The sequence below is a fragment of the Zingiber officinale genome, chromosome 7B, assembly GCF_018446385.1.
Source record: "Zingiber officinale cultivar Zhangliang chromosome 7B, Zo_v1.1, whole genome shotgun sequence".
NCBI classification, from domain to species: Eukaryota; Viridiplantae; Streptophyta; class Magnoliopsida; order Zingiberales; family Zingiberaceae; genus Zingiber; species Zingiber officinale.
This window is the reverse complement of record NC_055999.1, coordinates 3873422-3944732: the sequence shown is the minus strand read 5'-3', so window position 1 is coordinate 3944732 and position 71311 is coordinate 3873422. Positions and strand designations below refer to the sequence as shown.

The 71311-nt window shown below is 36.7% G+C and overlaps 7 protein-coding genes, 1 long non-coding RNA gene, 1 other non-coding gene and 1 pseudogene across 12 annotated transcripts; 6 read left to right on the top strand and 4 right to left on the bottom strand.

Moving 5' to 3' along the window:
• Positions 1-3070: 3070 nt before the first annotated feature.
• On the bottom strand, positions 3071-7341 carry LOC122005096 (protein NETWORKED 2A-like). Its single transcript, XM_042560015.1, has 3 exons — positions 6969-7341; positions 3645-6333; positions 3071-3556 (listed from the first exon to the last, which is right to left on the bottom strand). Exons 1-3 carry the CDS (start codon positions 7060-7062, stop codon positions 3526-3528), a joined length of 2814 nt encoding a protein of 937 aa, XP_042415949.1. The 5' UTR covers positions 7063-7341; the 3' UTR covers positions 3071-3525.
• Positions 7342-7759: 418 nt separating this feature from the next.
• LOC122003509 (protein SODIUM POTASSIUM ROOT DEFECTIVE 2-like) lies at positions 7760-8806 on the bottom strand. The gene is made up of 3 exons (XM_042558617.1): positions 8298-8806; positions 8146-8221; positions 7760-8067 (listed from the first exon to the last, which is right to left on the bottom strand). The coding sequence occupies exons 1-3, from the start codon at positions 8736-8738 to the stop codon at positions 7922-7924; spliced, it is 663 nt and encodes a 220-aa protein (XP_042414551.1). The 5' UTR covers positions 8739-8806; the 3' UTR covers positions 7760-7921.
• Positions 8807-32659: 23853 nt separating this feature from the next.
• LOC122003508 (histone H2B.11-like) lies at positions 32660-33331 on the top strand. Its single transcript, XM_042558616.1, has one exon. It carries the CDS (start codon positions 32727-32729, stop codon positions 33180-33182), a length of 456 nt encoding a protein of 151 aa, XP_042414550.1. The 5' UTR covers positions 32660-32726; the 3' UTR covers positions 33183-33331.
• A 531-nt stretch (positions 33332-33862) lies between these two features.
• LOC122007416 lies at positions 33863-37737 on the top strand (annotated as a pseudogene).
• An 81-nt stretch (positions 37738-37818) lies between these two features.
• Positions 37819-42568, bottom strand: LOC122005095 (UDP-glucuronic acid decarboxylase 6-like). 3 transcript variants are annotated; one of them, XM_042560013.1, is made up of 13 exons: positions 42491-42568; positions 42284-42421; positions 41889-41975; positions 41373-41460; positions 40280-40371; positions 40002-40066; positions 39825-39913; positions 38969-39046; positions 38758-38851; positions 38547-38613; positions 38403-38466; positions 38262-38302; positions 37819-38172 (listed from the first exon to the last, which is right to left on the bottom strand). In XM_042560013.1, the coding sequence occupies exons 2-13, from the start codon at positions 42374-42376 to the stop codon at positions 37981-37983; spliced, it is 1050 nt and encodes a 349-aa protein (XP_042415947.1). In that variant the 5' UTR covers positions 42377-42421; positions 42491-42568; the 3' UTR covers positions 37819-37980. The 3 variants fall into 3 exon arrangements, with proteins under 3 accessions (XP_042415947.1, XP_042415946.1, XP_042415948.1); XM_042560012.1 differs by having other exon boundaries at positions 42284-42392; XM_042560014.1 differs by lacking the exon at positions 42491-42568 and having other exon boundaries at positions 42284-42437.
• Positions 42569-43523: 955 nt separating this feature from the next.
• On the top strand, positions 43524-45034 carry LOC122005094. Of its 2 annotated transcripts, none has more exons than XR_006118317.1 (2): positions 43524-43838; positions 44707-45034. It is a non-coding gene; the product is annotated as an uncharacterized LOC122005094 (long non-coding RNA). The 2 variants fall into 2 exon arrangements; XR_006118316.1 differs by having other exon boundaries at positions 44652-45034.
• Positions 44175-44247, top strand: TRNAR-CCG. Its single transcript has one exon. It is a non-coding gene; the product is annotated as a tRNA-Arg (tRNA).
• Positions 45035-45600: 566 nt separating the features above from the next.
• On the bottom strand, positions 45601-50415 carry LOC122005093 (protein spotted leaf 11-like). Its single transcript, XM_042560011.1, has 4 exons — positions 49915-50415; positions 47750-47866; positions 47193-47603; positions 45601-47093 (listed from the first exon to the last, which is right to left on the bottom strand). Exons 1-4 carry the CDS (start codon positions 50212-50214, stop codon positions 45951-45953), a joined length of 1971 nt encoding a protein of 656 aa, XP_042415945.1. The 5' UTR covers positions 50215-50415; the 3' UTR covers positions 45601-45950.
• Positions 50416-62375: 11960 nt separating this feature from the next.
• Positions 62376-65870, top strand: LOC122005091 (E3 ubiquitin-protein ligase XB3-like). Its single transcript, XM_042560010.1, has 8 exons — positions 62376-62702; positions 62781-62840; positions 62944-63015; positions 63094-63215; positions 63317-63457; positions 63549-63656; positions 64042-64300; positions 64932-65870. The coding sequence occupies exons 1-8, from the start codon at positions 62520-62522 to the stop codon at positions 65292-65294; spliced, it is 1308 nt and encodes a 435-aa protein (XP_042415944.1). The 5' UTR covers positions 62376-62519; the 3' UTR covers positions 65295-65870.
• Positions 65871-69933: 4063 nt separating this feature from the next.
• On the top strand, positions 69934-70674 carry LOC122007415 (extensin-like). The gene has a single exon (XM_042563281.1). It carries the CDS (start codon positions 69934-69936, stop codon positions 70672-70674), a length of 741 nt encoding a protein of 246 aa, XP_042419215.1.
• The last annotated feature ends 637 nt before the right edge of the window (positions 70675-71311 follow it).

Here is a 71311-nt window from a genome sequence, read left to right as displayed (position 1 = left end):
TCTGAAGGACCTGACACAGGCTGAAATCCAGATAGGTCCGCGGGGCCCGATAGCTGGTGGGAAATCCAGCTAGGTCTGTGGGGCCCAATAGCTTATGTGAAGTCCAGATAGGTCCACAGGGCCCAATATCTGGCGGGAAGTCCGGTTAGGTCTACGGAACTTGACAACTGGCCAAACTCTAGTTGGGTCTATGAGCTTGACAATTGGCGGGAAGTCCGGTTAGATCTGCGAGACCTGACAACTGGCCGAACTCCAGTTGGGTCTGTGGGCTTGACAACTGACAAGAAGACCTGGTGGGTCAGAGGCAAGTCGAGTGGCTACAAGTGGTAAGTAAACGTAAGCAACTGGAGGAGAGATCTAGTGAGGATGTATTCTCCGTTGAGGGAACTGTAGGTGTCGATCTAGCTTAGGTCCATTTAGGAAACTTAAACTGAGACCTTAACTAGATCTTGATCTCGGAGAGACATGATTTAATTACTATTTATATTTTATTATGTTGTGTTAACTCTGTTTTGTAGGATAAATCTATTTTTTATTGCCCAGGACTAACCTTTTTCTACAAAGGAAAACTGCTGAAGAAAAGGGGTCCGGGAGCTCGAAGCTGGTTCGGGTGCCCGGACCAGGCTCGCCCGGACGAGCCGCAGGCGCCCAGGCGATCCGGGTGCTCGGACTCGGTCCAAGCGCCCGGAACCAAAAATTCATCCACAAGCTTACGTGGAGCGCGTCGATTGGCCGAGCCACATGGTCCAGGCGTCCGGAGGGGTTCCAAGCTCTTGGAATGGACCTATATAAAGGCTTTCGACCCGGAGCTTCAAAATAACAATCACTACAAGTTTTATTTTTGCTCGATGCTCCGAAAAGGCTCCCACAACACTGCTACGCTCCACTGACAACCGGCGACCAAGACTTTTCAATTCTATTATTGTTGTTGGTAACTTTTTCCAGTTCTTGTACTTAACTCCTATAATCTTTTGCGAACTGTCAGTGGATTGTCCAACAAAAGTACTCGATGAGTGCGGACCTTGGAGTAGGAGTCGTCGAAGGCTCCGAACCAAGTAAAAGTCGGTTTGTTAGCATTGATTTTTTTTTTCTTCCGTTGCGTACTTCGATTAATTCGCTTTCGATTTTCATTATCGCTATTCACCCCTCCCCCCTCTAGTGTTCTTTTCTATCATACAAAATCATCTGGAAGTGATTGAATATTCAAACTCTGATTTTGCTGGATGCTTGGATAGCAAGAGGTCTACTTTAGACTATGTTTTCATGTTGGCTAGAGGAGCTATATCTTGGAAGAGCGTCAAATAGACGCTAATAGCTACTTCTACTATGGATGCATAGTTAATAGCATACTATGAAACATCCAATTATGGAATTTGGCTGCAGAACTTCATCACAGCATTGCAGATCAATGATAGCATTGGCAGACCACTAAGGATCTACTGTGATAATAAAGGTACAAAATTTTATGCCAAGAACAATCGCAGTTCGTCGAAGTCCAAGCACATCGACATCAAATTTCTAGCGGTTAAAGAAAAGGTTCAGAGTTGTCAGATTAGGGTAGGGCACATCATCACAGATTCCATATTGGTCGATCCACTCACAAAAGGTTTGATGCCTAAAGTGTTTCATGCGCATATTGTAGATATAAGAGTTTTTTTATAGAAGAAGAACTCATCTAGTGGGAGTATGTATTTATTACTCTATATTTGATAATAAAGACAAATATTTTATTTTGATTATTGTGGGTACTTAAAGTTCAAAACATTCATAGAATTTTATTTGTTTGTTGGACACTCTGAAATAAAATATCATGATTTACTACGGTTTAACATTTGATATTTGTAAATATGATATAGATTCCATTTAGGAATCATAAGATTTGGATCATGATTTACTATTGTAGTTTAGCCTACGGTATTTGCAAATATGATGAGACTCTTTTGGGTCACTTAGGACTAAGTTGAAAATTAACATGTATTGATCGCATTTCATGTAATTTCCACTCTACATATCTACATCTTGATCTATGTCATTAAAGACATTGATATTATGATTACTATTGGGGTTTGTTACGATCATATACAATAACTATGACTTTTTTAGTCCTATACGAATGAACTTAATGAACCAAATTGTTTACAGGGACATCTTATACCCATAAAATATGATATCAACTAAAGTTACATTCGTGTCTATAATCATATATAGCCCAAGTGAGAGATTGTTAAATTTAATATCCCTTAAGGTAGGCTCGCATGTGATTTAAGAGACTTGCGATCCGTTATTATCCATGGGCTAATAACGAATTGGAGTCCTATATAAAGGGGAGGTCCCCAAGGGTTTAAGACATCATGTTAACTTAGTTTCTTGTTCCCATTAATAAGAAATTTTTCGACGTCATCATCTCCTATGCCCCTTAAAAATCCTCCTCATTTACTTTCGCTTCTTCTTCCTTAGGATCTTCTAGATAACGCTAAAGGATAAAGATATAACTCTTCAATTAAATTCTTTATTATTAGGTTTATGTATTTATTTTTTTATATTATATTTAATTGATAAAATTAAATTTTTTTAATATTTTCTATATATATTTTTATTTGTATATTTTTTATATACGAGTGTTTTATGTTCTAGAATTCAGACGGTAAAAAACTAACAAATATACCCATCAGATATAAACGAGAGATTCCCTCGACCGATCCGGAGCGAAGTCAAAGGATGCATGGAAAATCATCAATTTTTGACAATATGAATATTCATATGGGGCACGAATCGACGGCCGTAGTTGGCTATTAAGAGTTTAAGACTTTAGTGCCGTCTGTTGTGTTTCTGTTTATATTAGAATTAGCAACTTATTATATATGTTCTTTAAAATTCGTAATCAGTCAAGGGTGAAGCCATGAAGGGTTAAGAGTTGTCAGCTACAATTCTTCTTTTTAGGCCAAGTTCTTGTGTTTCGTTCAGTGAAAGGAATCAGAAGTATGGAGTCGAGTTGCAAAAGATTTACTTTCACACAAGTGATTTTTTTTGCTGGAGTTAATCAAAGGAAAGAAAAAAAGATCAAGCAACATGAGTTCAAATTGCAGTATTCAATACAATATTAGTTATATTCAGTACAAAGTTCTTGGTAAAGACATGGGGAGAAGGAATAACTTCTTGAGTTGTTTTTTTAATATAATTTACAAGCAGGTAAAAGAATCCAGGCATTAAATAATAGAGCAGATGAGGTAATTTTGGGGGTGCCTAATTGGTGTCTAAAACATGAAACTCAAAACTCAACTTCTTTCACCAAGAAGAATAAATCCAAAGCCAGCCAATCAAACTTGCTAACGGAAGTTGTTCCAATGTAGGAATAAGATGCAACTGAGACAAACCATAGATACCATCCAAGCAGAAGGCTATTTGTCAGGATGCAGAAGATGTTTAGACGTGCCCTCATCGTAATAGTAGTAGTTATTATCATCCAACTACAAATGAACTTCTTGTTAAGCTGCAGAATGTGTTTATCATCCAACTATCAATGAGCTACTTGTCAGCCTGCAGATTGTGTTTAGACCTGCCAAAGATAATTCCACTAGTTTAAGCAAAAGATAGACGAAAATCAATTTTGGTTATCTAAAAACTTACATAAGTTTGCAACTCACCGACGTTCAGCTCTATCGTTACTGTTTTGTTTCTGGAACACTGGCTGTATGCGTTGAAAGAAGGATGGCTTTTTAGGCTTCGCACCACCAAAAAGAAAAACACGCAAGGGTATTGTAGCTCTTGGAGAATTATCCAAGTGAGCATGAAGGGTGCCTGATGGAAATGATTCGAACTTCCCACACAACTTAGTTAATTGACCATCAATTTCAGCTTGAAGCTTCCTAACTTGCTCTCTCCCTAATTGTAGCTCAAATTCAGCCTTAGTAAACTCCCGTTTCATGTTCATAACCTCACCATACAACGTTGCAGCCTCATACGGAGTGAAGAAAACTTCTTCAGATTCAGGTTTTGTGTTGATGGCACTGGATATCTCTTTTTGCAATTCAGAAAGACCTGAGATCCTACTTTGCAGCTCCCCTCTTAAAAGTGCGCTATGTTCCAACCAAACAAGGACTTCAGTTTTTAATTCCCTTAGCTTTGAGATTACCAGTTTTGATTCGGGACTAGCCTCCACTCCTGATGTCTTCTTTTTATTGAGATCATTGATCTCAGCTTGTAGATCATTATATTTGGATTTGAATTCCTGTATGTGATGGAACGATGAACTGAATCTAAGCCAAAATTCTAAATTTCCCTCGACCAAAGTGTCAATATCTCTCCTGAGCTTTTCTGCAATAGGTGAAACCCAATCTGACTCGTTCATGTTATTTGCATAAGTGATTTGTGTAAAGGCATTTTCTTTTTCCATACACTCGGCAAGTGACTCCATTTTAGCACATGATAGGTTTCGATCTTCAGTTATCGTAGAATCTTGTGGTTCATAGTTCTTCGTGACAACTAAAGATTCAATGGATGTGCTTTCAGCCTTTTGTTGACCATGCCAAGAATCTATAGTGACATTAGAACTTGTCTTCATAGAGGATAGAAGTTGTCTCAGCCTTTGGATCTCATAATCTTTCGTTATGATGGTATTCTTCAGTTCCGATATCAAAGCCATTGTTTCTTCATTATCTTCATCACTTCTCTTCTCTATTTCATAATTTTGCAAAACCGATGTGTACTCGGCATGTGTACCCTCTTTTTCACCTTCTAAACCACTAGAAATTGTTTGCTCTAGGCTCCGAGAGTGATCATCCAGAAGGATTTGTAAAGTTTTAGTTAGATGAATGCTAGAATAAATTTGTGACGAACCTTTCTCCTCCAGGTCCTTTGTTCCCTTTGGGTCCTCAATCTTTTCTGAAGCATCCTTGAGATGAGAACTAGCCCTATTATGTGATGCATCTTCCTTACAACGTTCAAGTCCTTGAGTTGCATTAATTTCCTCTTCCAAATCTACCTTGATATCATTGATTTCAGTTATCACTTTGACTTGATGGAGTTTACCTGTTTCAATGTTACATGTGGAAGATTCTTCCTCTACGGATGTATCTGTCGTGCAACCATTTTCCAGAGGTTTAAAATTCTGCAGCTTCTCTGAAATATTGCTGAGACTACAACAGGTTTCAGTAAATTTTTGGCTGAAACTGGTTTCTCCACTATGAACAATTTTCTCAATTGCTCGAACTCTGTTTAACTCCTCTTCAGCTTCCTTCAGCTTTTTAGACAATGCATTTGAGTCATTGATCAGAGATGTTTTCTCCTCTTCCAATTTGTGAAGGGATTTTTCAAGCTCATTGTTTTCAGAAGTCAAACGATTGATTTGCACAGATTGTGATGACACTGTCATATCCAACGTGCTAACCTTATTTACAAGTTCATCAATCTTCTCTGCAATTTCATTCACAGAACTTTCAGGACTCATCTCAAAATATATCTTAATTTTTTCACCTATGGACTGTAAATCAAGCCTTGCCTTGCTTAGAGCATCTTCCTCAATATTTACAGCAGCCAAACTCATATGTGTGTCTTTGCCACAAATGTCTGTATCTTCCACATTTGATTGGCAATTCTCACCTTGGAGAGACTTCAGCTTTCCGTAAGCAACCTTAATTCTTTCAGATTCTACTTTTGCTTGTTCATGGGATTTCTTTCTTAGTTCCTGCAAGTTAACCATGGAATCCTCGCAAGACTTAAGAGCTGTAGCTGTCATCAAAGAAAGTGCCTCATGGTCCTCAATGACTGTGGTGGTACTAAACTCATCTTGCAAGCCACAAACTTTTTCTTGCATCTCTATTATTTGCTTTTCAATCTCCCAGTGCTTGGCTATCCCACTTTCATAAGAATTCTTGATGAATTCTTTTTCAGTCTGTAGAACTAATATCTCTTTCTGAAGCCTACTTATCTCTCCTTGGGCCGCTTCTAAACTTATCTTTGGCACACTCTTTTTATGTTGTTTATTCATGGATGATTCACTCTCTCTTTTTTTGTTTATTAATCCCTCCACTAGTGCCTTGTTAATTTTACTTGGATCAATTGGGATAATTGCTTTAGGAAGACTATCATCATACTCCTCTAGCATGGCATACTGAACTTGATCGGGGCAAGCAGTCACTATGGTGTGGTTGGCCTTGTGTAATTCTCCCGATATATGGTCGTATCGTTCAGCCAATGCCCTGAATGCCCGGTGCGCATCTTCCACAAAATTTATCAACTCTGGTCTTCTTTTGAAGTACAATTCTGCTCTCTTAGCAAAGGAATCAGCATCTGCGTCAATGAGCTTGAGCATTGCTTTAACTACATTATCCATATCTGCAGCAATGTTATTGGTAAGAAAAATCAAATATGAAGATCGGTAAATCAAGATTTTGTTTACCTACAGAGCACAAAAGAAAACATCAATGGCCTCCGTGATGGATGCTCTCACAGCACTTCAATTAATCAAAGTTTGTTTCCTCCTCAAATAATCAAAGTTTTACCAAACCAATATTCATCGCCAACAAAATCAAAGTCTTTTTTTTTTTTGCCCTAAAGAGTCTTTATTTTTAACTCTTCCATCGTCAAATCCCGAAAAAGACAAAGTGTATTCTCTGGTTCTTCCCGTGGAGAAAGAACAAAAGAAAATTCAGAGCCGTTTGATAAAGGCAAGCATACATGTATATCAACTTTCCTGGCGGGAAGAACATAGAAGAAATGAAATATTCTTCTAAGAGAAAAGAAATAAAATATTCCGTTTTCGCCTATTTCCATGCGACTTAGGCAGAAACAGGAAATGAATTGAATTCTCGTCCTCTTAATTATTTCCTCGCAAGAAATCAAGAGAAATGGATGGTTTCATTTCGTTTGTTTTTTTTCCCCCTTCTCTTATTTCCATCCAAGCAAACAGAACACAATCATTGGAACGAAAATGAAGAACGAATCGGTCAGGGAAAGGATAAAAAGTCGACCTTGAAGGCTGTTGTCGAGCCATTTGGACTGCTTCGTTCGGATGTGGCTCGCCCACCACCACGAGTAGGAATTGCTCGCCGCCCTCTGCAGCATCTCTCCGCCCTCGCTCCTGCCTCCGCCTCGTTCTCTTCTCTCTACCGCTCCCTATCTCTCTCCCTTTCTCAGGCGATGATGGAGAGAGAAAAGAGGAGGAAGGAAGGAGAGAGGGAGGGGGGGAGGAGGAGACGAGGGAGAAAACGTAACGGAGAGGGAGAAGTAGTGTTTTTCTAGCTGCATGCTAATTAAAGAGGGAAATAGCGGAAGAGAAGGGAGAAGAGGCATCGCAACCTTCGGAGTCGTCCTCGTTGTCGCAGGTTAAACAAGGAACGGTCCCAAGACTGATCGGAGCGACCTTGCGAACCAAGTAAAAAATTAAATATGTAATTAAAAATAATTTTAATGCAATGTTATTATTATCATAAAAAAATATAAAAAAAATTTAAAAATAATTATTCCATATCGTGAAGCCCAAAGAATTTTTGTCCGAAGACTGCACGTATTCCCAGCCGGAGATAAACAGCGGTTTGACTAGTAAATCTCTAGTCGAATTGGTCGATCGAATCCAGTTGTCGAAAAACCCGGGACCATTGGAATTAATATTTTAGCCAATTCGTCCTTTTAAGGTCGTCTTCTTGTTCTGGCCAACCCTCGGGCAATGAGCTCTGGTCGTTTTCGAGCTCTGCCCCTTCCTGTATCGCGTTGGTTTCTTCATTAATTGCTTTCTCGTACGGTCGCTTTGCGATGTTTCAGATTAAATTAAAACTCCATGACTAATGGAGGCACGAGTACACTGATAATGATCACAGCTTAAGACCGGAATTCATGAAATAACTTTCAGCATAGATCGAAAGCAAACTTTGCCACACTTTTTCTTAATCACGTCGAGACTAAGCGGATTATCGATTGAATGGAGTTAGAAGGATGCTGAAGCCCGAGGAGGTGATTGCCAGAACTGCGCATGCTTCACCTTGGAGATGCTGTTCAGCACGCCCAGCGGCGTCACGTCTCCCACCACCGTCACCTTCTTCGTCGCCAGATCCACGCTGAAAGATCTCACCCCTGCTTCAGCATCCAATCCACGGTTAAGTGACGGAGGATTTGATAAACAAAAAGGAAAACTGAATCTCATGGTCTCACCTTGCATCTTGGCTATGTGCCTCCTCACCTTCCCTTCACAGCCCTTGCAATGCAGGGACACTCTCAGAACGACCGCCTAATTAGAGACAAATCCGACATATTAAAAGAAGGAAGAAGCATCCTAATAAAATATAGACGCGACTGGTTAAAACCTGATCTTGCGTTCTAGTAGAAGAAGACGGCCTCAAAATAGCCACTTCATCGCCTCCTATGCGTTCCGATCTTGGCTTTTCGATGGCGAGAAAACTCGGAATTTGTACAGGGTTTTCAGGGAATATATCGTAGTAAGAGTCAACGAGTCTAAATCTTGAAGATTTCAGGAGATGTTGAGAAGAGTCAGCATCTGCTGAGCTCTTCCTCCTTGCTGCCTTAGAGTCACCACTGTGTCTTGTTCTTGGTTTGGAGGATGAGTTGGAACGATCGAAGTGAGTCCTCTGTGGGTCTCTGAGACAGGGAGTGCGTCGATCGATTTCCCTTCGGGTTAAGGGCTGGATTGTGGATTTGTGGTGGATGGTGGAACAAGTGGCTAACGAAGCAGGGGAAGAGCAGGAGAAGGTTATTCCTTTCATTTCTCTCAGGAGCAGGGGAGCCATGATTGGAGGAGAGAGAGCATGCAGGCGTGGAAGAAGAGTGAGGGGAGAAGCTTCACAACAAGGTAGATTGATGTGGTTTTAAAGTGGGAGCTAAGTAAAGAAAAAAAAAGTGGCAAGAAACAGGGGATGAGATTGAGGAGGGCCAGGGTGGTGTGGACTGTGGATCTTAGTTGAAGATTTTAATCAATAAAAACAGATAAATGACCGAAATGAGTTGATTATCATTAGCTTGAGTTAAACCAAATCATAATGATAAATGTCTATCACTCATTAAGCTGGCAGATTTTAGAAAAATTAAAGTGCTGGTGGACATATATCAATCACAGCCGAAACCTTTCGGCCTCATTGACTATTGACTTGCATCATTTTGGCCAGGTTTTCTCGTTCTCAAACAGCACCAACTGTTCTTGTATCAAAGATAGTTATATTACTAAGTGGGAGACAGTTTTTAACACTTCTAATTAACTTTGTCTGTCCTTATTTTAAGCCTAATTTGCAGCAAAACATGTCCACTTGCTGTTTAATTGATTCTCTCGTTCTCAGGATAAAGCTCGGGTGTGTTAGGATATGAGCATTGGTTTAGATTTTCAGTATCATTCACGAGAATTTATGTCCTGAATTGACTGGCATTGAAAAATTAAATAGAGATTTTAGAAATTTGATAGTTTAAAATCGTAGTAGTAAATTTGTCGTATTAAAGAGGAACTTCATAGCCACACTCAAATTCCTTCTTCGAGGGAAATGTACGTATATCAACTCGCGATTTGCTATCATCATATCGATTGCTAAATAATCATTACTAAGATATGTAGTTTGGTGGAATTGTACGTAGGACGACGTCCTCGGATCGGCTGAAGACATTTCACCTAATTCTAATTCGAGAGAGCGAGAGAGAAAATGTACAAATTGGAAATAAATTAATAAACATTTTATATATGTAATAATATTAATAGAAGCCAAAGAGATACTTTTTGCCTGCCATAATCCAAATTAGTCTCCCACTAAATATTGGAATCTGATGCTCTTTGGCACTACTAATTTAAATATGAATTCATTGACTATGAGGTTTCCTCTCATACAAAAGACACTATATATCCGAGTTCCAACAACAAGATTATTCAAAAAAAAAAAAAGATTATTCTTCTCTTTCTGTAGTATCTCATGGCATCAAAATAATTATCATTATATGCAAATTTGATATAGCAAGTAGATACTAAACTTTTAGGAATTGGAAACCTATTGTAATAGTCATCTTTAACCTCTCTTTTTTTCATCAATTCAACTTTATCAATCCTTCTATTTTCCCACTAGCTCGATCTCTGGTTATTCCTCCTCCAAGCTAGCTACTTCAAATCAATACCATGCTTTATTGTGTTTCAGTCTTATATTCCTAATATTACTGTCTAAAGATCCTTCATGTGCACTATCAAATGGGGTTGCTTTAAGGAGTCTAAAGAAGGCAAATAATATGTTATTAAATAGGAACAGATTCCCCACATTTCCATGGAAGTAACCATGACTCATGATGATAACTTCAAAAAAAAAAAAATAATCCAAACACACTGAACTTCGCAAAAGAAGGCTAGAAAGTGAAGGCAATAAGTTTATAAACAAGACGAGTTGTCATTGTGTAATTTGCTGGATGAAAGGGCATGTGGATATCGTCGCTAGCTGAGGAAGATAGGTGGTGTATAGTACTAAATTTTGGATAATTAATTTAATCATTACCCTGTTATTAATTTGCTAGTTGAAGCCTCATGATTAAGCCTCAGCATGCTTAGAGTATTTGCAGAGTAATGATGCGTGCTGATAGGGGATAATCTTCCTTTAATGATCATCCATTTAATTGGTTGGACAGACAACAGGTCAAACAGATTTTTATATTAAGATTCCCTTTTATATCTAAGTTAAACTACCACTTTGCACAAAAACTAAAGATGTTAAGAAGTACACTGATTGTTATCTTTACTTGAATGTTTACAAGTGGAGAGGGTGTTTTCGAGTGGAGTATGATAAATACATGTATTACAAGTGTAGCACAAGAGGTACATATAGTATAAGTACAATACCTTATGATACACCAACTCTCAAGTACTGTATCTATACGAAATGACTTGAGTGTTACGTTGGTCAACAATATCTATTAGGACAACCAAGACTTAGTGGCCTTTTGCCCTTTCAAATTGTTCTTTCACGCATGTTGATGCTCGTCCGTTCCTATGGAAGAGATATTGATATGACATGGTGTGAGTGACTATAAAAATAATATAGGGTCGATAGTTAAGATGATACGATGATTAAAGATAAAGTGAGATGACAGGCAAAGTCCAGGTATACTTATTCGAACGAACCGCATCTCTCAAAAGCAGGGTTTCCAGCATAAATCCGGACGACCACAGAATTGGTTATGTATACAGGGTTTAGCTCCCCACTTCTCCTGTGCAAGTCCCAGCATATAGTCGGTCGAGCTCTAGAGTCGGCCGAGCATACGGGGCTTAGCTTTTCACTTCTCCTATACAAGTCTCTCAGCATACAATTAGTCGGGCCACTGAGCCGGTCAGGCATACGGCGCTTAGCTCCCTATCCTAGAGCCGGTCTAGCATACGGGACTTAGTTCTCCACTTCTCCTGTGCAAGTCTCTCAGCATACAGTCAGTCAAGTCGTAGAGCCAGCCAGACATACGGTTTCTCAGCATACAGTCGGTCAGGTCCTAGAGCTAGTCGGGCATATGGGGCTTAGCTCCTCACTTCTCCTATGCAAGATTCTCAATATACAGCTGATCGGGCCCTAAAGCCGGCCGGACATACCGGGCTTAGCTCCCCACTTCTACTGGGTGCGGCTCCCAACCTATATCTACCCAGCCCTAGAGTCGGTCGGACCTCCAGACTCAGTTCCTCATGTCCCCTGAGTGCGGCTCCCAGTTACATCCACCCAGTCTTAGAGTCGTTTGGATCTCCTTTAGAAGACAACATTATTAGGGAATTGTAATAACTTATCAAAGATTAACAACTACTCACCAGAAAATATTCTCTTATTCTGGTATGAGGAAGGTTGTCATATATTCTCCATCATCCGACATATTCTGACACTAGATATTCTCCGCTGACTCATTATTGCAGAGGTTATAAGAGGTGGTATAAAAAGGGGCTCCTCTCTGTTGGCCAAAGAGACTCAAATACGCTCGCTTACGCGAATGCATCCAAAGACACTCAAATACCATTATTTTACTATTCTACTGTTCATCTTCTTCTCCATTTTGCTTGGCTACTATTATGGAGTGTTGGAGTGTCTATGTCAAGGACCCCCTCCCTGGTTCTCACTCTAACATTCCCATTAGCTCTGTCTGTGGTATGCATAGGTCCACAGCTCCCAACTCCTGGTCCGCAGCTCCCAGCTCGAAGTCTCCCCTCTGCCAACATTCCAGCCACCTCACTAGCCCCCTCCGTCTACCCAGCTTTTGGACAAGATCAAATTTGACGTCATTTGTGGGAATCATTATCTGTTTTGGAATGTAAAGATGGGCATAACTGATACAATCAACATCGCCATGACTCTGGAGGAGTTTGACATATGCATCTCCACTACAATGCAGGAATGGTGAACTGGAATTTCCTGGTCTCTCCCTAATTTCGTGAATATTTAGGAATCAAGAAATCGAGACAAATATTTCAAAACACAATACAATTTGAGTTGATCAATAGTCCTCATCAAAGACGGAATTAAATTAAAACTCGAGTAGATTCATCCCAACTCAAAATGCCAGTTCAATCGTCTCGAGCTGCTTAGTTGTCCTACTTGGCCGGTTAAGATTATCAGCTCAAGTAATCTCGATGGATAAGTTTAAAACTTGAATTTGAGAGTTTAAATTTAGACTATATCCCTATACTTATCAGGTAGAAGACTCTTCTCTCAATAGCCACTCCTTGACTATTATTTCTAAATGGCCACTCGACCAGTATCTCTAAATGGCCACACAGTTGGTATTTCTAAATGGCCACAAGGTTGGTATTTCTAAATGGTCGTTTGGCCCTTAAAAAGGCAAATTTCAAATCAATGATCAACTGGAATCTCATTATAGTCAAAATAAGTAAGGTCAAATTATCCATGGAAATGAAAGGGACAGCGGTCGACCGACCCTAAGAAATTCCTATCAAAATTAGCTCAGATTCAATCAACTGTTCAACAATTCAATCAGTAGTGTTTAGAAGCTTTATCAACATCAATTAGCAATTCTTAGGCAATGAATTTTGACTTATGAAAATACAGACTCTCATCTCAGCTGCGAGTTATAAGCGAGCAAGGTTCACGCGCCCAACGACCATCTGGTCGGCTATCCCAAACTCTCTCCTCAATTGCAAGTTATAAGCAAGCAAGGCTCTAACGCCAATAACTATTTGGTTGGCTATTCTAGACTCTCATCTCAACTGTGAGTTATAAGCAAGCAAGACTTTCGCGCCCAACGACCATTCGATCGGTTATCCCAAACTCTCGCCCTAGCTGCGAGTTATAAGCGAGCAAGACTTTCGTACCCAACGACCATTCAGTCGGCTATCCCAGACTCTCGCCTCAGCTGTGAATTATAAGCGAGCATGTCTCTCACGTACAACAACTATTCGATCAGCTATCCCAGACACTTGCCCCAGCTATGAATTATAAGTGAGTAAGACTCTTGAGCCCAACGTCCATCTGGTCGGCTATCCCAGACTCTTGCTTCAGCTACGAGTTATAAGCGAGCATGACTCTCGTGCCCAATAACCATCCAATCAACTATCACATACTCTCACCTCAACTGTGATTTATGCGCGAGCAAAGCTCTCGCACCCAACGAGCATCAGATAGGTTATCCCAAACTCTCATCTCGGCCGTGAGTTATAAGCGAGCATGACTCTTGCGCCCAACGACCATTCAATTGGTTGTTCCAGATTCACTTGGGCATGACTCCCTAAGGCATTCGGGTCATACATCATGTCTCCATCTCTCCAAAGTATATGGGACATATTCCATGCCTCTAATCTCTAAGACATTCATGTCATACACCATGTCTCTAATCTCCAAGGTATTCAGGTCATACACTGTGCCTCTAGCTCTTCAAGACATTCGGGTCATACATTATATCTCCAATCTCTAAGGCATTCAGGTCATATATTGTGCCTCCAATATCCAAGTTATTCAGATCATATACTGTGCCTTCACTTTCTAAGGTATCCAGGTCATACATCGTGCATTCACTCTCTAAGACATTCAGTGTTAGCTTTTGAGGAATGTCCTAAGGCAATCAATCACCTTACAATTCTTACTAAATATAGATTCACTATTTGAGTGCATATTATATGTTTGATTATCTCAAACTCATTTACTAAATATTCGTAATATAATTCATAGAATGAGAGAAATTGTGATTGGATTATAACTAGTGATTATCTCTACATGTACAATTATGAATGTATTAAAATTTTCCTAGTCGTCGAATTGATGCATTCAAACATGATCAATTCTGTAAGACTAACATGAGTTATACTCTTTGGTCTGCCAGACAACTATTTTCTCACTGGTTGGAGACATTGGAATGTCGAGAGTTAAACGTGGATGCTAGTTATGATAACTAGTTCATTGGAGTGACCCATTGTAAGACTTCATATGTTTATCTATATATATGGACATATCTGTGAAACTCTTACTGCAGCTCGAGTGTAAGTTTCCTTCGACTTGAGGTATACAAGTCATCTTAGTCATGGAGACTTATACTTTAACATCTTAAACAAGCACCTCATTGAGGTGTGCACTCGGGATGATTATGTATAAGTTGAAATGCCTAAAGATATTTGGATACTCACAAAGGATTCACCGCTCCTTGAGAGAAGACGTATACCCTATAGACACTCGTTAGGATTATTACTCAAAGTATCACATGTTAAGAGTGTGAGACTCTTTAGACACATGTACAAGTAATTTGAATCTATAGAATGAGGAAGTATTACTTGGGCTAGGTGTAACATAGTCAGTCTAGTGGGGACAGACACATAAACCATGTCCTGAGTCAAGTAGGTATAAGACGAGTAAAAAGAATAATGCACGATTCACTGTAGCTGCTGAAGGGTTTAGAATTAGTTATAAGATCAACTATAATTTTTCGACTAATTGGGGATCATAATGTACTACTAGGTGTCACTCATGATAATTCTATAATTAAGTAGTTAATTATAGATGACCAAGATAAATCGGGAACCTATTGAGTCACGCGCACTAACGAGTCTCTAAAAGATATAAAACAAGTTAAAGAATAGGATTCTTAGATCAAGAGAAATATTTAGTTGGACCATACATAAGACAAATATGGAAATATTTGCCATGATGGAAGCATGGATGAGCTACATATCTTCTAGTAGAGTTGAAACATATTTAGTTTAATCATGAATTAGTCATGAACCAACTTGGTTTAGTTGTGAACCAAACCAAGGGGTCAATGGGTAATTTTTAGTTAAGGGATAATGAATTAAATTTGGACTTTCTAATCCAACTTATTAAAGAGGATTATATATAGATGTAATTGGGAGAGAATTAGATACAAGTTTTATTATTTGGTTGATTAGATTTTGAAAACTCCAATCTTCCTCTCCCTCCCCTCTCTCTCCCAACGCCAACAAGAGGGCTCTCCCTCTTGTTGTCGTGACCACCATAAGGGAGAAAAACTCTCCCTTGTGTGATTCTCTTCTTCTTCCCCTTGATCCCTCTTCTTTGCTCGTGGCTGGTAACTTCCGAAGGAGAGACTTGTACTCAAGGAGTTGTCTTGAGGAGCTCGACGTGGATACGAATAGAGGTGAAGTTCAACAACGTCGCTACGGTTGATGTCCTCGTTACAAGTCATCCGTAATGTATACCTAGCGTAAATTTACTTCTCATAAGATTTTAATTATGCGATAATGTTTAACATATTGTATCCTTATATGCGTGTGGTGTGTGTGATGTAATAATTAGGAATTATTGTTATTTTATTTTCCGCTGCGCATGTTTACGAAAAGTGTTCAAGCATGCACCCGCATCGGGCATATTATAATAGTGGTATTAGAGCTTGATCGTGCTTTGACATGATCATAAAATTATTTTATGGTTCGTAATTAGTGTTGTAATTAATTTTAAAATTTTCTAAAATTATTACGTCTTTTTCTATTTTTGGAAGTTTCCTAAATTGTTGGGAAATTATATTTTTGGAAAGTTTCTGATATGATTTAAAAAAATAAATTTAGAAATATTTTGTTAATTTATAAATTATCATTTCTGAAATTTTTTGAAATTTTAAGAAATATTCTATTTTTAAAAAATTTCCTAATTTGTTAGATAATATCAAATATGGAAAGATTCTGAAATTATAAAAAATCCAGATATGAGATATTTTAAAATAAATTATACAATTAATCTTTTCTGGAATTTTTTGATTTATTAAAATATTTTTTTTTTGGAATATTTCCTAAATTGTTAGGAAATATCAAATTTGGAAAGATTTAAAAAATCATAAAAAATCCAGATTTGAATTATTCTATAATAAATTAAGAAATATTAATTATTTATTTTCTAAATTGTTAGGAAATTTATTTGAATTTTTTTTCCAAAATAATTAAAGATTCTTGATTGATAAAAAAATTCTAGATGAAATATGTTAATTAAATTTGGAAATTGGTTTCCTAATTTGATTAGATAAATTTTAATTTATTAAAATCAAATTTATAGCATATTTTTATTTCTAAAATAGAATTATAACATATGTAAATTTATATTATATTGTATGCCATGTAGATGCATTAATTATAACATAATTAGATTTTGCATGTGATTAGATCTTACCATATGTGTGATGTGTCATGCTATGCCATGCGCGCGATGTGTCATGTTATCATTTATGGCATGCGTGCGACGTGTCATGTCATCATTTATATCATACGTGTATTGTAATATAGATAGAATATTGGCATGATGTAGATGAGACCAAATCTCTTACACAATATTAAAACCTACACCTTCTATTAATATAGTAAGAACTAAAGTTTAAGTTCTTGTTTGAGTTGTTAGCCAAAGTCAAACTCAACTTGAAATTAAGTATGTTCAAACCATACAGATGCAATCTCATGATTAACGAGTCAGTTTTAAACTTGAAGCGTTGATTTGTTGTGTCAAAGCCATGATCAATGTGGATAGAGGTGAAGTTGGGTGATATGCATTTGATGTATATTTGTTAATGTGTTAACAACCCGATGTTTATGCGAAGATCAATCAGTGCTAGCATAATGTGATAGTCTCATATAAGTGATATATAATTGGGAAACTTGTTACCTACCGCTATAGCTAAGAATGACTTGTTGGTCAAAGTCAAGATTATTCTTATCTATAGTGGATATCAACCCACTTGAAGAAAACCTACCATCTCCTAAATTCAAAAATAAGGGTATTTAAATTTGATAAATAAGTGAGTTTTTATGTAAATTGTTTACATAAATAATATCATGTCTCTCATACATTCTCGTTTTTATATTTCTAGGTTAATCATTTAATTATGACTTCTATTAATCTGAGATCAATTTTAAAATCGAATAAACTGACTGGGTTGAACTTTTTGGATTGATTTCAAAATTTGAGAATTATTCTCAAAGTTGAGAAACTAGCTTAAACTAATCAGATGTTTGTAATGAAGGTTGCCATTCTTTGAACCATAAATGACTTTTCGGCTTATGGTATGCTATCGGGTTGGAGTACCGCTGGGAGATTAGGATGCCCAATATATATGGAGAGATCGAAGTCAATCCGATTGAATCATGGAAAATAGTCAATTTATTTTGATTATCATAGATAATTTTTACCACCAAATCATATTTTCAGAAGAAATAAAGATGAATTCACTAATAATAGAATTGAAAGAACCCCTCCACCATTGAGATTAACTGGTGAACAGATTTAGTGGTGAGTGGTTAACTTTCTATTTGTTATTGAAGAGCCACATGGTACAATATATGAATATGAAAGTACATATAAGTGGACTAAACGGAGTATATTTTGGGATTTACCATATTAGTTTAGTCATTTGATTCATCATAATCTCGATATAATATATATTGAGAAGAATGTTTTTGATAATCTCATAAATACAGTGATGGATATTAACGAAAAAACCAAAGATAACATGAATGCAAGAAAAGATATGCGACTCATTTGTAAAAGGCTCACTTTTGATGTCGATGAAAATAGTAGGGGACCAAAGGCGGTTTATACATTGAATAAGGATCAGAGACGTATTGTGGTTAAAATCAATAAAATTTCTAGATGGGTATGTCTCTAATCTTGGAAGATGTGTCAATATGAAAGAATGCAAATTGATTGATTTGAAAAGTTATGACTGTCATATAATCATGCACACACTCATTCCTATTGCCTTTATGGAACTCTTACCAAATTTTGTATGGGGTGCTATTACAGAGTTAAGCATTTTTCTACATGATATTTGCTCTATAGTTTTGAGATATTCACACGTGGAGAAATTAGAAAGAGACATTCCAATCATTTTTGTAATTTGGAAAGGATATTTCCACCCTCATTTTTTTGATTTCATGGAACATCTTTTGATTCACTTACCATACTAGGCTAAAGTTGGAGGACTTGTCCATTTTCGATGGATGCATCATTTTGAAAGGTAAATTTTGTTAGGATCCTTCGTACGGAGGCTAGAGAGGGGGTGTGAATAGCCGACCCCAAATCGTCGCGTTTCTACAAAACGTGTTAGCGCAGCGGAAAATAAACACAGAAACGAAAGGAAAAGAAGACAAACCTCAAACAAACCGATGTAACGAGGTTCGGAGATAAACTCCTACTCCTCGGCGTGTCCGCAAGGTGGACGAAGCCTATCAATCTGTCGGTGGATGAGTCCCCGGAGAACCGGCTAATAAATGCTCCTTGTGGGTGGAGAAACCTCACCACAATACTTGTAACAACAAGAAAGGAGTACAAGGAAAGCAAGAAGCAAATACAAACAACAATATGAATGCAACACTCGCTTGCCTTCTCTGTCGATCGGAGGCGATGAAGCAGCAACTTCACAACCCAAACGCAGCAGTTGATCGACGACTGGAAGCTCACGCGAAGCTTCGGAAGCAAGCTCAACAAAGCTCAGAACCTCAGAGCACAGAAGCAGAAGCTTCAATCCAAGGAAGAAGAAGAAGAACAAAGGCAGGAGGCTCGCAGCAGCAGCCCTCCTTTTATAACCTGCGAAGAAAGCGAAGAAACACAGAATAAGTCTAGCCGTTGCGTCAAGCGGTTAGTGATCGGATCGTGGACCGATCAGGCTCCATGTGGATCGGTCCACAGACCGATCCATTCCCTAGCCTTCGCTTCTGTTCCGTCTCTGATCGGTCCATGGACCGATCAGGGAACCTCCTGATCGGTCCACAGACCGATCAGGGAACCTCCTGATCGGTCCGTAGACCGATCAGGCTTCTCTTCTCCCGAACTTCTTTGCGCCTCCTGATCGTTGTCTGATCGGTCTCCAGACCGATCAGATAACCTACAGTAGGCTACTGGATGGTTACTGATCGGTCTGGTGACCGATCAGGCTATCCAGTGTATCACTGGATCGGTCCCCAGACCGATCCAAACTCCCCAGCCCTAAACCTCAGGCTTCTACACCAACATCCGGTCAACCTTGACCTGTTGGTTCATCATTCCTAGCATCTGGTCACTCCCTTAACCTGTTAGAATTCTCCACCAAGTGTTCGGTCAATCCCTTTGACCCACTTGGGCTTTCCTCTTCGTGCCAAGTATCCGATCACTCCCTTGATCTACTTGGAATTCCCAACACCAGATGTCCGATCACCCTTGATCCATCTGGATTTTCCCTTGCCCGGCTTAACTCACCAGGACTTTCACCTAGCTTCACTCACTAGGGTTTTCACCTGGCTTCACTCACCAGGGTTTCCCGACTGCCTGGCTTCACTCACCATGACTTCTCCGACTGCCTGACTTCACTCACCAGGACTTTTCCCCGTGCCAAACTCCCTGTTTGGACTTTCCGCGTGCCAAGCTACCTGCTTGGACTTTTCCCCGTGCCAAGTTTCCGTACTTGGACTTTTCCAGTGCCAAGTCTCCATACTTGGACTTTTCGCGTGCCAAGCTCCCTGCTTGGACTTTTCCCGAATCAGGTCAACCAGGTCAACCTTAACCTAAGGTTGCACCTACAATCTCCCAAACACCTATTCTTGTCAAACATCAAGAATACAACTCTCTTCTCGTCAAACATCGTCAAACATCAAAACACAACTCGAGTCAGGTCAACTCGAGTCAGGTCAACCAGGTCAACCTTGACCTAAGGTTGCACCAACAATCTCCCCCTTTTTGATGTTTGACAAAATCCAAAATCAAGTTAGGTTAATCCGATAATCTAACTTAGGTTTTCCAATGTTCTTCCTTGAACATTCTTCCAAAACCTACACTCTCCCCCTTGGGACATCTCTCCCCCTTTTTGACACACATCAAAAAGAGGGAATCAAGGTCAAAAGTCTCTTCCTAATGAAAGTCCCATACCTTTCATTGAAACCCTTAATTTTTCCCTTGATACTAAACTCAACACTCAACTTAGTGACAATCCCATATCACTAATCCTCAAAAGTCTTAAGGAGTAAAAACTCCCCCTAAAAGTCAACTCCCCCTTGACAATTAGTTAAGACTCCCCCTAAAGGTCAACTCCCCCTTGACCATTGCATCAACAATGTCTTGGAGAATTTCAAACATTTAGAAACCCGAAACTCAACTCCCACAGCTGAAATTTCAGACCACAGTCGAAATTCAGCAAATTCAGCACGCCTGATCGGTCACCGGACCGATCAGAACCCCTCTAGATCGGTCCCCAAACCGATCCAGTCTTGGACAGACTCGAGTTCTGATTTCCTTCTCCCGAAATTCAGAAACTCACAACAAATTCCAGAAAATTCCAAAAATCGTAAAATTTTGAGGATACATTCCTCATATCATATACTATCATGGAAAAATAATTTTAGATGAAAATAACTTCCATTTTCAAATCTTGATACAAAGTTCAAAAACTTTTGAAATAGTTCAAAGTTTCAAAAACTTTGTATCAATTTGATCAATGATGAATGTTATTACTAGAAAGGCTTCATCAAGGTTTTTCAAATCAGTTTTGAAGTGATTTTAAACCCTTTAATTTAGGACCACAATCTTAGGGCTATATGTACATGACTTGTACATAAGCTTTCCCTATGATCCCCATTTTCGAATTAAGCTCATCTAGGTACAAGAACTATGCACCTTGATCCTAACTCATGATCCTAATATCTCACACACATCTAAGGTGTATAAAACACATCCAAGTCAATTTTGATATGAGATATGGGTTTAGGTTATGTTAGGCTAAGTTCTCATGCATTTTCTAAACACCAATTTGATCTCAATATCAAATTGTGTTTTTATCCTTAAATCACTTTCATTGATTATTAATGCAAGAGATGATGACATGACATAAAATGATGTCATAAATAGAAGCATGTGCCAATATCATGATGTCATGGCATAAAGTGTGAAACTTAAATAAAGCATGACATTTAAACTAACCTAAGCATTATCATGACATTTTAAATGATAAACTTAAATATGATGTCATGACATGTGAGGGCAAACAATCATGGCAAGATTTAGCATGAATAAGACATACCTAGATTACCTATCTAAGTATCCTTAGCCTTAGCTAATACTTAAGCTTTAACCCTTGATTGCCCTAATATGCCAAAATCCTAATTTTGACACTTCTTGAACTCTAGATTCATTCATGCCACTTACAGATCAAATTTATCCTCAAATCTTGGCATGTTTCATTTTTCCCCAAGAGTTCTCTAGATTTTCCCAAATTGTGCAAATTGAAATTAACATCATCATTTTCCATGATGGCACATTTTACTCTTCCAAGGAGTAAATATTAATGATTGTTCCATTTCATTTTCAAAGGTTCACAAAACCTTGAAAATGCTCCTTGAGTGTCAATTTCCTCAAAGTTGGGTTAACTACCCTTCTAATCAAAGTTGACACTCTCTAACCCATCTATGGGGTAGAGAAGATGCTCCTAGGAACCCAATACCTATTTGAGCTCATTGGGTTCACTAAATATTCACTAAGGATAACTTCCCTAGCAACCCTTCTAATGACCCTCCTAGGCTTTAAAGCCTTGGTCATTTGGGACTCATCAAGATCAACTCTAGGGGTGACTCCCCTTGTGACCTTGGTGGTGGTCTTCCTAGCCCTAGTTTTTGTTCCATAATCGAATGGAACATTATGATAGGTGGGCTTGACCATTTGGGACTTAGGTTTGTGACCCAAACCTTTCTTGTCCTTGGGCTTTGAAATTTGACCCTTAGACCCTAGAGTTGACTTCTCTAAATTCTTTAGGGCCTTTTCTAGAGTGTTAAGTCTTGACCTCAAGACTTGATTTTCTTTCTCTAAAACCTCAAGTTTTAATTTATCATTCTTTCTTGAGGTGTTCCTAGGCATATGTCTAGTTGTCTTGGGGTTTCTACCTAGGTTCTCCTTAGCCTTAGATGAGTTAATCCTAGGGTTGGCCTTCCTAGTATTGTTCTTATCTAGGCTAAGATGTTTAGCACCTAAGCACACATGTTGATTTCTATGATTATCATGTTTATCATTCTTGACAATTGCAATAAGACTACTAGCATGTATCTTATTAGAAGTGCAAGAATGAACCTTAGAGGATACCTTAGGGTTTGTCTTCGCTCCCCCTTTACACGTGCTTGGTCTTTTGTCCTTGTGAGATTGTCTCCCCCTTGGACATTGACTCCTATAGTGTCCCCGTTGCTTGCATTGGAAGCACACCACGTGCTCCTTGCCCTTGCGTTTTGGGACTCCGACTTCCTTGATCTTTGGCGCCGGTGGAGTCTTCTTAGTCTTCTTTGGACATTTACTCTTGTAATGTCCAAATTCCCTACACTCAAAACACATTATATGCAATTTACTTGAACTTAAAGTGTTTGAGTTACCTAGGGTTGAGGATGGATGGATGCTCTCTTCTTCATCCCTCCCGGAGGTAGAAGCTTCTTCTTCGTGCTCCGATCTTGAAGAAGAACTCACCTCCTCTTCTTCTTTAGATGTTGAGTAGCCCTCAACTTCTAATTCCTCACCTCCACGATGTGAGCTACTTGGCTCACTAGGCTCCTCTTCATGGCTTGAAGTGGGGCTCTCCTCATGGAGTTTGGCCAAGTTGTTCCACAACTCCTTGGCATTATTGTATCCTCCTATCTTACACAAAATATCATTAGGTAAAGAAAATTCAATGATTTTCGTTACCTCATCATTGATGGTTGATTGGTGGATTTGCTTCTTGGTCCACTCCTTATTCTCTAGGGTTTCTCCTTTCTTGTCCATCGGAGGCTTGAAACATAATTGAACACAACTCCAATTTTCAAGGTTAGTCATAAGAAAATACCTCATTCTTACCTTCCAATACGCGAAGTCGCAGCACTCGTAGAAGGGTGGAAACGTGATGTCTTCTCCGAGTCGATCCATTCTCTAGCTTGTGCTCCTCCGGGTGTTAATCCGACGAAGAGCAACCTTGCTCTGATACCACTTGTTAGGATCCTTCGTACGGAGGCTAGAGAGGGGGGTGTGAATAGCCGACCCCAAATCGTCGCATTTCTACAAAACGTGTTAGCGCAGCGGAAAATAAACACAGAAACGAAAGGAAAAGAAGACAAACCTCAAACAAACCGATGTAACGAGGTTCGGAGATAAACTCCTACTCCTCGGCGTGTCCGTAAGGTGGACGAAGCCTATCAATCCGTCGGTGGATGAGTCCCCGGAGAACCGGCTAATAAATGCTTCTTGTGGGTGGAGAAACCTCACCACAATACTTGTAACAACAAGAAAGGAGTACAAGGAAAGCAAGAAGCAAATACAAACAACAATATGAATGCAACACTCGCTTGCCTTCTCTGTCGATCGGAGGCGATGAAGCAGCAACTTCACAACCCAAACGCAGCAGCTGATCGACGACGAAGCTCACGCGAAGCTTGAGCCTCAACAAAGCTCAACCTCAGAAGCAGAAGCTTCAATCCAAGGAAGAAGAAGAAGAACAAAGGCGGGAGGCTCGCAGCAGCCTCCTTTTATAACCGCAGAAAGCGAAGAAACACGAATAAGTCTGGCGTTGCGTCAGCAGTACTGATCGGATCGTGGACCGATCGTGGATCGGTCCACGCCGATCCATTCCCAGCCTTCGCGTTTCGTCTCGATCGGTCCATGGACCGATCAGAACCTCCTGATCGGTCCGTAGACCGATCAGCTTCTCTTCTCCGAACTTCTTTGTGCCTCCTCGATCGTTGTCGATCGGTCTCGCACCGATCGATAACCCATGAGGCTACTGGATGGTTACCGATCGGTCGGTGACCGATCAGGCTATCGATGTATCCGATCGGTCCCGACCGATCCAAACTCCCAGCCCTAAACCTCAGGCTTCTACACCAACATCCGGTCAACCTTGACCTGTTGGTTCATCATTCCTAGCATCTGGTCACTCCCTTGACCTGTTAGAATTCTCCACCAAGTGTTCGGTCAATCCCTTTGACCCACCTGGGCTTTCCTCTTCGTGCCAAGTATCCGATCACTCCCTTGATCTACTTGGACTTCCCAACACCAGATGTCCGATCACCCTTGATCCATCTGGATTTTCCCTTGCCCGGCTTAACTCACCAGGACTTTCACCTAGCTTCACTCACTAGGGTTTTCACCTGGCTTCACTCACCAGGGTTTCCCGACTGCCTGGCTTCACTCACCAGGACTTCTCCGACTGCCTGGCTTCACTCACCAGGACTTTTCCCCGTGCCAAACTCCCTGTTTGGACTTTCCGTGTGCCAAGCTACCTGCTTGGACTTTTCCCCGTGCCAAGTTTCCGTACTTGGACTTTTCCAGTGCCAAGTCTCCATACTTGGACTTTTCGCGTGCCAAGCTCCCTGCTTGGACTTTTCCCGAATCAGGTCAACCAGGTCAACCTTGACCTAAGGTTGCACCTACAATCTCCCAAACACCTATTCTTGTCAAACATCAAGAATACAACTCTCTTCTCGTCAAACATCGTCAAACATCAAAACACAACTCGAGTCAGGTCAACCAGGTCAACCTTGACCTAAGGTTGCACCAACAAATTTTTATTCTTCTATACTTTGATAATATGAATGCATAAAAATATACTAATTTTATTATATATTAATATCTAATACAATTTATTTTATCATAATCAGATTCTTATATCATTTGAAGAAAAAAATTAAAAATAAGACACATGTTGAAGCATCTATTGTTAATGCATACATTGTCGAGGAAGTAACAACTTTTGCATCATATTATTTTGAGCCTCATATTCAGAGAAAAAAGCGAAGGCCAAGAAGAAATGATGAGGGCCCTATTAATCCCAATTTAATAAACTCATTTTTAATTTTTAACTATCTTGGTCGACCAAGTGGACCATATAAGTAGAGATACTTAACTGGTCAAGAATGACGAGCAACCCATACACATATTTTACTAAATTATCCAGAAGTATCATCATATATATATATATATATATATATATATATATATATATTGTCGATATAAGAGTTTAATCGCTTATGTGAAGCAGAATTTACACCATGTTCAAATCATATGTAAGTAGTCAATTTAAATTGGTTTTCATATAATAATGTTTGTAATAATTGTCGTATTTGATTTTAGGTTCATGATAATCAAACTCACGTTGAGCAAGAATTGCTAATCCATCTGACATGGGGTCCAAAAGCAATGGTATGCACTTGGCTAGCATATTTCATAAACGGATATAATTTTCATACTCAAAATTATGGAATGGAGAAAAGACTATAATGAATAGTGGAGTTTGTGTTAAGTCATCCAATGATAGAGATGCAAGCAATAATTTTTATAGTTTGCTAGATGAAATTATAGCGGTAGAATATCTTGGCCCAGAAATGTGAGTAATTCTATTCATGTGTTGCTGGTTTGACTCTATCAAGATGAAGGTGTATCCATGATATAATTTGGTTGAAATAAATCATAAGAGATTGTATAATAAATATGAATCATTTGTGTTGGCACAGCAAGCAATTCAAGTTTTCTATCCTTCATATCTTAGTTTGAAATGTGATAAAATTGATTGGTGGGTTGTTTGTAAAATGAAAGCATAGAAAAAAAAATTGAGGAATGCTTGGAGGACATTGCTTATCAACAAGAGAAAATTATGAATACATTTCATACTGAGGAATATATTATTCCAACGTTACGAGATCCTAGCAAAATAGTGATAAACATAGATGCAACTAAAATTGATGATGATGATGAGGAGGAGGAGGACAACGACGACGATGAGGATGATAATGAGGACTTTGATTTTTTGTAATGGGTAACTTTTGTTATCTTAATAAAATAAACTTTATGATATTTTATTTTCATATATGATATTGATTTTTTAGGAGTAAATTTAGTTTTAATCTGCAAATTACAAAACTCATAGCTCAATTAGTTAAAAAATATTTTATTTTTAAATTTATATATTTTATCTATTAATACTCTGCATTTTTTTCTTAGGCAATTAAAAGTTATATCCTATCGTCGTCTCAGGGATTTGTGCACTCTCTTATTTTGGAAATATGGTAAGTTTTTTTTTCATATTATTCATTATGCATCATATTTGTATTTACTTTATCATATTTTTAAATTTTCAGAATATGTTTCGATAGGGTGGTCACAGACGGAGATCTCAAGTTACAGCACTTGTAGATATTGTTCCTATACCCCCATCTGATCAGGCAGCACTGTCGCATACACCTAAGCCAGTACCATCGCATACACATATGCCAATACCGTTGCATACAACTATGTCAGTACCTTCCTCTACAGGATCGCCTTCTCCTTCGGTAGTACCTTCACCGATTGAGTCGCCAGTACCCTCTTTCGTTCCTTCCCAACACTTGGTTGCTGAGAGGTCAGACACTCGAGAGTCTATATCCCCTTGTGGAGATTCGTAAGTATAATCAAATTATTTCATTTTTTTTTTAACTATTTTAATTATTTAACTTTTTTTTATAATGTATAATAGATTTGATAATTATGTTCGTGTTATTCACAAAATTAATTGAATCGTGAATAACCATTGGAGAGGAGACTCGATAAGTTATACAAGTACTCCATAACCGACAAGAGAGTTATGGTGGAGTGAATTTAGGATATATCTTACTCATTTCATATCTTAAATAAAAGTAAATATATAAATAGTTATTTTTCTTCCATTAGAGCGATCATTCACTTGGGACATGATTGATGAGATGAAAATAAGGAGGATTTTCATAAAAAAAATGTGGTGATCACATTCACTATGTACTCAATCATGCAAAGTCGAGGGGGAAAAACCACCATTCATCACCGAGAAAAATTGGATAAAGATTTCAAATTTTTGGGAAAGCGAGGAGTTTAAAAAAAGAAGTCACCAAAATAAAATAAATCAATCTTTTAATTATGGAGAGATGTTTGTGACATATGCGGGAGGTTCTATCAATATATATAAGCATAGATGTATATTGGTAATTTTTTAACTCTCCCAATATTTTCTTAATATATTTTAAATTATTTAATAATTTCTAATTATTTTTTTAGACCAAAGAAATGGGTAAGGAGCCTGATTTTATAGATACTTTCACCCCGCATATTTCAGAAAAAAGATAAGACTTGGAGCAATTAAAGTTTGAATAAATTTTGGATCTTAATTTATAACTTAGATTTTATCATTAATGTACCTGCTCTAACTTTATACTCTTGCGTTCTTAAAATTTTGTTCTTGTAAATTTATTTATTTGTTTAATTACAATGCAGGAAAAATATGTTGAGTTAGAGGCAGCACAGAGATGTTTAGCTTCTACTAGTGCTGATATTAAGGGGTATGAGCTGTTTGTTGGTACTGATTTCAATTTATGGATATAAGCAAGAGGGGGCGCGGGGTGGGGAAGGGGAGGAAAGATATTAGGAATGAGTTCTTTGAGCAGAACCCATAGAGTTGGTCATATATCTTCTTCCTCCTCCTCACATACCCAGCAGATGCATAACTTGACTGAAGAGATTTCCCAGTTGAAGGGCATTATAAAGGAAAAGGATCAAGAAATGAGAGAAATGCATTGACAATAAGACTTTATTATGTATTATCTTCAGTTAAGTTTTGTTACAAGTTAAATTCCTCCCGGTGACGGTGATATGGTAATGATGATAATAGCGGTGGTGGTGATTCTTCGTAAATTTATGGTAAATTTTATGTTTGGATTTTTTTTCATGTCATGTTATAGTTGATTCTATATTTTGATTTTACCTTGATAATTTACATGTTATGTCATGTTTGATATATTTTTATAAGTACATCATATGTCATAACTATATAAAAAATATATTCAAATCAATATTATGAGTTTGACATTAGTAGGTATTACAATTCTGTACAAGAAATATGAAAGAAAACATTAACTAGAAACATGAGTCTTGAACAAAGAATATGAATTGCAAACAACTTTAATTTCACCTTGATACTTTGCATTTTATGTCATGGTGATACTTTGCATGTTATGACAAACAATCTTAGTTACAAATTTCATTCATGTATGTAAATGTTAGATATCACTTATTGTTTGTTTATAATTTGACGCATGAAAAAAACACGAAAGGTGACCAAAGCTCCTGAAACATGACGATTTGTATTTTTTCCGATACCTTGTTACATTTATTGTTTATATTATGATAGAACTTTCATGTTTGGATATTATGATTTGTTGACCTCTTGTTGTTTGGACTTTAGTTATTTGTATATATGAATATGATGTGTTTAATTTTGAGATGATTTGTTTGGATGTTGGATATGGATGTGTTGGATATGATGTGTTTAGTTTTGGGATGATTTGTTTGGATGTTGGATATAGATGTGTTGGATATTTTTTGTTGAAGATATTGTATGTGTAATATGTAAATAGGATAAAAGGAAAAAAATTGGAAAGATTATGGAATTTTTTTTTATTCTTCGGACAAATTTTGTAATAAATCTATTTTTGTCACAAAATTATCGTAAATTTGGACAAATCAGGATTCATTGTAAATTTAAGACAAATATGAATTAGTCCCAAATCAGCGACTAATCAGGATTTGTCCCAAAATTCGGAAAGATATTAGGAATGAGTTCTTTGAGCAGAACCCATAGAGTTGGTCATATATCTTCTTCCTCCTCCTCACATACCCAGCAGATGCATAACTTGACTGAAGAGATTTCCCAGTTGAAGGGCATTATAAAGGAAAGGGATCAAGAAATGAGAGAAATGCATTGACAATAAGACTTTATTATGTATTATCTTCAGTTAAGTTTTGTTACAAGTTAAATTCCTCCCGGTGACGGTGATATGGTAATGATGATAATAGTGGTGGTGGTGATTCTTCGTAAATTTATGGTAAATTTTATGTTTGATTTTTTTTCATGTCATGTTATAGTTGATTCTATATTTTGATTTTACCTTGATAATTTACATGTTATGTCATGTTTGATATATTTTTATAAGTACATCATATGTCATAACTATATAAAAAATATATTCAAATTAATATTATGAGTTTGACATTAGTAGGTATTACAATTCTCTACAAGAAATATGAAAGAAAACATTAACCAGAAACATGAGTCTTGAACAAAGAATATGAATTGCAAACAACTTTAATTTCACCTTGATACTTTGCATTTTATGTCATGGTGATACTTTGCATGTTATGACAAACAATCTTAGTTACAAATTTCATTCATGTATGTAAATGTTAGATATCACTTGTTGTTTGTTTATAATTTGACGCAGGAAAAAAACACGAAAGGTGACCAAAGCTCCTGAAACATGACGATTTATATTTTTTTCGATACCTTGTTACATTTATTGTTTATATTATGATAGAACTTTCATGTTTGGATATTATGATTTGTTGACCTCTTGTTGTTTGGATTTTAGTTATTTATATATATGAATATGATGTGTTTAATTTTGAGATGATTTGTTTGGATGTTGGATATGGATGTGTTGGATATGATGTGTTTAGTTTTGGGATGATTTGTTTGGATGTTGGATATAGATGTGTTGGATATTTTTTGTTGAAGATATTGTATGTGTAATATGTAAATAGGATAAAAGGAAAAAAATCGGAAAGATTATGGAATTTGTTTTATTCTTCGGACAAATTTTGTAATAAATCTATTTTTGTCACAAAATTATCGTAAATTTGGACAAATCAGGATTCGTTGTAAATTTAAGACAAATATGAATTAGTCCCAAATCAGCGACTAATCAGGATTTGCCCAAAATTCGTCACAAATTTGAGACAAAAATTAGTTTTTGTCTCAAATTCTGGCCGAGATTCATATACAGAAGGAACAACTTTTGCGACGAATCCAGATTCGTTCCAAAATTTGTCACAAATTTGTAAAGGGATGGCCGAGCTTCGTAGGGAAAAAAGTAACATTTTCTGGGATGAATCTAAATTCATTGTAGATTTGCGTCGAATCTTGATTCATTGTAGATTTACGACGAAAATATATTTTTGTCACAAATTTGCGATGATAATAGGGTTTTTTTGGCCATAGTTATTTGTAATTATGCAATGTTTTTTGCGACAAAAACTTTCGTTGCAAATTTGGGACGAAATATATGTTTGTCACAGATTTAAGATTATAAATTTATGACGAATTAATGTTCGTTGCATATTTACAACGAATTCTGCGATGAAAATTAAAATTTATCACAAAAATTTTCAACAAAAATTATTTATTTGTTACAAAATTTAGCAACGCCATTTTTGGGATGAATATATTTTCGTCCCAAAATTTGTCGCAAAATTTTTTGCGACGAAGTTTTTTAACAAATTCGTCCGTAAAAAGCAGTTTTTTTGTAGTGTAAAGTACCTCTAAAACTTAAAGAAAAATTCTATAAAATCATAGTTAGACCTGCTATGTTATATGGAGCTCATTGTTGAGCTATGACTCGAGCATATAAGCAAAAGATGAGAGTTGTCAAGATGAGGATGTGTAGACATACAAGAATTGACAAAATAAGAAATAAGAGCATTAGAAAGAAAATCGGAGTTACATCTATTGAGAGAAAACTTTGAGAGACACATTTAAGATGATATGGATATGTACTTAGAAGACCAATAAATGCTTCAGCTAAACGATGTGAAAGTATGACAAACATGCATATCAAACGAAGAAGATAAAAAAAACTTGGATAATACTTTGTTATTGTTGCATTTGTTTTTGAATTGTTAGTAAAAGATAGTCATTAAATTAGGTAATTATATTTTTAAAATATTATATTAATGATAAATTAAGTGAAATAATAATATTGAAGCATTTAAAAAAAATACGAGATGAATCTACTTCAAAAGAGCATCTCCCCTTCTACCACCACCTCCTTCGCTTTTGCCTTCTCCACCAATTCTTGATGTCAACTCGAATGAACATCCTAGTGATTTTGGACTAAGACAGAACATCCTCGAATACAATATGAATGATGGATCATAGTTTTAAATAGAATTAAGGGTTAAAATCAAAATTTTTAAATTTAAGTTTGTTTTCAGCTACTTAAATTTGAAATTTAGATTTTGAATGATGAAAATTGATTTACATTCATTTTTGAAAATCACCCCTCTTGGGTTAAAATCCTGGCTATGCTATTATCATTATCTGATATATTCTAACACTAGACATTCTCTGCTATCTCATTATTACGGAAGTTATAATAGATGACATAAAAAAAGGTCTTCTCCATTAGCTAGGGAGGCTCAAAGACGCTCGCGTACGCAAATGCATCCAAAGACATTTAAATATCATTATTTTACTATTCCATTGTTCATTTTTTTTTTCCATTTTTCGCTCGGCTATTATTTTGACTTGAGCATCGGAATGTCTGTGCTAAGGAACACCTCCTTAGTTCTCGCTCTAACGTTACCATTGACTCTGTCCGTGGTATGCACAGGTCCACAACTCCCAACTCCCGACCCACAACTCCTAGCTCGAAGTCTCTCCTCCGCCAACATTTCAGCTACCTCACTAGCCCCTTCGTCTACCCAACTTTCAGACAATCAAATATAATTTTAAAATTTATGAAATGTAATAATTTTAGATTAGTAAAAGATCTTAAAAGCTCTCTAATCCAAAGTATTTTCTCATAAATGTTTTTAGGGCATCCAAAGCTCCCATTGTGAGCTAACAATGATGGGGCGGAGCTTTTTCGATTTAATCGAAGGAGTCGGGTTACGGAGCCGCTTCTTAATTTTTTTTTATATTAAAATATTGTTTAATATTCATTAAAAGAAATTGACAATGGCTAATAAAATACTTTTGACGTGTGTGAGGTGTGAGATCTATGAAAAAATTATTGAGAATTTTTTTTAATTGTGAAGAGATGTATAAAATTTTTAACTTTTTAACATGGTAAAAATATGACAATAAAAAATCTCTTCAAATACTTTAACCATTATGGATGATTTTAAATCTGATTATGGATGCTCTTAGATCTATCGAAATTTATCATAGTATTTTTTTTAATAGGCGGACGGTGGATTTATCGATCGTAATATTTTTCACTTAACTATTATTAATTTATCAATTAAATTATACTTTTAGAAACTAGATACGGCGCTAGTTCGAGTCACGTGGATAAGTTGCTTCCATTGATCTTAACCGTCGAAATGAAACAAAAATCAACGTTCTGACGACACCCAGCGCATCAATCCTGGACTCCGCCATTACATCCAATCAAATCACAGCGCCTTTCCCTATATATAACAAAGCGATGTTGCCGAGTGCCCTCATCGATTCAGTTCTCAATTACCGCCTCAACCGAAACAAAGCTTTTCTAGGTTTGCGTTCTTGTAATCTCGATGGCGCCGAAGGCCGAAAAGAAGCTGGCGGAGAAGAAGCCTGCAGCCGAGAAGCCGGTGGAGGACAAGGAGAAGAAGGCAGAGAAAGCCCCTGCGGAAAAGAAGCCCAAGGCGGAAAAGCGCCTCCCCTCCAAAGACGCTTCCGCCGTCGACAAGAAGAAAAAGAAAGCCAAGAAGGGGACGGAGACCTACAAGATCTACATCTTCAAGGTGCTCAAGCAGGTTCACCCTGATATCGGTATTTCGAGTAAGGCAATGTCCATCATGAACTCCTTCATCAACGACATCTTCGAGAAGCTCGCCCAGGAGTCCTCCAGGCTCGCTCGCTACAACAAGAAGCCCACCGTCACATCTCGAGAGATCCAGACGTCTGTCCGCTTGGTGCTTCCCGGTGAGCTCGCCAAGCACGCTGTTTCTGAAGGGACAAAAGCGGTGACCAAATTTACGAGTTCTTAAGAATTTTTTCAATGTTTGTGGCTAGGTATCCGGAAATTGCCTTAGAAATTTAGCGTACTCCGTGGTTTATTTTACGACGGGAAGGGAAAAAATTGTTATCATGTAATATGCTACTTTCCTAAGTGCAAAGTTGCCGTCTTTTTACCCTACATTGATCTTGAGTCTTTAGATCTCTAATTTATTTATTGATTATTATTTTGCAATTTCATTGATATTATCTGTTTGTTGCGCTTTGTTGTTTGCTTATCGTTTGTGATTTTGATCTCAGCGTGCTACAATATTTCTGATAGATTTTTTATTTTGCCCTCTGATTGTTTAATTTGTGATGGTGAAATAACGCTATGCAATGATAATTTGTTTCCAGTGATTAAACAGCTCTAATTTCCATCCTCCCTTGCCACTAAACCTTTTCTCAATAAATCTCTGTTATCTTCTATGATTTTTACATACTTTCTGAGGTAATCTTCATACTTCAGAAGACTGCACCAATAATAAAAATCCTTAGTGTGCCCAATGTTGATGAAATTGGAATTTTCTTTTTAATAAATTTTATATATTGTTCGGTGCAATCTGGCTGCACCGTCGCTGTGGCGGTCTTCTCGCTGGAGGTATCCTTCGTGTGGGCCCTCTCGGCGGCCTCCTCCTTCCGGTCATGCGGTGCGGCATCAGTGCGGCTCTCAATGAATGACCCTCCAAGTGAGGTTGTGTGCGCGCCTGCCTATCTCTTCGACCGGTCCGCCGTCTTGCCGCGGCTGTTCAATGTGGCGGTCCCCTTGGCCTCAGTTAGTGTCGTGCGCGCCGTTGGGCTGTGGGAAGACGAAGAGGTATATTTAAAAGTTTATATTATAAAATAATTTACTATCGGTATTAGGCTTGAGTTTTTTACATATTAGCGATATGGTTAAATTTTATATCATTAAAATATTGGAACGACGAAAAGGGCTGCGATGCAAGATCGCATCGCCCTCCGTTACCTGAATTCCATTCCGACTACCCTGATCGCTATGCATTCTGCGCCCAGAAGAACCCGCAGTGGGCCTCCGTCTCATATGGCCTCTTCATGTGTCTCGAATGCTCCGGGAAGCACCGGGGCCTCGGTGTTCACATTAGCTTCGTCCGATCGGTCACGATGGACGCCTGGTCCGAAGTCCAGCTAAAGAAGATGGAGGTTGGAGGAAACGATCGCCTCAACGCTTTCCTCGCTGAGTACGGCGTATCCAAGGAAACGGACATCGCCGTTAAATATAACACGCGGGCTGCCGCCGTGTGTCGCGAGCGGATCTAGGCCCTCGCTGACGGTCGCTCGTGGCGCGATCCTCCAGTTGTCAAGGAAACGCTCGGTTCGTGGGCGAGAAAACCTCCTCTGGGATCAAGCGCCAGCAAAGGTGGCAACTTGACGGGTGACGGTGGTTGGGATGATATTCGAAGGAACTAATCGGTGGGCGGTTTTAGGCCGGAAGCGGAGGTGAAAGAGGGGCGCAACCGCCCTCCAGATCCAGATCAACGGAGAACATCTACTCCATGGGGGCAACTGGAGGCATCAGCCGCCAACAATGAGAGCTTTTTCTCGAGGAAAGTATCCTAAAATGCTTCTCGTCCTGCAGGAATTCCTCCATCTCAGGGTGGAAAATATGTTGGTTTTGGATCGGCACTGCCATCTTCTGCTCAGAGGAACGATCCTTCGGGTGATCTTCTCCAGGATACTGTTTCCATGGTTTCTCAGGTGAAGGAAACTTAATCCTGTTATATATATTTAATAATTCACCATGCTTATGTTTTTTGTTTTATATTGGAATGGGCAGTCAAGTAGATGCGGTTATAGAGATAGAGTTCTAAGATTCATGCATTTAACTAGAAAGATTTGTATCAGTAAATAAAATCTGTTCAATCAGTTGTTAGTCTCTCATGATGGCATTGGCATTCCTTTGCTTGGTATCTACTTGTACGGTTGTTTAGTTGAGTTTTTCAGGCTAAAAGTTCAATTGTGCAGAAAAAGATCTTGGTAATTGAAAAAGTCATCTTGTAGGCTAAAAGTTCTGTGTCATTACATTTGTTGACATATTCTTTGCCTTTTGATGGTATATTGAATTTCAACCTATTATTTGGTTTAATAATAGCATGTTTACCATGGTTAAGCTGGTAAAGCCCAACTATTTTGGATCAGGCAAAGGGATCTTATCCCTCCATTAACTTATACGAACTTATAACTTATGCATAGTTATCACTAATGGTATCTGTATCTTTTTATTTCACTTGCAATTTGCAAAGTAATAACATATTAATAGTATCTATAATATAGATTGAGCATCAACACAAACAAAATGCCTATGGATGATAGGATTAGTAGACAAGTCTGCATACTTGTTTAGCTAAGAGGTTGGGCAACTAAGGTATCTAAGATCCATGAATGAAGAACTTATGGATGTATTACCCTTGTATCATCAAGAAATGATATGCTGTCATCAATAAGAATTTTGTACCGTTACATAAATTCAAGGATGAGTTTTTCGATAACTCTTGGATTTTATTTTTGGCTTCGCTGTATTTGATAAGAAGATATGGCTTAATCTTGTTTATTTAATAAGAACATCCTCAATGGGGTGTTAAATGAGCATTATAACTTTATAACACTCATTTAACACTCCCTCTTCATTGTAAGTGGACATTATAATACTCACTCGCAAGAGAGAGGAGAGAGGGTGTTCAAAGGTTTGAATACCTTTGAACACCCTCTCTCTTAATTTTTTAATATTTTCTTTTTCTTTTTTAAATTATAAATTTTTTAATATTATTTAAAAACTAATAAAAGAGATGAATAAGTAGATGGTGAAGCCCATAAATAATGAGTGTTAATGTTAAAAGGGATGTGAGTGAAAAAGATATGTTGTTATAATGAGTATGTGGTAGTGAATCCTATACTTTTTGATGAGGTGGTGGATGTTATAACGAATTAGCGTTGCGGATGCTCTAATGTCTTGGTCGACTCTCTTTTATGGCTACCTCTGCTGTACAGTCAACTGCTAATGTTGTGCAAGCAGGCACAAAGGATCTAGCATCCAAGGTACCCTTCATTGTTTTTTTTTTTTTTTTTTTTTTTTGCATGTTCTAATTGCTTAAGTTTTTTCATGCATAAAATGTTGAAGCTTTTCTTCTAAGTAATTGGCACTCATATGTGAACCCCTCAAATATTACTTGCACCTTTGGTTAAAGACATTTCTTTTGTTTTAAAAGCATAGAGCACCTTATTTTCAAGCTAACAAGGGCTTAGCATTGACAGGAAAGATTCACAAATTGAAGACTTTGTTTTGCTTCAACTTGGTTCAATAAACCGGTTTTTATGGTTGTTTACTACTCAAAGGTAGATCCGCTACCTTAGCGCCCCCTAGTACCGGCCCCACGGATATGGAGGGAGGTGGTTGTTTACTACTCAAATCCATATCTAATGTTGAAGAAAAATAAGTTCTCAATACTTGATTTACTTAACAATTGAATTGTTGCAAATTGCAATAATCCTATCTCAGGTTTCCTTACAAAATTAATATCTTGGGTAAATATTTATCATATTTGTCATTACAGGAAAAGAAGGGGATTCTTGGCGCAACGGTAAAGTTATTATTTTGTGATCAAAAGGTCACGAGTTTGAATCTTGAAAATAACTTCTTGCAAAAAGCAGGGTAAGGCTATGTAAAAGGTCACAGATTCGAATCATGAAAATAGTCTCTTGAAAAAAGCAGGATAAGGCTACGTACAATGGATCCTTCTCCGAGATCCCGCATAGTGGAAGTTTCGTACACCAGACTGTCCTTTTTTTATTTTATTTTATTTACCATTACAGGAAAAATCTAATAATGCATAAATTTAAAATTGCATATATATCCTTGTAAGCCTATAAGTCTCTCATAAATACCATTAGTTTTTCTTAGTATTCAAATGTCATTCAATATAGTTATAAAAATACATGAAAGAATTAATTAATAATATCAATTGCCAACTAAATTCACTTCATATGATATTTAAAGTTAACCGACAACATTGCCGATTATAATGATCAAGTTTCTATTCTGAGAGAGATTAATTCATATACCAGTTTTTTAATTTTAGAATGATAATAGTTTTAAAATTAAAGTGGCAAATGTACAGAATGGTAGATTTGTATTTTTGCCATATCAATTTGGATAAAGTTCAATTACAAATTTCTTAGAAAGTTAAAATCATTATAACAATCACAGCGACATGCATCTGAGCTAAGAAAACAAATATTATCAAAAGGTTTACCAAAGTAATGCGCATGTTTCTACATTTGTTTCAAAGATCTGGAAGTCAAGGCATTCGGCTTGCATTTTTTTCTTATCTCCCAACTCTATTTACTTCTTTCTTTCTAGAGCATTCTTGTAAAGTATTACTGAACCTCTTTCTTCACTTAATTAACTTGAGTATCATTCTAGTGAAAATTTCCACAGTTTTGATACAGGTATCTGAAGGAGCTTATGATCAAGTGAATGAAACTGTGAATGTGACCTTTTCAGAGCGAGTTGGTAACCTTTTCAGATTTTAGCATCTTGAATTTGTTCATTTGTAATTCCAATGATGATTTTATGTCCTATTTTAAAGTTTCTATGATTGGCTTCAGCCACAATTCGATAAAAGAGCTTCCCATTATAAACCAAAATGATCACACTAGAATGAATATCCATGAAATGAAAAACTGACTTCAGCGATACTAAAATTACTTCTCACCGACGCATTGCAAACACTACTTATTAATTCAGGTCGAATTTCTCTTCAAAAGAGACGGGTCTCAGTTTGCTTGCTTCTTGGGAACACCCAGACGCTGCCGGAAATCTTCCTCCATAAGAGGTAGCCCCTCACGCAGAGTGATCTTGGGCTCCCATCCCAGTAGTTCCTTCGCCTTTGTGATGTCTGGCTTCCTCTGCCGTGGATCATCAGGCGTGTTCTCTACAATCTTCAAAGGCACTTTGGGATCGATTAACTGAAGCATCAAATGAAATCACTTTAAAACCCATAGCCTTGATGAACAGCGTAATCAGCACTAAAACTGGAGACCATGACAAGGCGTACCTCTTTCACTGCTTCTGCAAGTTCCATCATCGTGAACTCGCCTGCACCAAGCAAAATATCAAACAATAGGTTACCCGGCCATGATGAAGTCAAACAATTAGTTTGGAAAGTGTTTGTGCATTCGCATGGTCAATAGGTTACCTGGGTTGCCTATGTTAATAGGACCAGTGTGGTCACCATCCATCAGCCGAATAAGACCATCAACCTTGCGTTTGAAAAGGTGACAAGTCAAACAATTAGTCAATATCAGTAAATACAACGACATTGCAACTGGAGGATATGCACCATGTCAGAAACATAGCAGAAGCTACGGGTTTGTGTTCCCGGTGCTTGCACAGTTAGTGGCTCACCCCTGAATAGGATACAACAAAATTGAGTAGACTTAGAATTCAGTAGTCAATCAATGACAACTAAGAAAAGTGCGCTGACAACTTTACTGGGAGACATTAGGAAGGGAATACAAGCAGGAGGAGCTATGTGATTCCAGGAGCAATACCGAATTGCCTGAGCAATGAAGTTGCTAACGACTCGACCATCATCAATGTTCATGCGTGGTCCATATGTATTGAAAATTCTAGCAATTCGAATTTCTGGAGAACAAAAGGATAACCATAATTATCTGAAGGGCTTACTAGGACAATATCATGCTAATATCTTCTAGTAGTGCATTGGAATAAGCTAGATATTGGTAACAAGTTTCAGTGCACCTAAGCCATGCTGCCTGTGATAGTCGAACATCAAGGTCTCTGCAACACGCTTTCCTTCATCGTAGCAACTCCTTACTCCTATGAGACAGAAATCAGTTCTAACAATCATATAGACTCAAAAAAATAATTGCAAAAATTAACAGATTCTTTAATGACACCGAAATATACAATTGAATTCTATTGTCTTACAGTTAGATAATGTTTGTGGAAGTGGAAACAAAAGCACTGAACCATCTATTCAAATAATCATTTCAATGTTATAAGAACCAATTTCTTGTTTGATAGTACATTATTCATAGTTCCCAGATGCATCATCGTGCGTGTGCTACACATGCTTTGGGTAATATATACATCGAGAAATGGGGGAAAAGGAATGGAACACAGACAAATACTATTTCCTACACCAAACTATAAAGGATTTCAATTAGAGGAGAAAAACAGGGAGCCACAGTTTGGTCTTCATTTTTCTGATTTCCCATTTTTCAAATTTTTTGTATTAACTTTTTCTTATTTTTGAAGAAGATCAAACATCTTTTCGGTAAAAAGAAAAGAAGAATGTTATCTGATAACATCAAAAAGTTGCTGATAAATATTTATTTATTTATTTATTTATTTTTCCAATTTTCAATTTGTTTTCTACATTAGGAAAACAAAAATACTGCTGTTTCATTCAGGAAGTTATTCCCTACCAATTGCAAATTTATGCTTTGCCTGTAAAATCAAAGGAACTGATGAATAGTCAGTTTGTAATGAGAATCAGCAAGTGGTGACTAGAATGCGAAAGGTAACAGTACAATATGGTTTCTATACCAAGAAGGAAAATCAGATGCAAATATCTTTAGATGCTTAGACAAACCTATGGGATTAACATTGCCCCAATATTCTTCCTTTTGAGGATGCTCAATTGGATCTCCGTAAACCTCTGAGGTTGATGTCAGTAAGATTCTGAAAATAATGACTTGTATAGCAATAAGAATGTGGTCACAGATAAATGTGTCAAATAGAATAGAAAAATAATAAAAGAACAACTTACCTTGCTCCAACCCTCTTAGCAAGCCCTAACATGTTTAAGGTGCCAATAACATTTGTCTTTATTGTCTGGTAAAATATTAAATTATGATGATTTTACACTTTAACTATCCTTGATAAAATATAACCTTTTAACCAGAAAAATGAACTGACAATATATGCTATTACTCTTGAGATTAGACGTGACAGGCGCACAAAATACTAGAAAAATCAAGTGGGAGGATTAACTCTCTTTTGAAAAAGGAAAAAAATTGTGCAAAACTTCAACATTTGACGACATACCTTAACAGGATTGTATTTATAAAAAATTGGAGAAGCAGGACAAGCAAGATGATAGATCTGATCAACTTCCAGCAACAGTGTCTCGGTAACATCTACAGATAAGGGTAAATCAATTATAAGCTGTCAACAAAATCAACATAAATGCACAAAATTAAGACTAAAACATACACCAAGAACAATATTCCTGAGCACAACTGCACAAACCAGGAAAAATACAGAGAGGAATATGATGAGCAAACCACAGCATAGTGGGAGACTTTGTAAACCATATTTTTGTCTTTCTCATCATCATTAAAACCTATATATCTGGAAAATCTCAGAAAAATCTAAGAACACTTTCAACAATTAAGATATTAAGGTTGTTCAAAGATATGAATTCTACAAGTGCATGCCTTCATTAGTAGGTCGATCAAGTTTGTGAAACATGGTAAATTATTGATAATTTTCTTCCAGACTTAATGGGTATGCCAATGTAGATTATTAGTAGATTATATGTTCACTTCATGCTAACACATTTCTATCATCTCTAGTTTGGAGATACACATTCTACAATGACATGCCTTCATTCATAGGTCAATCAAATTTATGAAACAGGCTAAATTATTCATAATTTTTTCTAGACTTTGTAGGTATATCGTATTGCCATTACTTGATGTTTACATAAGTACATTAGAATTGTAATTTCCACTTTTATTATTTTTACATACCAAAGCTATGGAATAAAAGTGAGAACTTACTGAAGCCTTGTAATTATTAGTAGATACTTCATGTTTGTGAATTGCTATCATCTCTAGTTTGTGATCCAAAGTAAGAATAGAGCCATTCATGAAGACCATGTAAAATAAATTGACATAAAATCATACTTATAACCTAACACCAATTTTTAGTCGGCTAGTACATTCTACATTTTGCAATCTGCACACATACATACCACATTCTAAGGTCTCTTTTTAAGTAAATCATATCTCATATATTGATATGATCAATTTAATATCTTAATGCAACAAAGCCATGAAATGGAACACAGAAAAATGCATTTTCTTTATGATTGACTGAATAAATATTGATGTTTAAGTAAGAAGAAACAAGATACCATGTCGAATTAGCTCAAATCTTGGATGACCAATCCACTTCTTTAGGTTATCTTTGGATCCAGTGAAATAGTTATCGATGACAATAACCTGAGTGAATACATATTTATATAAATCCAAATGATCTTAGAGATACTAAGTTCCTGCAGTTCATATTCATTTGGTCAATAAACAACAAATTAAAGAAAAATTCATATATGTATTAATTCTATTAATCAGATAGTTTCTTAGCAGAACTAATGACAGATTCAAATAAAACTGAAGAACAAAGTTAACATGAAAACCATACAACAAAGATATATTTTAGAAAAAAGCAATCGGACAGTATCATATTGTCATGTGTTGATGTTGAAATATTATTTATCCATATATTTTACCCCAAATCGTAGATATGAAGTTTTATCAATATGTAAATGGGTAATTTTGCTCTAAAACATATGCAAATGGATAGTTCCACCCCCAAATGTTGAAACAGTGTTCAATGTAAAAGGATTCATGCCAATTAACATGGAACATACCTCATTCTTTTCGTTTTCCATCAACTTGTCTACAAGATGAGAGCCAATGAATCCAGCCCCTCCAGTAACCAAAATTCGCAGATTTGACTGCCATGAAACAAACTATGAGGAAGAGCATATCTGACAAGGAGTTTAGAAGACCAAATCAAATGAGAATGGATCCCCAAATCAAGAAAATATCCTTAAATGGAAAATAATGAACACGATGAAATGCCATCTTCAAAGATTCCTTCTAGATTTAAGCAATGTGCAAATACAACTACCCCAGTTAACCCACTAGTACAAACACTGTGCCTTCTACCAAATCTCGATAGTCATTGCAACATCAAGAACAAATTTTGTAATCAAACCGAGTAATCTGTCGAATTCGGTGGTGGAAAAGTGGGTAAGTTTACCTGGAAAAATTTGGAAAATCGGAGTGGCGAAGGGAGTGGAGGTGGTTTCGTGATAGTTTGCTGATCGCCGCCATTGACAGTCTCCGATGCCATTGTTTGGATCTCTGATCTGCAGCGACGTCTGGACTTCAGATCAATCTATGATCGAAGAAACCTAAATATAGCAAAAGGATAAGATGCAGGCAAAAATGAGAATGCAAAACCCACCCAGTCGGGAATTTTGGATCTAGATCTACAATTACGAGAACCAGATTATTATTTTCTTTTTTCTGAACGAATATTACCTTCGACATCGAATTGAAGATATTCAACTTGCTGAGGCAACTGCTCACCTGTACGGATGTAAATAAATATAGAAATTTAAATTTATATATTATAAAAGTTTAACTCCTTTTTTTCATGGATAAATTATCCTAAACTCTGTACACCCAAACTCAATTACCACTCCCTACAAACTATGCATGCCGATTATCCTTAATTTTTTTAAGATATTAAAGAATTAAAATAAAACATAATTATTTTTAAATTCAGCATATTTAAATTAAAATTTAATATATTTTGTATTAAATTAAGTACGGATCTTTTTCTATTTGATCAATCGATTGAAAATTCATATCAATCAATTGACTTAGCTGAATTGATTGACTCAATCAATTAGGAGCTCATACTAATTGATTGACTTAGATTGAATTAATTCATCCAATTGAATCAACCTAATTCAATCGATTGGTATAACTCTTAATCGATTGGTAGGGTGAAAAAGAGTTGTGTGATAGAAAATATATTTGATTTTATTTAGATGATGTTAAATTTATGAGTAATTATATGTCATTTTGGACTATTTTACTTATGGCTGATGATTTTCAATTGATATGTTTAATTGATAGAAAATATATAAAATTTTAATTTTAATATGCTGAATTTAGGATTTTATTTTAAACTTTTTATTTTAAAAAAATAAAAATATTTAGGTAAATTTGTATTAGAGAGTTATAAAGGGATTGAAAAAAAATTGCACACAAACAGTGAGAATTAATTTTTTTTCTTACATTGAAACTGAATAATAAGTTAAGTTTGTATGCAGATATTTTAGGATAATTTACTGTTATTTTATAGAAAACAAGTTCACATTTATTTTAAAAATAAATGATAAAATGAGTCCTTACCCGAGAAGGACCGCGGGGAATGGTGGACCCTTTGTATCTCATGTGCGAACACACGTGTAAAGCGCATAAAAAAAAATCACATGCCGATTTGCCTTATGTTTTCCTGCAAACCCTAATCGCTGTAATCTCACTGTTTGTTTCGTCGCTACTTGCCTATTGCGCGGAAAAGGAATCATGCTCGCCGGTCGTTGTCAATGGTGAGGTTCCGCGATCTATAGCCGAAGGCGCAAAGGGACTCGGTGTTCGCAATCCGAGATGCAAAGGCGACAATTTCCGATTTTTCTTAATGGAATCAGCCGATCAAGGTGGGTGATCAAGGTGATGTTTTAGCAACGAGAACGATCTGAAGGTGGCAAAACATTACTTTTTCTGAAATCTATCGCTTTAAGGTTAGATCTGAATAGTCTGCTATTTATCCTCCTTGTTTTCTTCGTTCCAAAATCATTGATCACTAATACAAGAAGTTCCATGTCTGTGCTTCTCAAAAAGAACTGATTTTGTACCTCATCAAGGATTCGGAGAGCTTCGTTTTGGTCCGTAGATAGAAAAAACAAGATCAGCCTTCAAATTACATAATTGGTTTTGTTTACTTGATTCTTATTCACAGCTGATTTCCAATTTTTCGTTTTCCTTCGCGTTCTCTCGGATCATCTATCTACCTTTGAACAAAGCCGTCGCTTTGTTAAAATCTCTGATAAGAAATATTTGTAGAGATTATGATAAATGATCGCATAGCGGAGTGGATATCGCGTTAGACTCCGAATCTAAAGGTCGTGGGTTCGAATCCCACTGCGATCATAACCAATTCTGTCGATGCTGTGTTTTGCACATATTTTAGGACCACAAGTTGCTGATGTCTGTCTCGTAGAATTTCAAGTTGACTGCATATTTCGATCATCCAAATACAATGCTTCGGACCGTCTTTTTCTTCAGTTTGATAGTTCTTACTCATTGAACCTGCTTTATCACGCATTGGTTTGGTCTAAGTGTAAGAAGATTAATTTTGCAACATGAAAGAAACTAAACAGTTGAAGATGATAAAATACATAGAACACTTTGCAAAATGTTTAAGGATTGGAGAGGTTTTCCAGTCAATTATAACTCTGTAAATAAGCTAAATGCATCTTCATCTTCGTTAGCAGTAAAGGATCACCTTTAAAAATTAAATGCCTGAAAAAGCTGATCATTTGTTTAATTTGTAGAACGCTTTCTTCTGCTGCCAATGAATACATCCTTACATTTGTGGACATAGTACAGGATCAGCGCAGTCAGAGAATAATGCGTGGAATAGCTGGAGGCTGAAGAGCGTAAGCACTACAAAAACATATTCAAAAAGGTCCGGATCCTTTGCTCCATTTTTTATGGAAGAGGGAATGATCAACAACTTAATTATAATCAGATAGTGACCGTAATCCGGTCATAATTGTTTATGATCTCTCCTGAGTTCACCTTTCTATTTAGATTATAGTTTAGATTAGGGTCAATGGGACATCTCTATCGGATTACGGTCACGATCTAGTCACAATTGAGTTGTGGATCATTCCTTGATCTACTTTTAAAAAATGGACCAGAGGATTCTTTCTCAGGATCTACATAGCAAGCGCTTTATGGAACATTTACCATTCTCCAAGTTGGGCTATGTTCATGAAAGGTTTTTGAAAGGACCACCCAATTTGATACTTGATTCTTTGCCACCTAACCATAAAGCCCATATGAAAGGAGTTTGGATTTGATAAATTGAGAAATGAAACAACAAACTTAGGGTTAAAGGAGAACCGAAAAAGCTTTTGACCAACCCACCTTTCCAATGGTGTTGAAAAATGAACATGAGACAATGAACCCAATTGGACAACGGTGAACATATACTTGTGGCATAGTCACGTATGCTACACTCAGAAACTAGGCCATATTTTCTATACCTTGTCAAAGACGAAATACAAAATCATAATATTGAACATCTAAAAAACCTGAAAACTAACAAAAATTTTCCAACTTTTAGCCTTGTTAGGAAATAAAGGATATGAATGGCAGAACTTCTCTTCATTCTTATTTTCCTTGCGGAGAACAACAATATGATTCAAGCATTTAACTTGGTCACGGAAGCTAACCATCAATCAATGGGTAAAATAAATAATAACGAATCTTAGTCACTGGATAATTTTGAAGATCATTGTCAAATTGGGGAGATAGAACAGATTGATGGCAACCCTCCATAAAAATTGAGGGTGATAACTTACATCTTCACAATGCCACACTTTCAATACTTGTGACCTATATTTCTAGTTATGGCAGTAGGAGTCAAATTATCACACCTGACCGATCAACCCAACTCGCACAATCACAACTCAACTATTGCGACTGACTGATCCTCAATGCGCACAGAATCACAACCCAACTAATTTACAACTCTTCCAGGCAGGTGATCTTCCACCGCCGATCTTATAATTAGACGACAATAATGATTTCATCACGTCAATCATTATAGCAAAAGAACAAAGTAGCTAAGTATCAATCAGAACTGATGAAGTTGTATCCATTAAATTGTCTGCCACTTCCTGCATTTGAGCTTGAGCCTCCTTTTGTTGCTCCAAGAATCTTTTCATGCGCTCAAGCAACACTGCAGCCTTCCTCTTGCCTCGGTCAGTGCCACTCTCTATCATTTCCTGCAGCGGCATCATCATCCCTTGCTCCTGCAACTCGGCCAAATGTTGTTGCTGCTGGTCCCCATTGCAGAGCTGTACCAAGACAGCTGCTGCATTTTCTTTGTTCCTTGGTGACCCGCATCTTATCATATGTAGTAGCACTGGCAATGCTTCAGCTGCCGTAATTGCTGCCTTTCCTTCAGGATGGCTAGAAATGATTGCCATAATAGCAAGTGCCTCATCCAGCATAGATCCTTCAGGATCTAACAAGAGTGTCATCAGTATTTTAATCACCCCAGACCGAACTGCCCTTCCCTTGTTACTGTGGTAAATGCATAGGTTGAAAAGTGCTGTTGCAGCATCCTTCTTGCCTCTTTGGCTTCCTTCATTTAAAAGTGAAACGAGAAGGGGGATTGCTCCTGACTCACCAATTATCACTTTGTTTCTGTCCACCACCGAGAGGCTGAAAAGTGTTGCAGCAGCATTCTCTCGTGCTTCCATACTGCCCTTCTTTAGAACATGCACTATCCCAGGGACAGCACCAGAGATAATTATCTTACCCTTGTTTTCCTCATATATAGAGAGGTTCAGAAGTGCAGTAACAGCATGCTCCTGTGTGCAAACATCGTTTGTACTTAGCAAACCCACAAGCCGAGGTATAGCACCAGCTTCAGCAATGCAGATCCTGTTATCTGCATTTCTCTTGGCAAATAGGCGAAGTTCCCCAGCAGCTGACCGTTGGTCCTCAAGGTTCTGTGAAGATAACTTTCGAACAAGATCAATAACTTTTACATGTTCACCAGCAGAACAGACTGATCGGGGTTTGCCAGTTTGTGCAGGACGCTTGGGTGGAACCATTCCATTTGCCTCACACCATTGGTCTATGAGGCTGCGAAGGACATAATTTGGAGTTAACGACGTGCTGGATAATTTTTGTTGTGTTTTTGGACAAGTGTTATGCCCCGCTTCCAGCCATTTTTCAATGCACTCTCGTTCATAAGTCTGTAAAATAGAAACGGGGAGAAAAAAATACAGTTATCTTTAAGACCCATATGATGAATCTCATAACGAAGTCAAAATCTAGGATATTTAAGGATGGACCTGTCCAGTCGACACAATAACTGGATCCCCCATTAACTCCAGGGATATTGGGCAGCGAAAATCATCAGGCATAATAGGAATCTTGCCAAGGTTTGTGGTTGTCAGGGAACCTGATTCTGGTTCATGTGTCAGTACAAAATCCTTAATCCTTTTTAGCAGCATGGACATCTTTTCAATGACCCGTCCAGGATCTCCATCATCTGAAACCATCTCATGTAAGGTAAGAGATTCTTGTTTGAGATCTGCTATAGTTATCAGCTGTAATTTTTCTGCCAATTTCTGTAGAATGACAGGATCCACTTTGGCATCAGTGGCCATATTGTAAACCACTAGCAGATCAGCATAAAGCTCCACATCAGTAGTATCAATCCTTTCTTTGGCTCTTTTGAACTGAGAACGCACTAGCTCAACCTGTAGATAATGCGAATTAGAGGGAGAAAACAGGTAAAACAGCACGTTTTAACCCAGACAAACAGATTTTGTAAAATAAGTGTTCTTTAAATAAGACTGAGTTAAAGGCAATCAATGTCTTAAAACCGGAGTACTTGAATGTTCACCTGTTCTTTCACTTCTTCTGATATGTCAAACTCATCAAGGGAAATTTCATCCAAAGCTTGCTCTAGTTGAGAAGTAACTTCTCGGAATCTTTCCATTATTTGATCTTGCTCTAGGACCTAAAACCAAATAGACATATGTTGGTGAATAGAAAATCAATGGAAGTAACAAACAATTCAACATAAGTTGTGCAAAACACTCCAAGTAGAAAGAAGGCATCTCAGACCTAGGGGCCAAATTCCTTTGGATTATGATTTCAAAGGAATTGAAAGTCCAGATACTATCATAATCAGAATATAGCCAACATGAATAAGAAATTAGTTTTGAAATAGATAGATATCACAAAATCTTTTCATAAGTAATTTGTTACATTTATGGGTTTATATTAGGGTCTTTAGTTTAGCCAGTAAACCTCTACTACTTATTTGCTAATAAGTGATCCACTTAATGTTTTCAACCAATCTTCATACAATTTACTAAGACCTAATGGATTATGCATTTTTGCTCTTTGATCCTCCTCTATAACTCAATGATGAAACCCATAGTTGTTGTAGTGTGATACATCTATGTTGGTCTCTTTAGCATTGGGTTTTACATCATAAAAAGGCATGCTCTATCCCAGCTATTAGTTTCAGACATTTCCATAGCAGTGCAAAGAAAATAATTAAGAGATTTAGAAAGCATCTATCAAAGATAATTATGATGGCATTTTCCATGGAAAACTGACAGTCACAAACAAAATATTTGATCCATTATGCTCATTGGAGTTGACACTGTATATATTAAAGGGAGATATTAAAATAATGTATCATTAGTAAGAGTACTATGTCATTTGATGCATATCCTAACTATTGAACAATATTTCCAAGTCAACCCTAAATGCAGTGAGTTGCAATAACAAACTAGAATAAATTAATCTTTCTGACATATGTGTTGAGTTAGACTACCCTACAAAACTGAAGTACATATACAAATTCTGTTCAATATGACATGCATATGGGTGCAGTAAGGAGAAGGGACTCATGGAGAATATCCTAGAAAACTGAACTACAAATGATCCTGTGAAATGTTTTTTTAACTAGAATACCAAAGTAGGGGTAATCTCAAATTTTAAAACTTGAAAATCATATATGCCTGAAAACAGCTTGAACAATTATTTTGTTTCCTTTTTTCTTCTCATTGGATGGTTGGTAACTTCACGTAGGTAGAATGGTTCATCTTACCCTTCCATCACTACTAGCAGAAACTGTCTCATGCACAAGGCTGTACTCATATGATTAGTGAAAGTCAATTCTTAAAGTTTCTGCTAAAGGTAAATTGAACTTTAGTGCTGCGAACAGTTGTGATGTAATTCCTATCACACATCACCACTATGATTGAACTTGATCAAGATATAAACTTGCAGTGCAACTCTTAAGGCATAAACAAACGCATAAAATCAACTATTTAAAATATCTTATTCATCCTAGAAGACATGGTCAAGAGATCCAAACCTCATCCAGCATTCCTGATGAATTATGATGTCTGTATGTTTTTTTTTTTTGGTGCTAAACAGCATTTCAGAGATATAGAAGTTTCCAAGATTGCAAACTCTCTTTCTTGATCAAGATAAAGAGTAGGGTTCATCTTTAAAGCTAGCGCCAATCATCTATGTCTCGATTATACCAATCTCATGTTTTGAATCTGGAGTCAAGCCAGATGTTGTAGACTAAGCATAAAAAGACTAAATAAAGAATCTGTTTCTTTTCCGAATAATCTTGACAGAAAAAGAACGACATCAAAGTTGAAAACAGAAATGCCCAAACTTGTACATTTGATTTCGTATAACCATCAGCAATCACATCAAAAACTGATTAGTCATTTCTTGTATTGATAAAAGAAAAGAGGATTTGCTAGGCTACCAAAACCAAACATTTCCTAGTCGAAGCTCCTCCATAAAGAAACGAAAAACAACTTACTGAATGACCAATAACACAGCCGATGAACCAACCTATCCCGCTAGGACACTGAATTAAGGGACGAACAATAGAAGCGACGACTGTATGTTTCGAAGAAATAGCTAATTTCATTGAAGAATATTGGAAGAAAGGATACCACATTTCTCACGACAAAAAATAAAAGAGAGACCAAGAAACGAGACAGTAACCATCAAACCTCTGTAACATACCAGGAAGATCTTGCTCCCTTTGCTCCCCAGTAGGAGTAGATCCTTCGCCAAATCGAGGGCCCGATTAAGCTTTTCCGTGGCTATTAACGCCGACACGGGGATAGCGACCTTGCTTTCCTTGAGTTCCTCGAACATGGGCGCCAGCAGCTTGATCCGCCGCGAGAGATTGGAAAATTGCTTCTTGTAAGAGTTCCTGTAGTCAGAGGTGGCGGCGATCTCCTCCACCAAGTTCACCAGCTTCTCAACCACCGATCCGACTGGCGGCGGCGGTACGGCGGCTTCGTTTTCTCCTTCCTCCATAGCTCTTCTTCGCGGAGAGCTCAGCAATCGGTCGCCGAATCGCCTGCTACTTCCAATCGAGCAACGCAAAGCTTGTTGCAGCGATCACTTATGAATTGCTCCGCGATTAAGACTGGTTTGAATAGTTGAAAGGAAGAGAAGGCAAAAAAGTTGCTGCTTTTTGCCCTTTCAAGGCGAATAGAGGAAGCTGCAGCCAACAACGATGACTAGTGTCAGCATCTCTGGATGGTCTACCACTCTCAAAGTACAACTTCAAATAGCATCATACAATCACCTATCAAGCCGTTCATCACGTCAGTATGAATTCAATGTCCGCTTGATTAAACATTATTTATTTTATCATTTAAATCAAGTGAAGAAGATCCTGCAGCTAGTTTTTTTTTTTTGCCGACGCGGCTCACAGCTGTAGATTATGAAAAATTTCTTCTTTGATACTCATTATAGTTTTACTATTATTATTATTAATAATTTATCCTTCTGTCATTAAAGTAATAAACTTAAACAATTCCACCCTCCCTAAAGTCCGAACGTGACCCGATGAACAACTCGGACTACCCTATCATTCTCCCTATACAATAAACAGATATACCTTTTATAATATGTAAAAGGAAATAAATCACTCTCCCTCTATTATTAGTATAATTAAAATAATAATAAATTTAACGGTCATTTATGGTCCATATTTTTTTTATTTTTCTTAGTATAATTAAAAAAAATAGGTCTTTCATTGGGTTGGGTCCTGAGACAATTACCTCTTTGATCTCATGAAAGTTCTGCCTTATTGTTTGCTTGGGAATGAGTCTCATGATTCGGTGCCAAAGAAACTTGTTTCGAACTGCTCAAACCTCTTGACAATCTATCATGGAAAAAAGAAAACGTTGTTTGTTTATAACTGCTCTTCCTCCTATCGGTAAGGTCTTTTGTCATGGATCTAGTGCTCGATCGTGTACTGATAGTTGATAGGTAAATCAGTTAATTTCTAGTCAATACAGTTAACAATCGAAGACTGAAGTTAGTAAAACTATCTTAACTATTACTTTAAAGATAATGTGCAATTACTGATGATATAGATACGTATTGATTATTTTATTTTATTTTTATTTATTTACACTGAAGTGCATGTCAGTGGTTTCATGTCTAATACGTGTGATTTTAATCACAATAAGTTGTCAAATAAAGTTAACACGAGTTTTACATGATCAATCAAATCAGCTTTACAAGCAAGGAATCAGTGTGCGCATGGTGGATCATGAAGTGGAAAGGCATCATTTTGCGGTTGTCATCATCCACCACATGGCTAAAGATGGGTTTGGTCTTTTTCTTAACAAAAGATGGTGTGTGTTTTCACTTTTTCTCAAGCAAGACGGAGAAAATATTAAAAATTTTAGTGTATCAAATATATCATATTGATATATATGGTTTATATTGGTCCCGGTGTGATGGGCGAGAGGAGAGTAAATTGTCTAAAAAAATATATCCTTTTCAAAATTTTTGACTTTTAAATTAAATAAATATTTTAAATAAAGAAAAGGAATACTTAAAATAAAGTACAAGACTACCGAGGTTACTTGATTTGTAATCGGGAAAGTTGTTAATCTAAAGTAAATTAAACTGTATATGTTGACTCTTTCTTCGACACAAGTCGTAGGCAGAGAAGCCTCGTACAGGACGTTGATAGTTCAGACAAATGAAGAACAAAATGGTAAGCTCGATTATAGTAAATGTTGTATTGAATCTCGAGTACTAGGTATCCCTTTATAGGTTTACTGGTCGAAGTGACCATTTGATGATGTGGTGCGCTCCAAGCGCACGAACCCTCTCTGGGCGTCCCTAGCTGAGCGAACTCTATCTCCACGCAACGACTTCACAACGACAAGGTAATAAGATTTTATCCACTCCCGGGCGCTCGGACCCAGTCTAGGCGCTCAGATCGCTGCTGACGTGGACCCGGAGGTGATCCACTGTGAAGAGATGGTTGTTGGGCTTCTAACTGGTCTAGGCGCCCGAACTCCGGGTGCCTGTACTCCGGACACCTGGACTTGGTCCAGGCACTTGGACAAGGTCAGCTCAGGTTGACTTTATATGGTCTTCCGCTACGATCGCTTAAGTGATTTTCGGCCATTTAGAGTTAAGCTCACTTAAACTCAATTCCGACCTTCTCTCCTTGAGTAGTCTTTCGCTTTGGCTTCTCGTCCCTCGAAAGCACCGTGCGCGCCCTTCTCATTCTACCCGCATACTCTTCTGCAGCTTCTCGTCTCTCGGATGCACTAAGTCGTCGACTCGATTCCCATGTCATCCTTCTCGTCTACTACATCTTTCGCTCGACTTCTTGCGTTCTTAAGTCTCTGCACACTTAGATACAAGATATCAAATACGTAAAATCTAACCTAACTTGGTTGATCACATCAAAATTACTACAGGGTACTTACAATTTATATTTAAAAACTTTGGTATATTAAAATCTTCAGTACAAGGTTATACTATATTAAAATTTTTAATATCGATATTGATATAGGATTTATTATTTTTTGATATATTAAAATATTAAATAATTTTTTATAAATTATTTAATAGTGCTAGATTATTGTGGGACTAGTTTTCGAAATCTAGCACTAGCGTTGGGTTTCGAAATCTGGCAGCACTGTGGTATTAGATTTTGGATTTTGAAAATCAGCGTCATTCTGGTGCTGGATAAATTTATATATTTCTTGTTTTAGAATTTTGGTATATCAAAAATATTAAAATATCATACAATTTTGAGACGAATGGTATAAAATTTAACCTTATAAAAAATTTAATATACCGAAATTTTAGTCCGCTATAAGCGCAGTCTGTAGAATTACTTATTCCTGTCAGAACCTTTTCACTATTTTCACGAGGTAGGAAATGAGAAGTTTGTATTTATAAGGGTGTAAAAATATCAAAAAAATTTATACATAATATATATTATTTCGATATATATTATTCATATCAAAAGTTTTTATATATTAAAAATTTTAATACGATATTATATTATATTAAAAAAATTTATATCAATATTGCCGAATTTTTTTATAAATTATATAGTGGCATTAGATTTTAAAAATTAGGATCACAACAGTAGTGTTGATTTTTAAAAATTAACATAATTTATTATGATTATGTTGATTTTTAAAAACTAATATCACACATTTCAATATTATATCAATATATATTTTTTAAAATATTAAAAATTTTAGTACAATATATACGATATGATATAAATTTTTTAATACCATATGATATAAATTTTTTAATACCATATGATATAAATTTTTTAATACAGTATAATTTCTCTACTTTTGGATGTCTACTTAGTTTCATTCGGTATTTAATTAATCGAAACAAAAGATTATCGCTCGCTCTAAACAATAAGTATCATTTCAGTGTTTAATTAAGTTGTTAGGTTCACGGATGCAATAACATGCTGAGAGATTATTTTCCCATATAATATGTATATTGAAAACTGAATCAAAAAGTATTATAGGCATTATCTTATGAATTTATACCATGAAAAATTATAAATGATATGGAGTACGATATCAAAAGTAATGGATATTCTTTCTAAAAACAAATAGTACATATTACTTTAACGGATTACTTTTTGAAATAGACCATTAAAAGCTAAAAAGATGGGCATTGTTCTCAGTGAATTTATTTATTTTTCATTTGTGGAAACATTGAACTTAATTCAGAGACTTCGTCAAGGTCAATCAGTCAAGTGTGATCGAAATTTTAACAACGTTTTAGAAATTTTTAATATTTGTTAGACAAATTAATGAAACATATTACTGATCATCAAGCACAAGTGCAGATTGGAAAAAAATAAGTCATGAAAAAGATAAGCACGAACAAGAAATTATATCATATAGTATATTTTGTCAAAACTATTTTGTCTTTAAAAAAACCATGGACAATTGTCCTTATAGATCTTTTTTCACAAAAAAAAATTTTTAGTGCCCGCTTAAGTTTCCTTATTCCTAATTAAAATAGTTCTTTCCTGCGTTCATATATTAAATTTTAGCTAAAATTTAATTAATTGTTTAAAATATTATATTTCTAATTATCTAGTTAATATTAGTTGATATATATTTAATTTAATCAAAAGTGGCAAAATAAAAATAATCAAATACTTAAAATATTTAACACCACATTAAAGCAATATAAAACTAGTATTTTATCACTAAAAAAAATACAGATGGACTTTTCCATCATTATTTCGTCGCTTGACGAGCTTAGCGATTGAATAAAAATAAAAAAATCACATCCATATGGATTTTGTTGCTACCAGTAGTTAGTGACAAAATTTTAACTTTCGTCGCTAATTAGCTACGGACCATAAATTTCATTTTTAAAATTAAAGATAGAATATTAAAATTGTCGCTATATATGTAAACGATGTCAGTTGACATTAACGATGAAATATTAAAATTCTGTCGGTAAGTATAGACAAATTTTTAATAGTTGGTCGTAAAATATGACGATTCTAGGTATTCTCGTGCCAAGATTAGTGACGGAATATTAAAATGTTATTCCTTGTTAGAGACGGAATTTTAAGATTCAGTCGCTAATTAGAGACGGAATTTTAATATTCTGTCTCTAACCAGCGACAGTTTTTTAATGATCTATCACTAACTAGAGATCACTTTTTAATATTTAGTCGTAATATATGACAATCCCAGGTATTCTGGTGCCAATATTAGCGACAGAATATTTAACTTATGTTGCTACTTAGAGATGGAAATTTATTTTTTTGTCTCTTAGTAGCGACGAAATATTAAAATTTCATTTCTAATTAGTGACGAAAATTTAATAGTTAGTCGCAATATATTGTGATTCCAAGTATTCTCGTTGCCAAGATTAGGATTGAAATTTAATTTTCCGTCACTAATTAGCCGCGGAAAATTAAATATCCGTCGCTAAATACTGAAAATTTTGACATTGAAAATATGTTTAAATATTTATCCTGTTTACATTTCATATCAATCTAAACCATCACATATGATGATTTTCAAACAACACAATATATTCATAGTTAAACACACATAATACAAAATAACATCTGAATATAAATATCTAAACACGAGTAAATATCCAAGCAAAAAAATAAATAAATATCTAAATATCTCCAACAACATCTGAGTGTATAGTACTACAACATTTGAATTTTAAAAACAAAATACAACACCTCCTAGTAAAGAAAAGCTAATCCAAAACTAGCAAGTAGTAATCAATCTTGCAGACATTTTAATACGATAGATTATTAATAAACAAAGAACAAACTAATACATAATTATGAATAACATATTAAATTTAATAATATGAAATTATTTTACATACCTAAATGATAGTTTGGATATCTGATGATGGTGTTGTATAAAATAGATATCAAAGTTCCTGGAAAGATATAATAAAACGTTAGAGATAGTTTCATTAGTGAATAAAAAAAAAAAGTAAAATGTCAAGACATCTATGACAATCTACTAATGAGAGGTTATTAGAGTCCTAAATCTTCTAAGAGGCAAAATAATGTGGTGTTGCATTCATCTAAGCCAAGAAGTCCCACATATCCTATCCAATTTGCTCAAGATTCATTCGGGATTGCCACTTCACTTGAAATTCTCTCTCCAAGCTCGAGAGTCGGGTCTTTGATCTGTGTTTTCTTGTTCTAAGGCATCTACTCTAGCAGATGATCAGGATGCGCTAGATGATGTGCTGGGACGACCCTTATCCCTAAGAGTCATCGCTTGATCACATACGACTCTCGCTTGGGGCCCAAAACTATAGAGGATGGAGGTATTTTTCTGTCAACTGACCACATCATAATAAATATCATGAATACAAACCATACCATGAATACAATAGAGGTATTACACACATGATTCAATGTATTCACAAACCATACCGTGAATATAAAAAATTAAGTACATAATTAAGAAGTTGTCTTTTCAAAGCAATGATATTAGGTTAAAATTGTACAACTTGCTAAACTAAGTTAAAATTAATCAGAATAGAATTCTACAACCTAGAAGCGATAAATTCTTAGCCGCGAGCTCAAGGGCAACCAAGAGGGTCCACCAATCTAGTGGCAGCGCTTGCCAGCTCGTGGCAACGAGTCTTGAGTCGGGTCATGCTCGTTGCCACAATTTCAAAGCCGACCGGGTCGTTGGCACGTGCTCAGGGCTAGAGTTGCTGGCACGAGCTCATGGTTGGTGAAGCTCCCTACTGCAACCTTGGGGTTGGCCAAGCTCTTCGCTGCGAGGTCGAGGCCGGCGGAGGTTGCAGCCACGAGCTTGGCGCCAGCCAAGCACTACAAAAAAAATATCTATATAGGAGCGGTTTATTAGGAGCGATTTTAACACCGCTATTGAAAATCAAACAATAGAAATAGTTTGAACTAAATCATTTCTAATACCTTACCTTTTTAGAACGGTTTTGCAACCGCTCTTGTTGAATAGTTCTAACACTGATTTGAATAAACCATTGTTGAAACCACTCTTAATGATTCAACTATTAAAAGTAATCTTGAAACTACTGATATTGGGTACATTTAGTAGCGTTTCTATGTTAAACGATGCTACTAACTGTTTCTATTGCTCTAATATCTAATAACAGTTATCAAACAGTACACTTTTATCAGCCATTCTGTAAACCATTCTTATCGAAGTTAAAATTGATCAATATTTTTTTTAAAAAAATAATAATTAAAGTGTACAATTTACTTAATGTAATTTTATTTTGTACATCTCAAATTTAAATTTATTTATTTAATATAAATATTTATTAGTCAAACAAATTATTCTTTATATAACTTATAAAATCTTCATTTTATTTATATCGATTTTCATTTTTTTCTTATTTTTATTTTTGTTAAAAAACCTCCACACCTTCATCTTCCTCTATCTATCTCCGAAATTCTAAATCTCATGTCAAAAATCTTTCCTCTTTTTCTATTCAACTCCGAACTTAAATATCACGCCAAAAACATTTCTTCTTCCTCTATTCAACTCCAAAATCCTAAATCTCACTCTGAAAAACCTTTCTCTTTCTTTATTTGATTCTATCCATCCTCCAATTCGCACTACCAAAATATAACTTTGATATTTTATATAAATATTTTATAATGACATTTATTAAAAATTATTTATTTTAAAATTAAAAATAATATTATATTATTTATGATTAGAATATTATTAAATATTATTATTATTTATATAGAACCATTATTTTTAAAATATATTAACCTTATTATTTTTTTCTCTTAAACTTTTACTTTTATTAGCTTCTAATTGCAAGTAATGCTAATCTAGATTTTTTTCCTTTCCACTTTTCAGCATCAACTAGAACCAAAGTCTAGGTAATCAAAATCGTTTACTAAATCCGACATTGTTGTACTTATTTAAATAAATATATAGTAAAATAAAATTATTAATTAATTATTTAATAATTAACTATCATATAAAATTATCTATCAGTAAACGATTATAAATTAATAAATGAATGAATAAATATGTCTCTTAATCTGGGCAGATCCTCTGGACCGCTTTTTGCGGTCCAAGGGATGGTCCCTAAACATGTATCGGTGGAATACATGGTCCCTACTTATAAAATAGGTGGGGACCATTCATCCACGTCCGGGCTCTAATCTTCTCCTAATTACTAAGAATAACAATATAACAAAAGAAACTATTGAGTAGTTATTAAATAATTAACTAACATATAAAATTATTAATAGTTGTAGTCTAGTTGGTTAGTAGATTAGGTTCTAATTTAGGAGACCTAAGTTTGAATCCTAGTAACAACTAATTTCTTTTCTAATTTTAAAAGAAAATAAAAATAAAAATAGGACGCCGGAGGAGACGGAAGGTCATTGGAAGAGAGGACGCCGGAGGAGATAGTCGCTAGAGGATCAGTTTCACGGACACTGTGGAGAGGCCGAGAAAATATGCTCCTGTGCCATAAAATACATTACCACGATGTTAGCGGCTGAATATTTTTTCCGTCTCTAGTTAGAGATGGAACAAATATTCCATCTCTAATTAGAGATGGAATCATAGTTCTATCTCTAATTAGAGTCAAAATTATAGTTCATTCTCTAAACTATATTTCCGTCTCTAATACCGTCTCTATGTGATAGTTATTTTTTTGCAGTGTATAATAAAATATGGTTGAATATTTACAATTAGAAATTTCATATTTGGTCAACCATAACATTCTAAAAATGTATTTATATCATAGTTCTAACACTTAATCAAGTTTTAATTAAATCTTAATTAATTATATACTGTATAAATAAATCTTAAACATTACATCATAACTTTGGTGCAACAGACGTGGTTTGTAGGGCTAAAGGGGAGGAGTGAATAATGACCTACAAAAGTTAGGTTACAATTTTCTCTTACTATCAAATTAACAAGCTAAGGGGACACACTAATTAATATATAAAATAACATGTAAAATAAAATAGGAGAGAAATTTTTACTTGGTTTATAAGACTATGAAGTGCACTATGAAGATGTCTTTCTTCGACCACAAGTCAGGGCAAAGAAGCACCTTATATCGATTAACCACGAAAGCAATAAGACTGAACGAAAATGAATTCAAGTGTGTTGTACAAACTTAGATGATCTTTATTTATAGTTTTCTGATCGAGATAGTTGTTTACTAACATGACACTTTCCGGACGCCTTGAAGCATTCAGGGAACTTGGACTTTGATCGAGTCGATCCACTTAGCAACAGTCCGCTCAATAGTTCTCGACACTTTGGGCGTCTAGAAGATATCCGGGTGCCTGGATTCTGTTGATGTGGACTCCATGATGATCCTCTTTGGTAACGGCTCGTTGATGTGGTCTTCCTTTCTAGGTGTCTGGAATGGATCCAAACATCTAGAATGGTCAACTCAGAAGTTGATCATTATCCAGTCCGGTCGATTGAGTGATGCTTCGTCCGTCCAAAGTAGAGCTCACCTGAATTCAATTTTGGCATTTCACTCGAGAGTCTTCCTTCCTAGATTCTTGTCCCTCGAATACGCCGTGCACACCCTTCTACTTTTTCGCAGCTCCTCATCACTCGGATGCACTGAATCCGTTGACTCGCTTAATGTATCATCCTTCTCGCTCAGTGAGTTTTCCACTCGATTTCTTATGTTCCTAAGTCCTTACATACTCAAATACAAAATATCAAATACACTAGACCTAACTTAATTCAGTTGATCACATAAAAAATTATATCAAATTACTTACACATAAATGACTATATATCATGCTGCACACAACAAAGGTGTAACAAAAAAAATGTATAATTGTTCTAAAAGCATTTGACTCATCTGAATCAACTCATTTCGTAACTGGTTCTATTGACAAATTTTTTACTCTCTCTTAATATTCTAATAATTTAAATTATTATAGTAAAGGCTGATTATATTCATGCTAAGTATCTTTTATAGTTAGTTTCTAAATTATTATACAAAGGAACGTAAATTAAGAGATTATTGTCAACAATTTAAATTATTACATGATAAGCAAGATAGTTTAACCAAAAATTATTATTAAAAGTACTACATTATACGAATTTATACTTTTGTTCGATTTTCAAAGTATTTGCAATCATGAAGCTGAAATAGGCTTCCGATCTTAAGTGCGTTCAAACTGTTTTCCAAAAACATTAAAACAAAAATTGAGAAAAAAAGTGACCATAGACAACTTAACTTACTTATACTTCCTCATGTATTCCTTATTAAGGGTGTAAATGAGCCAAGTTGTTCATGAATTATTTGAAACTCGATCCGATAAAAGTTCGGTTGAACTCATTTAATGAAACTCGTTAATATAAACAAACAAACTCAAACTTTATAATATTCGGTTCGTTAGTTCGTGAACATGTTCGTTAAGCTCATGAATTAACTTTTAAATAAAAAAATAATAGTTTTGATATTAAATTTATAGATTTTACATTCTATTTATGAAACATATAAACAAATACATTAAATTTCTTTATTAGAATAAAATTAAAATTTTTAATAAAAATATTATAATTTTTTCTAAATATATAATTTAATTTTTAATAAATATTTAAATTTATAATTTATATTTATTAAGCTCGTTTATGTTCGAAAAAAGCTCGAATAAACTCATGAGCCATAAATATATTCGTTAAATAAAACTCGAGCTTGACTCGATTATAAATAAATTAAATTCAAACATTCAAAATCCGACCCGGTTCGACTAGATTATACCTCTATTCCTTATATGAGATAAATCGGATACAAAACTCCGACACACGAGAATCAGACAGTATATCAATTTCTTTCCTTAGATATCCTCTATAGAAAAAAAAAAAATAGAAAGACACATTAGTCTAAACAAAAATCTAATTAACAAAGGATTAATAAATAATCAAAGATGATCATTTGTATGAACTGTGATGCACGTCCACAAAGTAAAAGACCGGGAGGCTCTTCAGTTGAAATTATAATAAACGGAATAAATTATAAATGGAGACCAAAAGGGAAAAATTTTGACGAACCATCCGGCTCGGTCTGGGAGGAGCCGAACCGGTCATGAAGGAGTCCGTCGCATCCATGTCACAAAGAGAGCTCCAAATTAAATGATGCTCTTAAAACTGAATAAACTCTAATAATTTATCTTCTTCCAGAAGACACGAGGCCACCCTAAAAAGGCTTTTAAGATGAGAAATTTATCTTTTGCCATTAGAGAATGAAAAGAAATCTCAGTTATGAGACACAAGTAATCTGTGTCAAAATTTTGATATTGCGTTGTTAAAATATGTCAAAAAACTGATTTGCAAATCAACTTGCAACTATAATTTGAGAAATATTTAAATCAACTTTTGGGTTCTTGGCTGCTGTATTAATGTATAAGTCAGCGCTAAAAATATTAAAATTAATTTTAAACTAATGATATATAAACTGATTTTTAAATTAGCTTACGCCTTGAAATTTGATATTGTGCTAACATAGATTGGTGGCAAATTATTTTGTAAATTAAATCAAGTTGCGATTAAAATTTAAATTCATGACTTGGAAATATTAAAAATATAATGTATATCGACTTGTGCATGCAATAGTTTCTGTAAATTTTAACAGAAGTCAAGATCTTAGACATTGTGTTTATGTTATTATAAAAAATGAGATATTTTATTATAATAACGAAAACTATTATTTTAATTACTTCGACTTGGAAGTTTTTTTTTTAAAAAAACATTCCATCTTTATTTCAGTCTTCCACGTACACCCTTGATTATAATAATTTAATCATGGTTAGTTAATAAAAATATTTTAATTTTACATATTTTTAAAAATATCCCTAGGTCAATTTTTTAAAACTATTTCAATTTAGCCTAGTCACATCTTTGATTTGATTAATATATGATCTTAGAAGAATTTAACATTTTTTTCGAAAAAATAGTTTTTAAAGAGTTTATAAAATTGTTTTAAGCAGAAAACATTTCAGCTAGAAATAAGTATCATTTAAAAAAGTTTATGAAACATTTATATGAACAATTGAAATTTGAAATATTTAATTAAAAATGAAAGAAAATTGGAATAATTAAAAAATTTGATGAAAATATATATTATTTATTAATTAAGCCCTTCATTATTACCGTGTTCCTTGTCAATCAACCATCAAATATAAAGGGCAATTTTAAAGCATTTAAATTATTATATAGATATCTATGATTCAATTTTAAATTATGATAGTCTTCTCATATGAATCTAGTGGCTAGCGCATGAGGTATTATCATAATGAGATCTGGGATTTAAATTTCGGTAAAATCGAGATAAATACCTCCCTTATGTATTAGTCACTATTCCAAAGGCTAGTAGTCGCCCGTGATTTACCTCCTCCATTAGTCTTGGGACGGATTGACGGGGATGTTGGAGATGAGCGTATTCATTTTTTTTTTGTCATAATTTTAAATTATAATAAATTTATAGAAATTTTTTTTAAAAACATACTGTACTTCTTAATTATTTATGATTAGGAGCCTTTTCGATTTATGCTGATAATATGTGAAAAAAATTACGGATCAAACCGATCACCCAGTTAAAGACTTAAAGTATCCTCCCGCAAGCCACATGCAGTGTTTACTGTCAGTTATCCGTGATTTACTTATTAAAGCAGGCCCAAGAATGGTACTTCCTTGAGGCCCTCTTCCCTTCCTCCACTGCCTCCACCTACCCCTCACGGCCTCACCTCCGTCCGCCTGCGGCGCAAATCTGCCGCGCTCCGGTGGGCAGTCGGAGTTCGGGGAGGTAGGGCGGAGATGGGCCAGGGTGTGAGCTGCGCCAGCTCGAGCTACGAGCATGACTTTTTTTCGGCAGTCCAAGCCGGTAAATTGGAAGTGGTAGACTGCTTCCTTAGGGATGACCCATCTCTTCTTCACCGAACCACCATCTACGACCGTCTGTCCGCGCTCCACATCGCCGCTGCCAATGGCCGCGTCGACGTGAGGCCGTCCCCTCCTCCGCCTTTCTCTGTGCCAGTGTAAGGGGGTTTTGTATTTAATTCGAGTTGTATTTTGCAGGTTTTATCAGTGCTTCTGGGTCGATCTGTGACCCCCGATGTCGTGAATCGAGATAAACAGGTGCAGAAATGCATAATTAATGGGATTTCCTTTACTTTTGTTTTTTTTTACGCAAAGTAGACTCGGAAGATCTCAATCGTTGTGGATCTTCTTGTAAAATTAGACACCACTGATGCTGGCTGCGATGCATGGAAAGATAGAATGTGTACATAAGCTACTCGGTTCAGGGGCAAATGTGAGTAACTTGCCTTTTTTTTCTGTCAAAGTTTTCTATTTTTTGGATTGTTATTTCTAATTACTCCTACGGGGTTAGATCTTGATGTTTGATTCAGTGAATGGAAGAACATGCCTGCACTATGCTACTTATTATGGCCACTCAGATTGTTTGCAGGCAATTTTGTCGGCAGCCAAATCCGCACAACTTACCGGTTCTTGGTAAGTTCACGAAGGATCCTGCCACCAGTCCTTGGTTTTCTATATGGATGGATGGATCAAAAAGTTAAACTTGGTTATTTGCTGGTGTTTTGAATTTTCAGGGGTTTCGCGCGGTTTGTGAACTTGAGAGATGGCACAGGGGCAGCACCCTTGCACCTCGCTTCCAGTCAAAGATGGCCCGACTGTGTCCATATTCTTTTAGAATGTGGAGCTCTCGTCTGTGCTTCAACTGGCCGATATGGGTAATTCATACACTACTATTAAGCTCTTCTTCTTGATTCAGAGTTTATAGATTTTCATTTGGCTGTGAGCTCAAGAGATCCCAATTTGCAGTTTTCCTGGAAGCACGCCGCTTCACTTTGCAGCTCGCGGGGGAAATTTGGACTGTGTTCGTGAATTGCTTGCACGGGGTGCTGATCGTCTTCAAAGGGATGCATCAGGGTAACTGATGATATCTTTCTGGCGTTTCTGATTCCGGATTAGACTTTATCTTCCTTGATTAATCATTGTGCTCCTTGGCTGGAAAAATGTATCATGAGTAAACCATTAGCTAAATTAGTTCAAAAAGTTATCCTATCTTCGTGTCTTCTATCATATATCATATGGTTTCTATCAAATGGAATCAGTGGGTGTAGTGTGCATCTTGTTTTTATTACAGAGTTATATCAAATACTTAGGATAACATGTAGAAAAACTTCGGAAGCTAAATTAGTCCAAATTACCTCTCCATTCTCTTTGATGTTCTCAAGATACCTTGTGTGTATGTGTTTTTTTTATTATTATTATTAATTTCAATTCATAGATCCAATGCTGGTCATTATTACAGGAGACTACCATATGAGGTTGCATTGAAGCAAAATCATGGTGCATGTGCAGCTCTACTTAACCCATCTGCAGTAGAGCCTCTAGTTTGGCCTTCTGCATTGAAGTTTATCAGTGAACTTGACCTAGTCACGAAATCTCTACTGGAGGCAACTCTGATGGAGAGCAACAGAGAAAGGGAAATGAAGATCCTGAAAGCAACAACACGATCATTGACATCTCCTGCTCATTCAGATAAAGCGTTTGATGATGATTTTTCTGAGGTACTATATTTTCCCCCTTTTCTTTTCAGTACTGCTTTGTTGCATGATCCGACAACTCTTACTTGATAATTACTGCAACGTCGATTTCCAGCAAAAGTATTTCACTAGGATGCCAGATTTTCCTCTGCATTTTAGTAGTAAGTTTAAGGTGGCACAAGTGGTTTGCTTGAATAATTTTTTGCATCGATATTGCCTGCCTCAGATGAGTAAATATGAAACTGAGTTGCATAGTCATTCTTGAATCTTGATATAAAAATAACTATCTGTACACTACTTTAATCATGCGAGGCATTTTATCTTTGTAGTTCCTTGTCCAATCTTGCGGTAGATTATGCTACTTGTTCCTTGTACTTGAAAAGTTGTACAAAAAATGAGTAAACCATGACACCATGATGTTACTCGTTATTCTTGTCCTTCCAGGTTTGGACTGCAAGCCTCAGGTTTCAAAGCAATAAATAACTACTCAATCCTATCTAAAACTGACATCCAGCACATCTAGATCAAGCACTTGGCGTTTTTTGTTTGAACCTTTAGAGACTTAGCCTTACGTAACATTGTAGAAAACTTAGTTCTCGGATGTTATTATTCTTCCAGGAACATAGACAAATTTATAAAATATTGGTCACTGCAGGACAACGACATCGACATCTGTTCAATCTGCTTCGACCGAGTTTGCACTATTGAGGTCCAAGAGTGTAGGCATCAGATGTGTTCCTACTGTACACTCGCCTTGTGCTGCTACACTAAGCCGAATCCCACGACCTTGTGCTTGCCACCACCTACTTGCCCCTTTTGCCGTAGCAACATATCTAAGCTCGCTACCATCAAGGAGAACGGTGTTGAAATCCACGACACCACCTCAAAGACTTCAAATCACAGGAAGCGGAGGACCCAGAGTTGCAGCGAGGGTACTAGCAGCTTCAAAACTCTGCCTTCAGCTATGGCGTCATTTGGAAGAATAATTGATAGGAGTGACATTGTGGACAAACTTTAGAATTATGGACTATGGCCGTTCACAAGACTAGCTAGCTACAAGGAAGAAAACTAAAATAACAATAAGGGAGTTGGCATAAAGCAGATGGGACTGGTGTTCTGAATTACTAGTAAAACATAATTAATCCTCCGCGAGCTTTGTGTTGGTTAGCACTTTGTTTTTTGAGCTACATGTAATGTCTACTGCTCAGAAGGAACGCTGTTGTTAGTGCATCCTTATCCCTCTGAAATGTGGAATGCATATTCAATGTACATGGGCACACTGATCAAGAACAGAGTCCTTTGGATGCTGGCTATCATGTGACTGCTTCGATGCAATTGCGCATGGCAGATGGGCTCCATTGGCTCAGTAGTCTTCTATTTAACGTGGTACTCTCTTTCAATTATACAAGCTTATTGTCAGTGGTAACGTCACTCTGACATGCCTCATATGGTCAAGCACCTATTGCTGCTTGCTGACTGTCGATTCAGTATGCATCTCTTGTTTAAGGAACACGTATGTCTTTAAGCTGTATGAGACTTGGTGTCTTCTTTTGTCAGTGTCAACTCTTTATTAATTTGATCAGATTTACTTTCACTCTCTTTTTTTATTCAACTTGTTCCATGTGTCCCGACACCTGTGTGACTGCATTTGCAATTTGTTTTCCATTTTATGGATCCAATTTGTTGCTGGAAAAGATGCCAGCTTGAGATACAGAAGTCAAAGACTCACATAATTGAGTATTGAACTACTTTGATGTTGAAGTGGTGATGAACCTCCATATATTGACAAAATATATGGCAAAATATCTCAGCTAGGAGTTAGAACATCTTATTGCCGTTCGACACATAACCAACAGTTAAACAATCAATTCTACTCTTCCTATCTTCCAAATTCATTTAAAAATTCAGAGATTTCACAGGTGTGCAGTACCGGGCGGTGTGAGTTGGGGAACTAAATTTGATCCAAGTTTCTGGATAAAACAAATGATTCAAAATCATATATAAATTGATTGTACTTTGGAGTAAATATAATCAGCAGTATTTAATAAGAATATTAGAAATGTATATTATACTACAAATTAAGGTAGAATCGTTTACTGATAACATGTGACAATAGCAATTAAAACTTATTCTACTATGTGTGATTAATTTTATAGATCCTTTTATGATATTAAACTTTATCCCTTACTATATCATCATTAATATTTAAATAAATTTTATTTTGATTTATCATTACTAGCAATTTTTTTTTTATGTTCCTTTTTTTCATTTGATATATGTATTTATTTTATGAGTAAAATTTTTATACCAAAACAATTCAAATTATAATATCTGATAATCAGTAATGTATCATGTCTGATGTAATATTAGATCAGAAGACACTCATAATGATCGATAAATAGGAATTTGTATTTCTAAAAATATTCTCACTCTCCAACAGTTCCTCATCAAAGATACAATTGTTCCTAACTCTTCATATAAAATGTATCAAAGTCGACATCGCAAGATGTCTAGTTTTAGTCAAAAGATGATCTCATTTGAAGAAATATCCAAAAACTCATAGAATCCATCGATAGGTAGACATCTTCTGCACCATATGTAGCCACTCTCAGATTCTTCACCATAAGATCGCTTCAGGAGGGCACCCAAAGAATATGTACTCCTTTGTCTCCATCTCTCGCTTACAAAAGGCACAACACCGATCCTCGAAATAGTCAAGTCTATCTTTGGTGGGAAGTCGCCTTTGAGCCAACATCTAAAGCGTAACTGTATGGCTAGGCTGGATGTAGGGCTTCTACACTGCGTGTACCCAGGACTTCTTAGGACGAGGACGCATAAAGAAGTCATAACCTTGGTCACACCTCCATCCTGCTCAAACCAATCCACCAACCTCTACATAGCACCTGTCGATAACCCAGTAGCCCTAAGGAAAAGGTCACGAATCTGCAATAACCTCCTGATCAACGAGAAATTGAGTGCACCACCTCCCAATTATCCATATGTCTATCCACCTCAAGTAGGTATGATGCACCCACTTGATCCAAAGAGCATCCTCCTTAGCCTATATCTGCCAAAGTACCTTGGCTAATAAGGCAAGGTTTCAAGCTTTCAAGTCACAAAATCCTAGTATTCTTTCTTCTTTGAGCCTGTACATATTCGCCCAAGACACTGAGGGTGTTTGGGTGTCCACATAAAGGACCACTAGATGTTATAAATGAAGTCAATAATTCCAAGGGGAATAGGTAATATAGAGAGCCAAAAGTACTCCACTCCTTGAAACACTGAAGTGACGAGTTGCGTTTTTCCCGCATAAGTGTCTTTTTCGGCCAACAGTTAATTCGTCGTACTAAGGAATCAAGGAGAGGATTGTAGTCCGAAATCCATAGACTCTCGGAAGCAAGCGTATCCTCAATTATCGAAAGGGCATGGTCTCTTCCTGAATTCCGTAAGAGAAAGAAGTTGCAATTGTGTTAAGTCATCTACTCTAGCACAAATCACGGTTGTGAATTGAGGTAAGGGTAGGAATTTGATACGTTTTGTAATTAGATGATCATGTGTAGATTGATTAGGTTTATGGGTTGAATTAGGTACAAGTTGGATTACGTAATTAGTTGTTTAAGTGTAAATGGAATTAAGTTTGGATTATTAATCTAATGGTTGATTTGAGAATTAGGTAACCAACCCTATTGATTGTCAAATTTTGTTTAGGTCGGATGATGGTGATGTGATTAGGGATTTACTCTAAATTAGTCATAGGGATTCTATTTAGCTATTCATTTAACTTTAGCTAAATAAAAATGTATATATTGGTGACGCAAGACTCTGATTCGAGACGAGCATCTCGACGTCAGATTGGTTTGATTGGATTTTCTATTTGAGGCGGGTACCTTGACTTATCTATTTTGATATGTCATGTTGATATGCTTAGTAATATTTAACGAGTAGTAATATTTATGTTCATTTTTGCATCTGTATGTTATTATCTATTACCTGAGCATGTTGTATTTATTTCCTGTTTTTGCATTCATATTCCTTTGATTATTTATGACCTTAAGGTAATGACATACCATGCCTTATTATGTTCAGAACCTAGATTTATTCTACCATACCTGACCTATGTACCTAGGATATTCTATTTAATTCATATACCATTTGGTACACATTATATAGAGATGAATAGTATCAGGATATTTCCTTGCTTAGTGTCATGCACCATCTTGCATAATTGCATACTGAGCGATTAACAGCTCTATTATTGTTGAGCATATCGCCAATTACATGGATCTACACACATAACCATTCATGGGTTAGCGGTATATCGGGCATGGTGTGTGACATTTATGCTCTGTTAGGCTCCGCTGGTCCACTGTTGGGTAGTGGGACACAGCGTGGTAGCTGACAGACAGATTTACTCTGTTGGTCCGCTCATGGGTAGTGTGATGCAGCGTGGTAGCCGGTAGAAATCCCTCCTATGAATTGTCTCAGGGAGATGAGAGCATTACGCTCCCCCACTTATGATTTGGGGTAAGAGGATAGATGTACTCCGACAGCATCCCGTCCACTCGGTCGCTCAGGAGATGTGATGACAGAGTGCACGGTTGTCATAACCCTACCCACTCGGTCTCACTATCGTGTGTGAGATGGCTGACTGGCGTCAGGGGTGACCAGGACATGTCATTGGCATCATATGCACATTTGCATTTATTGCTTGTGTTTGCTGCACTTTGTTTGTTGCATATTGGATGGATGCATATGATTGACATGCATACAGGAACATGTTATTTTCGATCTGACGACCTTGTTATCCTGATAGGAGGTCTTGGTGAGTACAGCTTCTCCCTTATCTTCAGTTATGCATTGTTACATTACTTCAGGAGACTGTGCGCATATCTATTGTTATTGGTTATTGTTTACTATACATGTCAACTTAGTATCCGCTGAGTGTTGGACTCACCCCCGTTGATATATTTCAGGTTGATGCTGTCAGGAGGTTCCAGCCGCTAGTCCCCCACCACTTCGCGTCGCGATGGTTTTCTACTTTTTGGACTTATGGTTTCGTGTTATGTATTTACATATATACTTGTGATGTTGGATTGTGCTCGATGATTTTATCGACTTCTGGTCTACTGCATTTGTTTTTCCGCTGCATTGTTTTCTTTGTAGTGTTTTGTGTTTTCCGTTGTGTAGTGGAGTAGGTTGTTTTCAAATATAAACTGCGTGGTTGTGACAGCCAGAGACTGAAATACATATAAACTGTGTGGTTGTCTGGTCATGTTTATTGTTATTGTTCCGGCTGTGTTGGCTGAGGTATATGTGGCCCTGATGGCTTGTAGAATAGTCTCAGATTGTCACTTGTAGAGGGGAGATGCTGTCAAAATTTCTTTTGGCAGAGACTAACTGGGGTGTGATAATATTTTTGGTATCAGAGGCAGGTTACGATATCGGATTTTTTGTGTTTTGGATTTTCGAGTTTAGCAAGCTAATTTGGGTATTTTTGGATTTATACGGATTTCCGTCGATTTTCTCATTTCGGAATTTCGAGATCATAAATGGGGACTGGACAACGACGGAACATCTCCAGACGGCAAATAGGTAAAATGTTATTTTTTTTATAACTATGATACTTGTAGTAATTTTTTCGTCATAATTCAACAAATATGAGGCGAGGTGCACGTGCTCCCGTGCCGAGACGTGGTGCAGGACGGTCACGTAAGAGGACGTTGGAGTCCCTGACAGCAGAGTCGCCAGAGACGTCTACGGGGGTTGAGTCTGTCGGTCAGGAACAAACTCTTTACGGTGTTGCAGGCGCGTCGGGCTCCCAGACCCCGATGACTCCTTTAGAGGTACCTACCTTGGTTGCACCCGTTATACCCACCCCTACAGTATTTACGGTACAACCAACGGAACCACCGACATACCCGACACCTACTCCGGTCGAGCTCACTACGTACCCGGTACCACCACCACCAGTGCCTATGGCGTACCAGGAACCACCACCATCGGTGCCTACTGCACACCCGACACCTGCACCAGCAGCAGCAGTTGCTCTACATCCGGTACCCCCACCTACCGTACCTCCAGTCGCGCCCACTTATACTGACCCTGCAGTGCCACCAGTGGCACCTGCCCCGGCCTATGCCACAGCACCGGGGATACCTCCCCCGGCCTATCCAGCGATACCACCTGTAGTACCAGCTCTAGTGGTTTCGCCAGTTCTTGCAGTCGTCCCTACTCATCACACTGATATAGTTGCGGCACGAGCTCGGATCCCAGTTTTGGCAGAGTCGATGAAAAGTCGATTCGCCCTATTCCATGGAGAGACCGATCTGAATGTGGCCCAATCCTGGATGGAGACCATGGAGCAGACCTTCTTCTATATGGCTTGCTTCAAGTGGTAGAAAGTAGAGTTGGCTGCTTTTCATTTACAAGATGAGGTTGCTATCTGGTGGGATACGCAGCGTTCCATCATAGGCGAGCCGAATATCATCCGGGCGAGATTCAGAGAGGCTTTCGAGAGTTGGTATTTTTCATGGGCATATCAGACGACCCGTCGATAGGATTTTCTGAACCTTCGGTAGAACAATCGCACCGTGACGGAGTATAATACTTAGTTTAATCGGTTGGCCAGATTTTGTCCAGAATTAGTTGCTGAGGACAGGTCCCGTATGCTTCAGTTTATCCAGGGACTAGATGGGCATCTGCAATTAAAGCTTGCCGATTTTGGAAATTCTTTCTATTTAGAGGCATTGGATAGAGCCTTTATGATTGAGTCAACTCACTAAAGAGTATATCCGGATAAGAAAATGAAGCAGACTGATCGGGCATCAGGATAGACTCAGCTACCACAGGCTACCGGACAGTAGTAGAGTGATCGTGGTCGATTAGGTCAGAGTACTTCTGGGGCATCTTGTCAGCCTTAGAAGTCAGGGTGATCTTCATCAGGGCGTTCCCAGTCTTCTTAGTAGAACCGGAAATGCCTGCCAGCGGCTTTCACTGAACCAAATGTAGGTCCAGAGACCACGTTACCACAGCCTG

Coding starts and splice junctions, on each gene's coding strand:
- LOC122005096 (XM_042560015.1), bottom strand. CDS start 7,062: ATGCTGCAGAGGGCGGCGAGCAATTCCTACTCGTGGTGGTGGGCGAGC. Junction 6,334..6,968: donor GCTCGACAACAGCCTTCAAG/GTCGACTTTTTA, acceptor ACATTGCTGCAG/ATATGGATAATGTAGTTAAA. Junction 3,557..3,644: donor AACGATAGAGCTGAACGTCG/GTGAGTTGCAAA, acceptor TATCTTTGGCAG/GTCTAAACACAATCTGCAGG.
- LOC122003509 (XM_042558617.1), bottom strand. CDS start 8,738: ATGGCTCCCCTGCTCCTGAGAGAAATGAAAGGAATAACCTTCTCCTGC. Junction 8,222..8,297: donor CTACTAGAACGCAAGATCAG/GTTTTAACCAGT, acceptor GTCTCTAATTAG/GCGGTCGTTCTGAGAGTGTC. Junction 8,068..8,145: donor GCACATAGCCAAGATGCAAG/GTGAGACCATGA, acceptor ATGCTGAAGCAG/GGGTGAGATCTTTCAGCGTG.
- LOC122003508 (XM_042558616.1), top strand. CDS start 32,727: ATGGCGCCGAAGGCCGAAAAGAAGCTGGCGGAGAAGAAGCCTGCAGCC.
- LOC122005095 (XM_042560013.1), bottom strand. CDS start 42,376: ATGGCATCGGAGACTGTCAATGGCGGCGATCAGCAAACTATCACGAAA. Junction 41,976..42,283: donor GATTTTCCAAATTTTTCCAG/GTAAACTTACCC, acceptor GTTTCATGGCAG/TCAAATCTGCGAATTTTGGT. Junction 40,372..41,372: donor ATTTGAGCTAATTCGACATG/GTATCTTGTTTC, acceptor CCTTATCTGTAG/ATGTTACCGAGACACTGTTG.
- LOC122005093 (XM_042560011.1), bottom strand. CDS start 50,214: ATGGAGGAAGGAGAAAACGAAGCCGCCGTACCGCCGCCGCCAGTCGGA. Junction 47,867..49,914: donor AAGGGAGCAAGATCTTCCTG/GTATGTTACAGA, acceptor ATTTGGTTTTAG/GTCCTAGAGCAAGATCAAAT. Junction 47,094..47,192: donor TTATTGTGTCGACTGGACAG/GTCCATCCTTAA, acceptor TCTATTTTACAG/ACTTATGAACGAGAGTGCAT.
- LOC122005091 (XM_042560010.1), top strand. CDS start 62,520: ATGGGCCAGGGTGTGAGCTGCGCCAGCTCGAGCTACGAGCATGACTTT. Junction 63,216..63,316: donor GCACAACTTACCGGTTCTTG/GTAAGTTCACGA, acceptor TTGAATTTTCAG/GGGTTTCGCGCGGTTTGTGA. Junction 63,657..64,041: donor CTTCAAAGGGATGCATCAGG/GTAACTGATGAT, acceptor TCATTATTACAG/GAGACTACCATATGAGGTTG.
- LOC122007415 (XM_042563281.1), top strand. CDS start 69,934: ATGAGGCGAGGTGCACGTGCTCCCGTGCCGAGACGTGGTGCAGGACGG.